This window comes from Arachis hypogaea, chromosome 3 (genome assembly GCF_003086295.3).
Source record: "Arachis hypogaea cultivar Tifrunner chromosome 3, arahy.Tifrunner.gnm2.J5K5, whole genome shotgun sequence".
In the NCBI taxonomy this organism is placed as follows: Eukaryota; Viridiplantae; Streptophyta; class Magnoliopsida; order Fabales; family Fabaceae; genus Arachis; species Arachis hypogaea.
The window spans coordinates 93,812,549-93,884,637 of record NC_092038.1 but is presented as its reverse complement, the minus strand read 5'-3'; the positions used below and the strand labels follow the sequence as shown (position 1 = coordinate 93,884,637).

At 36.2% G+C, this 72,089-nt stretch overlaps 1 protein-coding gene and 1 long non-coding RNA gene across 11 annotated transcripts; one reads left to right on the top strand and one right to left on the bottom strand.

Annotated features, from left to right (window-relative positions):
* Positions 1 to 12,534: 12,534 nt before the first annotated feature.
* Positions 12,535 to 45,879, top strand: LOC112790586 (187-kDa microtubule-associated protein AIR9). Of its 10 annotated transcripts, none has more exons than XR_011880057.1 (37): positions 12,535 to 13,939; positions 14,416 to 14,487; positions 16,400 to 16,465; positions 16,565 to 16,636; positions 16,757 to 16,822; positions 16,927 to 16,989; positions 17,087 to 17,152; positions 25,081 to 25,180; positions 25,353 to 25,684; positions 25,793 to 25,907; positions 26,501 to 26,621; positions 26,767 to 26,942; positions 30,701 to 30,836; positions 30,937 to 31,037; positions 31,320 to 31,367; positions 32,233 to 32,414; positions 32,525 to 32,642; positions 32,804 to 32,931; positions 33,683 to 33,848; positions 34,754 to 34,872; positions 36,202 to 36,370; positions 36,476 to 36,560; positions 36,666 to 36,739; positions 36,826 to 36,945; positions 37,359 to 37,551; positions 37,643 to 37,764; positions 38,019 to 38,226; positions 39,837 to 39,910; positions 40,025 to 40,163; positions 40,428 to 40,635; positions 42,928 to 43,100; positions 43,486 to 43,641; positions 43,823 to 43,905; positions 44,567 to 44,625; positions 45,167 to 45,199; positions 45,305 to 45,436; positions 45,534 to 45,879. XR_011880057.1 is itself a non-coding variant. In XM_025833061.3 (36 exons), the coding sequence occupies exons 1-36, from the start codon at positions 13,133 to 13,135 to the stop codon at positions 45,708 to 45,710; spliced, it is 5,100 nt and encodes a 1,699-aa protein (XP_025688846.1). In that variant the 5' UTR covers positions 12,535 to 13,132; the 3' UTR covers positions 45,711 to 45,879. The 10 variants fall into 10 exon arrangements, 4 of the variants coding, with proteins under 4 accessions (XP_025688846.1, XP_025688845.1, XP_072089282.1 ...); XR_011880056.1 differs by having other exon boundaries at positions 43,774 to 43,905; XR_011880055.1 differs by having other exon boundaries at positions 12,640 to 13,939; positions 36,823 to 36,945.
* LOC140183816 (uncharacterized) lies at positions 45,815 to 47,935 on the bottom strand. The gene is made up of 2 exons (XR_011880058.1): positions 47,524 to 47,935; positions 45,815 to 47,421 (listed from the first exon to the last, which is right to left on the bottom strand). It is a non-coding gene; the product is annotated as an uncharacterized lncRNA (long non-coding RNA).
* Between the last annotated feature and the right edge of the window lie 24,154 nt (positions 47,936 to 72,089).

The following is a 72,089-nucleotide window of genomic DNA, read 5'->3' as shown; positions in this document are numbered from 1 at the left end:
TGAGATCTACACAATTGCAAACAAGAATTCCACTGAAGCCAAACTGGCTTACCCAAGCTTGATCTCCTTGCTCTGTAAAGAGGCTGGGGTGAAGATGGGAGTAGATGAATTCATACCAATTGAACATCCAATCACTAAGAAGTCAATGGAAGGACAAATGCAAGACAACTCTATCAAAAAGAGGGCGCAGGAGTTCCTCCCTGAATTTCCTGAAATTGACTACTAGGCCAGCCTAGAAGCATCTATCACCAAGTTGCAAGAAACTATGGAACAACTTAAGGAAGAACAGCAGAATCAGAACTGCATGCTCTGCAAATTGCTGAAGGAACAAGAAAAACAGGGGCGTGAACTTCAAGAGTTGAAACGCCAAAAGTTCTCCCCTCAAGTTGAGGGAGTATCCACTTCTCAAAATCAAGGTTGTTGAGTCCTAACTCTGTGATAACCTCTATCGTTAGGAGCCTATTTGAATTTTTGATATATTACTATTAGTCTTATCTTATATCTATTTTTTAGTCTTGTTCTTAATTCATGATTAATAAAATTTAAGGTTCATGTCTTAAAGCTATGAATGTCCTATGAATCCATCACCTCTCCTAAATGAAAAATGCTTTAATCACAAAAGAACAAGAAGTACAGGATTTCAAATTCATCTCTGAAACTAGTTGAATTAGTTTGATTTGGTGACAATACTTTTTGTTTTCTGAATGAATGCTTGAACAGTGCATATGTCTTTTGAATTTGTAGTTTTAAGAATGTTAAAATTGTTGGCTCTTGAAAGAATGATGGAAAAGGAGAAATTTATTGAGGATCTGAAAAATCATCAAATTGATTCTTGAAGCAAGAAAAAGCAGTGAGAAAAAAACGAAAAAAAAGGAAAAGAAAAAGAAAAAAATAATAAAGTTGTGATCCAAGGCAAAAAGAGTGTGCTTAAGAACCCTGGACACCTTTAATTGGGGACTTTAGCAAAGCTGAGTCACAATCTGAAAGGTTCACCCAAGTATGTGTCTGTAGTATATATGTATCCGGTGGTAATACTGGAAGACAGAGTGCTTTGGGCCACAGCCAAGACTCATAAAGTAGCTATGTTCAAGAATCATCATACTTAACTAGGAGAATCAATAATACTATCTGAGTTCTGAGTTCCTATGGATGCCAGTCATTCTAGACTTCAAAGGATAAAAGTGAGATGCCAAAACTGTTCAGAAGCAAAAAGCTACTAGTCCCGCTCATCTAATTGGAGCTAAGTTTCTTTGATATTTTGGAGTCTATAGTATATTCTCTTCTTTTTATTCTATCTTGATTTTCAGTTGCTTGGGGACAACCAACAATTTAAGTTTGGTGTTGTGATGAGCGGATAATTTATACGCTTTTTGGCATTGTTTTTAGTATGTTTTTAGTATATTTTAGTTAGTTTTTATTATATTTCTATTAGTTTTTAGTTAAAATTCACTTTTCTGGATTTTACTATGAGTTTGTGTATTTTTTTGAGATTTCAGGTATTTTCTGGCTGAAATTGAGGGTCCTGAGCAAAAATCTGATTCAGAGGCTGAAAAGGACTACAGATGCTGTTGGATTCTGAACTCCCTGCACTCGAAGTGGATTTTTTGGAGCTACAGAAGCCCAATTGGCACGCAATCAATGGCGTTGGAAAGTAGACATCTTGGACTTTCCAGCAATGTATAATAGTCCATACTTTGCCCAAGATTTGATGGCCGAAACTGGCATTGCAAATCAGCTTCAGAATTCCCGACGTTTAACGCTGGAACTGGCATAAGAATTGGAGTTAAACGCCCAAACTGGCATAAAAGTTGGCGTTTAACTCCAGAAAAAGTCTCTACACATAAAAGCTTCAATGCTCAGCCCAAGCACACACCAAGTGGACCTCGGAAGTGGATTTTTACGTCATTTACTCATTTCTGTATACCCTAGGTTACTAGTTCACTATTAATAGGATCTTTTGACATTGTATCTGTACCTCATGACACTTTACACGTTTCATATTGTACCTTCTACGGCATGAGTCTCTAAACCCCATGGTTGGGGGTGAGGAGCTCTGCTGTGTCTTGATGGATTAATGCAATTACTACTATTTTTCATTCAAACACGCTTGCTTTTATTCTAAGATATCACTTGTTCCTAAACCTGATGAATGTGATGATCCGTGACACTCATCATCATTCTCATCTATGAACGTGTGCCTGACAACCACCTCCGTTCTACCTTAGATTGAGTAGATATCTCTTGGATTCCTTAATCAGAATCTTCGTGGTATAAGCTAGAATTGATGGCGGCATTCAAGAGAATCCGGAAGGTCTAAACCTTGTCTGTGGTATTCTGAGTAGGATTCAAGGATTGAATGACTGTGACGAGCTTCAAACTCCTGAAGGTTGGGCGTTAGTGGCAAACACAAAAGAATCACTGGATTCTATTCCAACCTGATTGAGAACCGACAGATGATTAGCCGTGCTGTGACAGAGCGCGTTGAACATTTTCACTGAGAGGAAGGGAGGTAGCCATTGACAACGGTGAAACCCTACATACAGCTTGCCATGGAAGGGGCCTTGCGTGCATGAAGAAGAAGACAGTAGGAAAGCAGAGATTCAGAAGATAGAGCATCTCCAAAACCTCAACCTATTCTCCATTACTGCAAAACAAGTACTTATTTCATGTTCTATACTTTTCACAATCAAACCTGATAATTATTGATATCATGACTAAGAGTTACAAGATAACCATAGCTTGCTTCAAGCCGACAATCTCCGTGGGATCGACCCTTACGCACGTAAGGTATTACTTGGACGACCCAGTGCACTTGCTGGTTAGTTGTGTGGGATTGCAAAAGTGTGATTGCAATTTCGTACACCACAATCCAAGTCCATAGGTCCTAACTCTCCACTAATTCAATTAGTGAGAACTAGAGTCAATGGATCCCAATCATCAATTACTTGGACATTAGTAACTCAAGAGTTCCTAAGTTACCTTTCCAAGCCAAGAGCATAAAATTCTATTGTAAAATCCAACCAAGCATTTCATCAAACACTTGGAAGGTATAAAAGAAAAGCATAGTAAATTGACAACAACAATGAAATCTAACAATAATTATTGCAAGGAATTAACAACAACAATCAAAAGAAACACAATTATTATGAATTACCTTGAATTGAATTGAAAGAAAATAGAAGGAACAAAAGAATAGAAGAAAAATGAATGTAACAACTAAGAATTGAAAGGTAGAAGTAGAAGAAGATGAATGAAAACCTAGATCTAAGAACTAAACCTAATCCTAATCCTAATCCTAGAGAGAAGTGAGAGCTTCTCTCTCTAAAATAACTCTAAACTAATCCTAATGAGTGTGAATGATCAAAAGTCCCTTTGCTCTTCAATCCTTGGCTTTAAATAGCATCTTTGGTGCCAAAGTTGGTTGGGCTTGGGCCCCACAACTCCTGAGAATTTGCTGGGCACAAATTCACTTAAAAATCAAGTATCAGCATTGACGCATACGCGCACAGCACTCGTACGCGTCCATGGGCCATTTCGCAAGGTGCGCGTAAGCGCCTGGTGCGCGCGCGCGTCCATGGGCGAGCTCAACTCTATGGCTTTTCATGATTTCTCCACTTTGCATTCTTTCCTCTTCACTCCTTTGATCAATTCCTAGCCTTTTCAATCTGAAATCACTAACAAACACATCAAGGCATCTAGTGGAATCAAAGTGAGATTAAAATCATCAAGTTAAAAGCCTAAAAAGCATGTTTTCACATCTAAGCACAAATAAGGAGACAACCACAAAATCATGCTAATTCATTGAATAAATGTGGGTAAAAGGCATTAAAATCTCCTAAAATCAATACAAGATAAACCCTACAAATGGGGTCTACCATACACACAACTTCATCACACCTAATAAAGCAAAGAGGCTTAGGTTGAAGATCACCGAAAAGAATGGCTGGTTCAAACCTGTGAATACCAAGGGTGAACCTCTTAAGGGAGTAGCAAAAGGGGTTGAGATGACTCTTGGTTCTTGGAAGGGTCTTGTGGATTTCTCAGTAACACCCATAGACGATTTCAAAATAGTCATTGGGCTTGATTTGCAAAGGAAGGCAAATATAATACCTATGTCATACTATGACATAGTATGCGTCATGGAGAAAGGGTCTCCATGCATGGTTCCTACAGTCTCTAAAGCTAGAGAACCACTGATACTCTCTGCTATGCAACTCAAGAAAGCGTTCAAGAAGGGAGAGATTACATATTTGACTCTATTACAAGAGGAGTCAACACTTGAAAGAGAAGACGTTCCTCCCAAAATCAAAGAAGTCCTTGAAGAAAATAAGGATGTGATGCCTCCCGAGTTGTCAAAACAACTACCACCTAGGAGGAAGGTGGACCACAAGATTGAATTGGAGTCAGGAGCAAAGCCGCCTGCCTCAATAGCTTATAGGATGGCACTGCCAAAACTTGAGGAGTTGAAGAAGCAACTCAAGGATTTACTAGATGCTGGGTTCATTCGTCCATCGAAGGCACCTTATGGCGCACCAGTCTTGTTCCAAAAGAAGCATGATGGTTCGTTGAGACTATGCATCGACTATCAAGCACTTAATGTAACGGCCTAGCCCCGAAGAAACGGTGCTTTTTCGGGATCAAATGGAATTTTTACAGAATTTTTAGGAATTTCTATGCATATAAGCACCTCCACTGCACAGGTGCTGCGTCATCAAGCTGCTGAGTCAGCAGCTTGATTTCACAGGACACCTCTCCTAATCTAAGAGGGCACGTCGCGAAGAGTTGCGTTTTTGAGCCACTTCGGGCCCGAATTTCAAAATTCTGATTTCCGTGGTTAGTTTCTATGTGACGAGCCGGTCACAAATTTCGAGAGAAAAATTATATTAATATAATATTCATATATTATTATTTTATTTCGAATATTATATTATTATCTTCTCTACTGTGATTAATGTTGATCTATGTTTAGTAATATAATAACTGAGCTAGAAATCTACCGGTAACGGATAATACCGGCATTCTTAGATGAACTTAGCACTGCTAATGCTTCATCATATATCTTTTATTCTTATTATTATCTAGTTACTAGTGTCATTTACACTAAGTAACTTAATGTTTATCCATTAGCAGTGTAATTACTCAAGTTCTAATACATCTAGCTTTAGTAATTATCCTTTTCTGAGATATTTTGACAAGTAACTTTTGGATAATCATCATCCAAAAGCCACGGCCTCCCTTGGACAGCTTGGCTATCATTTTTGTTCTTGAAAAAGCTTAGAACACCATAAAAGAAAACCATGAAACTTCCATGAACACCTGAGCTTCTTTCTCCGTTCTTTCTCAAATCGGAACCCCTATCAAAAATCAAATCTTACCAAAGTGTTCACCTCTTCCTCCTCTTCATTTCTATGTCACTTTTCATGGAGTAAATCAACGTATGAAGGCTGCCCCTCCTCCTTGAAGGTTCGGCCATGGTGGTTCCTTAAGCTAATGATGTTTTCTTCATGTTTTCTCTTAGGATCTCTTATTCAATCACCAAAAGCTCCAAGAAAACGTGATTTCTAGTTACCTTAAGGTGAGAAAAACCTTCTTTTCATCATCATGAAGCTTCAGCCTTCATGGTTCATAAGATTCTAAAGTTGTTGTTGATGTTAAAATAGGCGTAAAAGTGCTTCTGGAAGCTTGTTTTTGGTGCAATCTTGGACAGCAGCAAAGGAGGTAAGGTTTGGTAAATTAATCAATGATTGGATGTGTTCTTAAAGTGTTAAATCAGATCTTGTTTCTTGAGGTTTGATTTTGGGTGTTTGTGTGATGGTTTGATCATGAAATCTTGTTGTTTAATGCTTGAAAATCATGTTTATGATGGTTTTGAAGTGGCTGTTGGTGCTGCTAGAAAACGTGACATTCCAGCCATGAAAATCATGATTTTTGATGCTTATTTGATGTGCATTTAATGGCTGAAAAGTTCCTCTTTGGTTTGATAAAAATCGGGTTCAAATCGGTTTCTGAAAAGATTGAAAAACTAGCTGAAAATCAAGCAGAAATCTGATGAACTTTTGGAAAAATGTTTTTGGTTTTTGGAAGAACATGAAAACGTGTATTCATGGAATTTTGGGGTCAAATGCAATTATTAAAAAGTTTGGGATTGAAAATCAATTAATCAAAAGTTGAGGGGCTAAACTGCAATTATTAAAAGTTATAGGGGTCAAAGTGCAATTTCCAAGATGTCCGGGGGTCAAAATGTAATTTTTGAAAGTTAAATAAAATATTATTATTTTAATAATAAAATAATAATATATTATTTTATCAATAATATTATTTAATTATTAATAATAAAATATTGATAAAAAGACAATTTTTCCTAAAAGCCTCAGGAAGGCAGTTTTGAGTCCAGAATTCTCTAATTTCTTTTACTAAACACCTAAGAAGAGGTATAAGAGAAGATATAGAGGTATATGAGGTAAAGAAACAAGATTTTGAAACCTGTGTTTATGTTAAAAAGAAAAGGAGTTAAAAGTGATATAGCTGTGTACCTGACCTTACAGAGTAAACAGAGAATTGTAAAATGAGCTTTCTGTGATGTTGTAATGCTTGATTTATGATTATTGCTAAGTGATAGAAAGTATGGTTATATGTGAATTATGAGCCTTCGGGCAATGCTTGTGAATGTTGTGCGGGGACGCCCGTATTGTGATGTTGCTTCCCAGACAGGCTGCGGTAGAGTAGTACCAGCCCTGCAAGCTGAATGCTTGGTAGAGGCCTGACTCGTATACCTGCGGTATATTGAGACCTGAGCAAATACCAGCCCTGCAAGTCGAGAGCACTTGGTAGAGGGTATGCGGTACTTAATCTGGGATTAAGTTCTGGGAAGGCCCTATCTGACTTGGAGGGTCGGATTGCGTCGGGTGCGGGTCGAAACCGACAAATGAGCTCATTACCTGCAGTAGGGACAGACATGCATCATACTTGTTTGTGCATTATTTATTGCTTATCTTCTTGTGTTCTTGTTCTATTCCTTGTTTGTTTGAGCATAACTGTGTGATTGCATATTAATGTGTGAATGTGCATTTACTTCCTATTTTCTCTCTTGTTCATGTGTTAGTTTATGTTGCTGTTATGTACATATTACTCTACATTTATTTATACTTCTATGACCACGGACATTATAAATGAACTTAACTGTAAACCCTGACCTTACTAAGAACTCCCCAGTTCTTATCCCTTACACCTCTACAGATGGACACAGGAGTCTTATTCTACGAGATTGATCCACCGTACATCCACGAGGACCCGGTGCGCGGCGAATATTACATCTACTGTGCGGTACCTCGTATCCGTAATTATGTAGTTCGTGGTAGACCTTTCCAGTACCCTATTAGGACAACATACTTTAATCCTGATGCACCCTATGATTTTCCTTTATCTTGGTTACACCCCGGCGGACCTGGGATACCTCATCCTGAGGAGCAGATGCCACCTCCACCTGACTATCCTCCTCCACCTAAACCTCCTCTACCTGATGAGCCTATACCTGCCCAGCCTATCCATGAGTCACCTCCTGCACCTTTTGTCCTTGATGAGTGGGGTGTTCCTGTGTTGCCACCCGAGCTTGATCCTTTACCTGAGCCGATCGAGCCTCTTGTCTTTGATGAGCAGCAGGGACATGAGTATGATAAGATCATGGAGGCGCCACCTCCTTCTCCCGACTGTTTTTTGTTTGGTAGCTATCCTTTTATGGTTCCTGTGGCCAACAGTGGTTCCTCTGCTATCACTCCGGCAGAAGAAGAGGACGAGGAAGAAGAAGATCCAGAGGAAGATCCTAACTTCATAGTTATCTCCTCTGACAGCGATAACGATGAGCCAGGCGAGGCGCCAGCAGGCGAGCATCACCATTCGCCCGGTGGTTTTTCGTGAGGTACTCTGGACCAGGATTGAGGAGATTTTTTTGAGACGCCTAGTCTAACTTCAGTACATTAGAGTGTCTCCCTCACTTTTGTTAGCATGATTAGAGGGAATAGGCATATCATAGAGTTAGGCTAGCCTGGGTGCCAGCTTAGGGGCTTTTGGTCAGGCCAGGCCCTAGGGCGTTTTATGTACATATATGTACATACTATATGAGTCACTGACTTAGGGGTGCTGTACTATAGCTATATGCTTATATAATTGAGCCACTTCTGTAACATGATGTATATTATAGTGTGTTACTCCATATTCTGTTATCTTTTGTTTTATGTATGTGAATGTTTAATTATCCCTTGATATATGGAAGGTATGCGACTTTAATTTATTCTTGTTTTAAAAAAAATTTACTTGTAAAATTTGCGGTGTTTTAACAATGTACAGGCTTATATTTATTAATTAATAATACAGAAAAGAAAAAAAACAAGTTGGTAACATTCAATTTCTAGTTTGATCTAGACATGCTAGAAGTTGGGTCGTTACACTTAACAAGGTAACCATCAAGAACAAATACCCTATTCCTTTGATAGCCGATTTATTTTATCAACTTGGTAGAGCCAAGTGGTTCTCAAAGCTGGATTTGAGGTCAGGATATCACCAAGTGAGGATTGCCGACGGTGATGAACCTAAGACCACGTGTGTCATGAGGTATGGATCGTATGAGTGGTTGATGATGCCTTTTGGCTTGACCAATGCTCCTGTGACTTTCTTACCTTGATGAACGAGATCTTTTGACTTTACCTTCATCGGTTTGTAGTGGTCTACTTGGATGATATTGTTGTCTATAACAATACTTTGGAGGAACATGTGGAACACTTATGAACCGTGTTTAAGATCTTGCAAGAAAATAACCTATATGTGAAGAAGGAAAAGTGTTCCTTTGCAAGGGACGAAGTACACTTCTTGGGACATATCATTAAAGATGGAACTTTCTGCATGGATAAAGAAAAGGTGAAGGCTATCAAAGAATGGGAGCTGCCAAACAAGGTATCTGAATTGAGGTCATTTCTTGGGTTGGCTAATTACTATCGGAGGTTTATCAAGGGATACTCCACTAAGGCTACACCATTAACTGATCTTCTCAAGAAGAATCACTCTTGGGAATGGTAAAAGAAGTGTCAAAAGGCCTTTGATGAGTTGAAGGCTGTTATCACAGAAGGACCAGTACTAGCACTACTCGACTTCTCAAAGGTGTTTGAAGTCCACACTGATGCTTCTGACTACGTTATTGGAGGGGTTCTGATGCAAGAAGGACATCTTATTGCCTTTGAGAGTCGCAAGTTGAATGATGCAGAGAGGTGATATACTGTCCAAGAGAAGGAGATGACCGCGGTGGTGCATTGTCTGAGAGTTTGGTGTCACTACTTGCTTGGTTCACACTTCATCGTCAAGACAGACAATGTGGCTACAAGCTACTTCCAAACTCAGAAGAAGTTAAGCCCCAAACAAGTTAGGTGGCAAGATTTCTTAGCTGAGTTTGATTTCAAATTTGAATACAAGCCTGGCAAGACTAATGTGGTAGCAAATGCACTGAGCTGCAAGGCTGAGTTGGTAGCCATTTCCATGGTCGAAGGAGATATTGTGCATACCATCAAGGAAGGGTTGTATCATGATCCATTAGCCAAGAAGTTGGTGGAGTTGGCTAGAGAAGGTAAGACTAAAAGATTTTGGCTAGAAGACGACCTTCTCTACACTAAAGGGAGAAGATTATACGTCCTTAAATGGGAAAATCTAAGAAAAAAATTAGGAGAGAATGCCATGACACCAAGTGGGCTGGTCACCAAGGTCAGCGAAGGACCTTGGCACTCCTTAAATCTTCTTATTGTTGGCCTTAAATGAGAGATGAAGTGGAGAGTTATGTGAAGACTTGTCTTGTGTGCCAACAAGATAAGATTGAAAATAAGACACCAAGTAGGTTGTTGGAACCTCTGCCTCCATCAGGGCGACCGTGAGAAAGTGTCTCTCTAGATTTCATCTCTGTCTTACCGAAGTCTGAGGGGTTTGGATATATTCTTGTGGTAGTGGATCAATTTTTGAAGTATGCTACCTTTATACCCATCCCTACTGACTACACCGCAGAGGAGGCAGTACAACTATTCTTCAAGAATGTGGTGAAATATTGGGGATTTCCTAAGAGTATCAGTAGTGATCGAGATCCATGCTTCACAGGACGACTATGGACAGAGCTGTTCAAACTCCTTGGGTCGGAGCTTCATTTTTCAACAAGCTTCCATCTTCAAACCGATGGGCAGACTGAGAGAGTGAATGCCTTACTTGAGGCATTTCGTAAACGCTAATTAGAAGGATTGGACAAAACTCCTAGACATTGCTCAATTCTCATACAATCTGCAAAGGAGTGAGTCTACAAGGAAGAGTCCATTCGAGATTGTGACTGAACAACAGCCGCTTACACCTCACTCTCTTTCTTTCTCTTACTCAGGAAAGGACCCTGGAGCTTATCATATGATTAAGTCCTGAGAAGAATAAGCAGATGTCACTCGTTCTTACCTTGACAAAGCTGCAAAGAGGATGAAGAAATGGGCACATAAGAAGAGGAGGCATGCAAGCTATCAAGTGGGAGATAAGGTAATGATTAAACTTCTTCCACAACAATTCAGAACCTTTCGCAAGATTCATAAGGGCTTAATCCCCAAATACAAAGGGCCATTTGAGATCATTGGACGTGTTGCGGAGGTTGCTTACAAAGTACAACTCCCTCCCTCTATGAAGATCTACCCGGTCTTCCATGTGAGGGCTGCGATGGTGAGGGAGATGGAAGGGGAGTCTGCATTGGGGAGGGAGTGTTTAGGGTTTGGGAGGTAGTTTGCCATGTCACCAAAATACGGTGGCCATGTCAGCATTATATTTGCTGGATATTTGCTCCGGCGAGTTCGGGGACACACTTGTCAAATTTTAAAATCTTTTTGAGACTATTTTGTCAATAATAAAAATCAGATACCATTTTGTTAGCGTCAGAATCTTTCGGGTACTGATTTGGTATTTACCTCTTTTTGAAATTATTCATGTTATTTGGCTAAGTATTTTTTAAACTAAGTTAAATCAGATTAGACTAATAAGTCACTAATCCAAAATGTTCACAAACAAAAACTATTGTTAAAATAAAATTGTGACTCGATTATTTTCTTTTCTAATTTTTGAGTCTTCATTTTCTATAATAAAATTAGTTACTTTGTCTCCTATATTTTTAGTCTTTTTTCTTTTTTTCTTTCACATTTTTTGTTCTCATTTTGTGGTTCATTTTTTTTCTTTCTTTAAGAAAGAAAAAGAGAAAATGAAAAAGAAAAGGAGAGATAAAGAGAAAGAAAAAAATAAAAAATAAAAAATGCATAAATTTTGTGTTTTTGTTTATAAAATTTTTGTATTTTTTATTTAGAACTTTTTTTAGCTTCTTCTTTTAAGTTTTTTTTTATGCTTCTTCTTTTATTATCATATTTTTTTCTGTGATTTTCTTATAAATTTTTTGTGTTTATCATAAAAAATTATGTGTTTCTCTTACAAGATTTTTATTATGTTAGATAGATTGGTTTATTTGTTTTCAACCTTGATATATGTTATTGTGATAAGTACATCAGCTATTTGATGATGTTACTTTAAATCTCTTTGCTCGTTGCAAATAGGTTAAAGTGGTAGAAAAATCTATTTATCTATCTTACAACACAAAATTTAAGAAAAACGAATTCTAATATTCTTTTTTTTTGAAATAAATGCTTCCAAATAAAAATTCATTTGGAATCTATTTAGAGTATTAATCTAAATTTAAAGATAAATTGATTGAAGGGAATGAAAATTTTCATTAAAATGGTATCTTAAATTGATGTTGATCTTTTTATAAACTATTTTGGAATAAAAACTTAATAAATTAATATTTTAAATTTTAGATAATTTAATCTTTTTATTATATAATATAAATTTAATTTTGATGTACTGTCAGTATAAAATATTTTATACAGTTGTATAATTATATTTATTATTTTAAATGACTATTTATGTGACTAATATAAAAATAAATTATTTTTGTCAATATAATTTTATATGATTAGATACATGTGTAAAATCACTTTATACTAATAATGTGCTAAAATTAAATTCATATAATATTTATAAAAATAATAGATTAATTTGTCTATTATTCTAAAAGAATAAAAACTATTTTCTTTATTTCTTTTTAGAAATTCATTTATTCAAAACAAAATAGTTAGAAACTAATTCAAAATTTTTATTCTATTTGTTTAATCCTATCTATACTTGTTCAAACTTCAAAGTATAGTAATTAATTTCTTATTAGATTTAGTAAAATTTATTAGTACTAGCATTTCTTTATTTATGTGATATTGAGATCTCTTAAATTTCCTTTTTAATGATGTCTGTTTTATATTTATAATATAAAATATTTATACTTAGCATTGTGTAATATTTAATATTTTAAAGAATAATATAATAAAATAAAATAAAATAAAATAGGGTTGATTTCACGTTCCACCAAATTTCTTATTATAATGTGTGAAAATTAGAAAAGAACCTATATCTTACGCTAATTATTGAACTTAAGCTTCCACTGCCCCATGTCGTCTCCCAGACCCGCTCTTCAATTCGCGGGTGTGATGGACAGATAGCTTTTAAAATTTTTTAAAACTCCACTTTACCCACATTGGGTCCCATAAGGGTCCCCTTTCTTCGGTTTTTGCTCCCTTTTCTTTACTCTGTCTCACACCTCTCACTGGTTCCAGCTCCTCTGTCTCTTTCTCTCTCCCCCCATCCCAACCTTTTTCTGCTTTTTCCATGGCTATGCTACGCACTACGCACTCTCTTCCAGTCTTCCTTCTCTTATTCTTCCTAATTTTTCTTTCTATGACTCAGCCTCGGTTTCAGCTCCTGCGTCTTCTTCTAATCCTAGATCTCTAATGTTCTAGTTTGGTCACAACAAAAAATAAAACGATTCACTCACCTAGTCACCTGTAGTTATAGTACCCTTAACAAGCATTGTGCTTCTTAGATGTTAGATCCTACCCAAAATGCTGTCGTTTTGTTGCGGAGCCTGCATTTCTTTATAAACGCTTCATTTTAAGTCTTACAAGCCTGCATTTCTCCATGTTTTTCTTTTCTTGATTTTATTTTTCAGTTGTGGAAAATTTCTCAGAAGCGCTGTTTATAAATGGAGGAGCCTTCAGAGCATCAAGGCGAAGTCGTAAAGCCAGAAAATCCCCAAACTGCTGAAAGAAAGGCCTCTTTGGAAGCAGGGAAACGAGCTTCTTCGAAAACTGCCGCGAACACTGGCGGTTCAGTTCCCGCAAGAAAGAGAGTAACGGAACCTCGAAATGGTTCGGGTTCAGGTTTAGGTTCGGGTTCTTCGGCTTTGGCGGCTAAGAGATCAAGTTCATCCACCGGTTCTGTTTCTTCGGTTTCCGTGCCAAGGCGAAACAGCACCGGTGGATTGCCGAAGAAGCCGTCTATCTCTGATGAAAAACGGAAAGCCGGTGCGGATTCTGCTGCAGGCGTCAAGGGCAGCACCGAAATGACGCGGAGGTCATTGCCGGAGCTCCGGCGAAGTTCTGTTACTTCTTCACCTCGCGCTGGAGTTGCGGCGAAGCCTGCACTGGGATCACCGGTTGGACTAGGTTTGAGGACTTCAGTGAGTAAGGTGGATGTTGTCAAGAAGCCGTTGAGTAGGCCGGCATTGTCGGTTTCTTCGTCGACGAGTGTTCGTTCTTCGGTGGATAGTACTGCCAGCAGCGGCCATGGTGGTTCTTCTAGGAGGATGGTTTTGCAGGCTTCATCACCATCAGTGGTGCGGTCGCCTTCGGTTTCCAGCGGGTCAAGAGCAGGGTCTCTATCTTCATCGGCCAGCTCAATTGATAGGAGTTCTAGCCTGTCTGGGAGGAGGAAAGTAGGCACGCCTGATACCCGGGATTCACGGTTTATTGTTCTTCCACAGGTTGATAATAAGGCCAATGATGATGTGGTATGACTCGTGTCTTTTTGAATACTTTTAGGTGATATCACAAGTATTTAGATTCTCCTCAGTGAATGAATTTCTGTTAACTCTAATGCGTAAGTGCAGCAATTGGCAACGAAAGAGAGAATTATATGTATGTGAATGAAAGTATGGTTGCTGTTGTGTCTGGAAAAATCTAATGCTTGTACAGTAATCTTTTAGACTGTCACACTAGGAATCATTATACTTTACCTCTATGAAACTGCAAATGTTAGTTGATATTTGGCATACTTGAGCCAATACAGGTCGTGAAATGGTCTCATCAATTGATTCCATATCTCTTGGGGGGGCCTAATTGTAGTTTGTCATTTGTATATTTGATGCTGAACTATTGTTTTCAATCTCTTCCCTGCCTATAATTTTGTGATATACTGTGATGGAACTTTCTAGTCTTCGTACTGTGTTATCTAATTCTGGATCCATCTGTGATATTTTATTATCAGAGGTTGGATCTTAGGGGACACAGAGTTCGCAGTCTGAATGCCAGTGGATTAAACTTGTCCTCAAACTTAGAGGTAAATATGTCATTTGGTTGTTTCATTAAGATTATGATATATGTTCTGATTTTTTTCATGGTCTATGTTGAAATCTTAACTCATGCCAGATATTAGCTACGTTTGTCAGATTTTTTTATTTTTTGTTTATTTTTTTTTATCAGAGGTGGTGTTCTAAGGAGGGTGTGCCTGAATATGCTTTGATAAATTATATTATAAGATAATACAGAAAATTATTTACTTTTAGACGTTTTTGTGAAAGATAGAATTTGTTTTACAATTTGATAGAACTATATAGAAAGCACATTTTAGGTTTTATTATTGTTGATCACTCTTATATTCCATTCTTAATTGATTATTTTACAAAGAACACTTTTGTGCTTCTTAAAAGGTGCAGAAAACTGTAACTTTTATTGGTAGAGCTGCTTTTCTTTTCAAGATTTCATCTTGACAAATGTCAATATATTCCGAGAATGGTTGTTTGCTTACTATTTTAACCAGAAAAAGACAATCAAATTTACAATCATATTCTAGTGTTATATGTACGAGTAAGGTTTGGCATTTTTGGTCAGTGTTGGGTATGTCTGGTAACCTAAAGTTAGATTCTTTTGACAATGTTTGAGGTTGGGGAAGAGAGGGGGCAGCTGAATCCTTGTGGCAGTGCTTTATATATGCTATCATTTGGAATACTTGGTTATAGTGCAATTCTTGCACTTTCCATGACATTTTCAGACGGAGATGTTTTGTGGGATAGATTAGATGCTTAGCCTCTGTATGGTGTAAAGCACATAGTCTGTGTAGAGGAGTTTCCATCTTATATGTTGTGAGATTGGAATGTTGTCCTCCATTGCTAGCCTTCTTTACTTTATTTGTTCTTGTATAGAGGATCTCTTCTCCTTCTCCTACATTGTAATTTTCTATCTTATTAGTATACTTATTCTTTTTTCAAAAAGAGAAAAAGGACAAATATGCTTTCTTATGGCAATGCTTTGGTTCAGCAGTTGATGAGATATGAATTAATTAGTGTTTTCCATTTTTCTTGATATTTAATGGACACAAATTTATTTGGAATGAAAGTTGTTTGTTATGATTGAGCTCACTCTAGTTTGTATTGAGAAACAGTAGTGCAAATTGTTCAGTTGCTAATTGCTAGGAAGAGAAGTTGTGAAAAAAGCATAACTTTTCTTGGTGGTCCTTTTTTGTTTTTCTCTTAATTACTGAACAACTGGAATACATGAAGCAAAGCACTTTCTAACAGGTCTTAGACACATTGAACAGTTGGCCCTAGTGAGATGATTTTGGTTAGTTGATATTGTATTCGGCAACAGGTTTAGGTTTTTGTTCTTTAGGATTGTGAAATAAAGATTGAGGTGTTAGGGAAATTGGAAGACTTTGGGTTTTTCCAAAAGTAGGTCTGTTTTCACTTTGAACTTATACTGAATACATTGTTACATTTGGTGATTGTTCTGTATGCCTTGTGACCTTAAATCAGTTTTGTGGATTAGTTTTGTTGGTTTTTGGTTTTTCTGAAAATAAAGGAGGCCAAATCTTTGTACGATTGTGCTATATGTATACAACTATTCGAAGTCTCTAGTCAGGGCACAATTCCCACACCTTCAAAATAAATTTCAAAAATCAAGTTTTGTAGGTTAGTGCTAGGTCCTTGGTGTCTATTTGGTGCAAATGACATGACATTTTAGCAGACTTTACTTCTCAAACATGTTTGGAGATTGGGATGCTATGTTATTGGTACATTTTCTTGTATCATTCTTATCTTCATCTCAAAATTATTTTTCTCTTATCAGAAAAGAAAATAAGTTTTCCATTTTTCCTTGCTCTCATGGACTACATAGTGTTAATTGTAGAATTTTGGTTTATTTCTTTTATGTACCCCAATGTGTTCTATTGATTAACTTTTAATTTTTTTGGACAGTTTGTTTATCTTCGTGACAATCTCCTTTCTACATTGGACGGAGTTGAAATATTGACGAGAGTGAAGGTTTTGTATACTTTTAATTTGTAATTTATTTAGATTTTGAGGTTTAGTTTGAGAATTTTTGTTATCTTCTAAATGCTTAAAAGAATTATTTATTGCCAGGTTCTTGATTTGAGTTTTAATGACTTTAGAGGGCCTGGATTTGAGCCTCTTGAGAATTGCAAAGTACTGCAGGTGTGTTGCCTTCTTTCTTGGGTTTGTATTTTTTGTATGCATGTGTAATGTGTTTGTCATATTGCTGCTTTTGGAAAAAGTTTTACAATGTTAATTGTTACTTGATAAATTTTTCTGCAGCAACTTTATCTTGCTGGAAATCAAATTACATCATTGGCAAGTCTCCCGCAACTTCCTAACTTGGAGGCAAGCTTTAATAATTCTGCATACTTCATGATTTTAATTATGTCTTAACTCGTTTGTCAACTTAAGTGTTTTATAAACTTTCTGATTTTGTTCTGTTTTTGCAGTTCCTCTCAGTAGCTCAAAATAAATTGAAATCTCTCACTATGGCAAGTCAACCTCGACTGCAGGTTGTTTTGTTTCATTCAGTTGTGACAATATATTGGCTTATATATATACACACACATTGGATTATATATTAATCTATGTATTTGGACTTTGGTGCAGGTCTTAGCTGCCAGCAAAAACAGAATTTCCACTCTTAAGGGTTTCCCATATTTACCTGTTCTTGAGGTTAGTATAACATGGCTTAAGCATATCATGCATTGTGTGTATCAATTAGTCATATTGTTTGACAAAGTTCTTATTTATTGTGTGAAATGTCATCCTCTCAATGTATATTGAATGGAGTCATAGACAATAGAATATTAGAATATGGATTATACTTTTAGTTTTTGTATTGTTGTGATGAAATGAACTATTGGTTTTCTAAGAAAATCAACCAGGGAAAATGTATAGTTTGTGGGTGTGATGCTTGGGTTCTTTCTATTTTACCGTTTGGTGTGATTGGTTGTCCCTCCTTCCCCTCTTCTTAAGGATAAAATTTGGAACAAAGCATGCTGATGTCTATCAATTATAATGGAACTGTTAAGTGTTGACCATTTGCAATGAACAAAGGGATGTCAAAAGAGTAATCCAATCCTTGTTGAAAACCAACAATAAACATCGATAAACTTGTTTGCAAATTTAAATCTCTCTCCACGGTCAAATCTCTTACTTGGATTGCAGTTCTTAATTGGATCAATACTAATTGTCGATTGGATGTCAAGGACATCAAATCTAATCAGATTCCTTGATTTGTTTAATGAATTGTTTCCTAAATATGATTTGTTGTGATATTCTTTCCTTTTTAGCTTAGCTTATTTTAGGAAGTTTTATGATTAGAATTAGAAATCTTTCTGATAGAGAGGCGCCTACTACTAACAGGTTTGGATTGTGTTACAAAAGGAGAGGTAAGTAGAGGTCAAGTAGAAGTGTTTTAGGAGTTGTTAGGATATCCAGCTGGCTGATAGGTTATTATAAATAGCTAGCTTATAGTGAAATTGAGGAGGATAGTTTTTCTGTTATGAATTCTGTTAGAAGTGGGAGAGAATCCCTCTCTCTGAGCTGGTAGTTCCAGCTGTGTAGAAGCTTCTAGGGAGAGCTAATTAGCCATCCCAGTGTATCAATAAAGCTGATCATTCTGCTATTATTGGTCCTATCAACTGGTATCAAGAGCTTGAGGATCCCCACGCTGAATGGTGCAATCGAGATCGAGGAAAATGGAGTCACGATTTGACACAATTGAATCGCGCATGGATGAGATGTTCCGATCGATGCAAGAGACGCTACAGCGCTTCGATTCCCGAATTGATGCGTTTGAAAATCGCGCGCCTAATCGGAATGAGCGTGGTTCACCGGGATCGCACCTGGCTGCAGGCTCATCGGCTGGAAGCCGCGGCGCGCCGGAGCAATGGCGAAAGCTGGAACTTCCGATCTTCCGCGGAGACGATGCGGTGGTTTGGGTTGAACGCATGGAGCAATTCTTCTTGCTGCGCACAGTGCCAGAGGAGGAATGGCTCACGGTCGCCACCTTTGCAATGGAAGGAAGGGCATTCACGTGGTTCAGGTGGTGGGAGGCGACGGCGCCGGTGCTGCAGTGGCGGTTTTTCAGTGCGGCGCTGCTACGGCATTTTCAACCAGAACGGCTACAGAGCCCTTATCAAGCGCTGCTGAAGCTGAAACAGACGAACTCAGTGCGGGACTACGTTGACCAGTTCGTGCTTCACGCGCGGCCCCTTCGTGGAATTGCGCCAGAATTGCTGATGGATCTCTTCTTGAATCGGCTGAAACCAGAAGTAGGGGAAGAATGTAAACTGTTCCCATACCAGTCAGTGGACGAGTTAATGGAACTGGCACAGAAAGTCGAAAATCGCAACGCTGCCTTGCGAGGGGCATCGGGACGCGGTAAATCTATGGCCCCCAACTTCGCCGTTGCCAATTCAACCGCCACAAAAGCAGTGCACCACGCTACAACGTCCAACTCTGCAGCAAGCAACAGCGTGGAGTCTACGACGGATCCCTTGCGACGGCGCGGATTGAGACATCTCAGCAACGAGAAATATAGAGCTAAGCGGGCAAAAGGGGAATGCTTCCTCTGTGAGGAACCGTACACTGCAGATCACAATTGCAAGAATAGAGAGTTCAAGCTTTTAATCATGGAGCCAGACTTTGAAGCGGATTGGTTACAACATGAGGCAGTTCCGGAAACAGGGGAACAGGAACAATTGGAGCTCAAATTCATGAGCTTGAGTGGACATCACAAGTCAATCAAAGCCTGGGCAGAGGTAAATGGCCGTCGTGTACGCGTTCTCATAGATTGTGGAGCTTCGGACAACTTCGTGACACCAGAGATTATCACCGAGTTGGGCCTGAGAATTGACAACACCCCTAAGTTCCAGGTCAGGGTAGTGGATAGTACCAATGCAGGGGGACAGGGAAGGTGTTTGGGTGTCACGCTCCAATTCAAGGAAGTGGCAATCAAGGAAGATTTCTTCATCTTCCCAACTGACGAAGCGGAATTTGTCCTGGGACTGGCGTGGCTAGATAAGTTGGGAGACGTTCTCGCAAACTTCAAAAAATCACGCCTTTCGATTTCGGAATGGGGACAACATGGTTACGTTGCAGGGGGACCCGGAGCTGTGCTATGGAGGTATGCACCTTCAATCTGCAGTTTTGTCCATTCAAGAAGGGGGAGAAGGATTTATGGTCCAGCTATGGCCCATGACTTTGCAAGCGGCTACGGTATCACAGGTGCCGCAGGTAATCGAATCAGTGTTAGCTTCTCATGCTAAGGTGTTTCAGACATTACCGGGGCTGCCACCACACCGCTGCCATGATCATGCCATTCCACTGATAGAAGGAGCTTCAGTTCCGAATATAAGACCTTATCGTTACCCGCACCATCAGAAAGCAGTAATTGAACTAATGGTACGAGAAATGCTGGCCTCAGGGATAATTCGGCCAAGCTCCAGCCCTTACGCGAGTCCGATATTGTTGGTGAAGAAAAAGGACGGCAGCTGGAGACTTTGTGTCGATTATAGGGCGTTAAATGGTATTACGGTGCCGGATAAATTTCCTATTCCCGTCATTGATGAGCTACTTGATGAATTAGCGGGAGCTACAGTTTTCTCTAAGCTGGATTTAAAATCGGGGTACCACCAAATTCGGATGAGGGATCAAGACATCCACAAGACCGCCTTCCGCACTCATGAGGGCCATTATGAGTTTCTAGTCATGCCCTTCGGCTTGACCAACGCCCCTAGCTCCTTCCAAGACTTGATGAATGACATTCTTAAGCCTCTATTGCGGAAATTTGTCTTAGTCTTTTTCGATGATATCCTCATCTACAGTCAGGATATGGCTAGCCATGCCCTTCATCTCCAACAAGTTTTCCAGATTTTAGTGGAGAACCAGCTGGTGTTGAATGAGAAGAAATGCACATTCGCAGTGAGCTCGGTGGAGTACTTGGGCCACATTATCTCGGCACAAGGGGTCTCGGCGGATCCTAACAAAACCACAGCGATGCTAGAGTGGCCGGTGCCTACGGACCAGCGAGCTTTACGGGGATTCTTGGGCCTTACCGGTTATTATAGGCGATTTGTGCAAGGATATGGAGTAATTGCCAAGCCGTTAACGGAGTTGACAAAGCGAAATGCGTTTGAATGGAATGACAAGGCACAGGAGGCTTTCGAGAGATTGAAGAGGCTGATGGCAGACCTACTGACTCTAGCAGTTCCGGATTTCAATCAAGACTTTGTTTTGGAAAAATCGAGTGAGGGGTTGGGTGCGGTGCTGTCCCAGCAAGGCAGACCAATAGCATTCCTAAGCCAAGCACTATCTCCAAGGGCCCGACAAAAATCTGCATGAGAGGGAGTTGATGGCCATTGTCTTCGCTGTCCAAAAGTGGCGGCATTACTTGTTGGGTCACCATTTTATTGTTCTCACAGATCAGCAAAGTCTGAAGTTCCTCACGGACCAGCGACTCATGGACCCAACTTACTTGAAGTGGACCATTAAATTGTTAGGCTTGGATTTTGAGATCCGATACAGGCCAGGCCTTGAGAATAAGGCAGCAGATGCGTTGTCACGGCAAATGATGGCAAAGGCGATTTCGGTAGTACATATGAACCTCTGGGAAACGGTGGAAGAGGAGGTGGCTCACGACCAAGAGCTACAAAAGATTGTGGTCACCTTGCAGCAGGGGCTGGATGACTATCCGGGGTATTCCCTACACAAGGGTCGGCTGTTTTATCAAGGGAGAGCAGTGTTGCCTGCAAACTCCTCTCAGATCCCACTTTTGCTGGCTGAGTCTCATGACAGTGGGGCGGGTGGACATTCAGGCTTCTTTCGAACCTATAAGCGGCTGGCAGCGGCGGTTCATTGGCGCCGCATGAGGCAACGGGTCAGGGATTATGTTGCGGGCTGCCACACTTGCCAGCAAAACAAGCATGCAGCAATGAAACCGGCGGGGCTGTTGCAGCCACTACCAATTCCGGAGCGAGTTTGGGAGCACGTTACGATGGATTTTGTGGCGGCATTGCCAAAATCCAAAGGTATGGACACCATCCTAGTAGTGGTCGATCGGTTAACTAAATATGCGCACTTCATCCCCTTAGCTCATCCATTTTCAGCCAAGGAGGTGGCACTAGCCTTTATTAAAGAGGTCGTTAAACTACACGGGTTCCCCAAGTCAATCATATCGGATAGGGATAGGGTGTTCATGAGTAAGTTTTGGTCCGAATTGTTCCAAGCAGCAGGAACAAAATTGAAGTACAGCACGGCATTTCATCCGCAAACCGATAGCCAAACCGAGGTGGTGAATCGCTGTTTGGAGACTTATTTGCGGTGCTTTGTGGGGGGCTACCCAAAGAAATGGTTGGAGTGGCTACCATGGGCGGAGTTTTGGTTTAATACCTCCTACAATGCCTCAGCCCAAAGAACTCCATTTCAAGCACTTTATGGGGTGCCGGCACCTATTCTTTTCCTGGGAGAGACGTTTCCCTCACATGTTGAGGAGGTGGCAGCATTGACTGCAGCCAGGGATGCGGTGTTGGCAGAGTTGAAGATGCACTTGGTGCATGCTCAGCAGCGGATGAAACAAGCAGCGGATAGGCATCGAAGAGATGTCGAGTTCAAGCCGGGTGAGTGGGTTTATTTGAAAATGCAACCTTATCGGATGCAGACACTGGCGCGGAAGGTCAATGAAAAGCTAAGTCCTCGGTACTATGGACCGTTTGAAGTGGTTGAGAGGATAGGGGCAGTGGCATACAGGTTAGCCATGCCTCAAGGGTGTAGACTTCACCCGGTCTTCCATGTTAGCAAGTTGAAAAAGGCTATCCCGCCGCAGCAGCAGGTACAGACGCTTCCACCAGGGCTGGCTGAGGATGGTGAGCTGGTGATGCAGCCATCCCAGATTGTTGCGTCGCGAACCGCAGAGGATGGAGCCTTGGAGTATTTGGTGCGCTGGGTGGGCCTATCTCCTTGTGAGGACAGCTGGGAGCGAGCGGCGACATTGCGGGCCGCCTTTCCGGAGCTCCACCTTGGGGACAAGGTGGTTGTCCAAGGGGGGAGTATTGATAGAGAGGCGCCTACTACTAACAGGTTTGGATTGTGTTACAAAAGGAGAGGTAAGTAGAGGCCAAGTAGAAGTGTTTTAGGAGTTGTTAGGATATCCAGCTGGCTGATAGGTTATTATAAATAGCTAGCTTATAGTGAAATTGAGGAGGATAGTTTTTCTGTTATGAGTTCTGTTAGAAGTGGGAGAGAATCCCTCTCTCTGAGCTGGTAGTTCCAGCTGTGTAGAACCTTCTAGGGAGAGCTAATTAGCCATCCCAGTGTATCAATAAAGCTGATCATTCTGCTATTATTAGTCCTATCAACTACTTTCTTTTTATTTTAGACTAGTATTTTCTTGTTTTCTAGTTGTTTCTATTTCTGTAATCCCTCTCTAAAGAGGATGATTTTCTGCACATTTGACATAACACAATATTCAAACACTTCAAGGTGGTATTAGAGCAAGACTTTGCACTATGCCTTTGATTTATAGCCATGGGTAACAGTTCCTTAACCATTAATTATGGATAGAAGGAGACTGCCACTCCCACTCTATTTGATTCAAAATATGAGCAACGGGTATTGGTTGGTGGTGACTCCCATTTAATTCAGATCACCACATTGCGATTCAATTGGTCGAACTACCATATGTGATTCCAATCAGTTTAGATGTACATTCATCGAAGAGGGAAGATTGGATAACTCACTGAGGAGTGAAGCTAGCCTGGTGTCTTTGACAGGCAATATAATGTGTATGATACCGAAAATTCCATGGTGGCGACATGACTGGTGAACTCAGTGGAGGAAGATATCAGCCGTAACTATATGTATTATACGACCTCCAAGGAATTGTGGAATATTGTAAAGGAGATTACATATGATTTTGGGAATAAATCCTAGATTTATCATCTCACTCTCCAAGTTAGAGACATTCGACAAGGGGTGATAGTGTCACCAAATATTTCCATAGAATGAAGTGGGTGTGGCAAGGATCCTTACCACTTCGATACCTACAAGTAGAATTCAACTGTTGATGCTAAACATCACTAACAAGCAGTGGAATAAGTGAGGATGTTTCAATTTCTTGCAGGACTCAATGTGGAGCTAGATGATGTTCATGGTAAAGTTATTGGACGAGCAATCCTACCCTCAATTGGGGAAGTATTTGTTGAAGTTAAAAGAGAGGAAACCTATAGAGCTGTGATGATGAAAAGGCAAAATTGAACAGACTTCATTGGAGTTCAATGCACTCTTAGTGGAACCTACTGCACTTATGGAATTGAGTCAGCCTGAGGTGGTGTTAGGTGCTCTGGTTGGATGGCTAAAAATCTGAAATTTAGATGATTTTGGCCGAGATTTTGCAAATTGATATCATTCTGCCTAGCACGAGCCCTTTCTTTAGTCCTGTTATTTTGGTTAAGAAGGACAGTGGGTGGCGGTTTTGTGTGGATTATCGGGTGCTAAATAACATTATAGTACCTAATAAATTTCCAATTCTGATTATAGATGAGTTATTGGATGAAGTTGTTGGGGCTGCGGTATTTTCGAAGCTTGATTAGAAGTCCAGTTACCACCAAATCTGCATGCAGCAGGAGTAAATTCTGAAAACAGCATTTAAGACCCATGAGGGGCAATATGATTCTTAGTAATGCCTTTTGATCTCACGAATGGTTCATCTACTTTTCAGGCATTGAAGAACAACATTTTGAAGGGAGTTTTTGGGGGAAGTGAGTTTTAGGGAGTTGTTGGAGGCGAGAGGAGTATATAAATAGAAAAGGGAGGAGGAGGGTAGGTAAAAAGTAGAGTGAGAATTGAGGGGGAAATTGGCCTCTCGAATGCCAAATATCATTGTGGTTATTTCTTATATGCCCATACACACTTACATAATAGAATTCTTCACTAATTGGGGAACTATCATACTAATACTCTCTTTTCAGTGATTCTGTTTTTTCTTCTATTTCTATTATCTTCTACTAATTCCTACTAAATTTCTATACTGATTCTACCTCAATTCTCTTTTACCTTCTGTCATATCTCAGAGCCTTATAGACCTCAATTTGGTGCAAAGTTCATTGATTTGTTAGAGGACTTTCCTTCTCAAACGTGTGCCAATTAGAAAGCTAAGCTACACTTCATTAATTTGTTCTGTTTTGGATCTATTAGGAGGATCGCTTTTCCTTTCCTTTGCTTTTGGTATTCTTCGCTTGGTGTTGATGGTATTTCGTCCCCCCCCCCTCTCTTCCTTTAACTTTCTCCTCCTCCCTCGTAATATTAGAAATACTCTCTATGGATGTTTGACTTAATTTATAAATGCAGTTGAAATATTTTCCCGTAAAGGAAAAAGTTGAGTAATATGACAGTCAGTCATTATGTGGTCCTGTTAGAAACATTTGGTGCACGTGTGCCTGGTTTGAAACTTTTAAATCATTGGCTGCACTTGTAAATTGTGTAATACAAGTATTTTCAACATCCAATGTTAGAGATTGCGATCAGTGAAAATTACTACATGAATGCATAGTAAAAATGTGAACTGATTGGTTACTTCCAATGATTTTGTTGTATCGTAGCATTTGCGTGTGGAGGAGAATCCTATACTTAAGATGCCTCATTTAGAAGCTGCTTCGATATTGCTAGTTGGGCCCACTTTGAAAAAATATAATGATAGAGGTATGGGTGGTAACTTTTTCATTACCCTTTATCATCTACTGTTGTTAGGACTGGAATTGATTGTTTAAACTTCTTGATTCTTATTCCCTGAAATAATATTACCCAATGTATGTGTTATCTACTGTTGTCTGAGTTATTCTACGAATTAATATAAGTTGAAGAAGTTTTGCAGATCTTTCTCGTGAGGAAATGGCATTAGCCAAACGATATCCTGCACAAACAGCATTTTGTATCAGAGATGGTTGGGAGTTTGGTCGCCCTGAGCAAGCTGCAGAGTCAACTTTCCGTTTTCTAGCAGATAAATGGAAAGATCATATCCCTCCTGGGTTCCTCCTCAAAGAAGCCTCCATTGATAAACCGTCGGAAGATGTGTGTCACTGTCATTTCACGGTTATTCCTGATGGTGCAGTGAGTGTGGACTCTCCATTAGTCTTAAAATATCAATGGTTTTCTGGTGACAAAACACTTTCAAATTTTGTTTCTATTCCAGATGCTACTGGTGAGGTAATGAGTTGACTACATTTACCTTAAATTGTTTATGTTTTACCCTCTTTTTGTTATTGTAAATATATTTGCCCATACCCTGTTCTCAATAAAGTGTTTGATTACCAGATTTACTGGCCAAAGCATGATGACATTGGTAAAATTCTGAAAGTGGAATGCACTCCCTGTTTAGGCGAGACAGAGTATCCTTCTATATTTGCCGTCTCTCCTCCAGTTTCTCGAGGTAGACCTGTCTTATATCCTTACAGATAGTTATTAACATGTCCTATATGGAATAGCCTTTGTCAGGAGAGAATTGTGGGATATCCTAGCTGTTTTTGTGAAGTTGGTTTGTGTAAGCATGAACATAAGTAACTTTGCTTTTGGGGAACGGATGAGCTCCTCCAAACCTGAATTATTGTGTTGTTGCTTGAAGGTGAGCTATTGTGAGGGGAAAACTAGAAACACCCCCTTTTGTTAGTATGGCAAACTAGAAGTGAGGACAAATAGAGAATTTTGCAAGCAAAATGAAAAAAGAGAAGGGTTTAAAGCAATGGAGGGGCACCATAGATGCAATGCTGTGACATTGCCTTTATTTGTGCCAAATGACAAAAGAAGATAAAGTTTTGGATGCTCAACTCTAAAACACAACCTTTTGCCTCAATAGTGCTGCTATTTGGTGCTATCGATAACTATATGTCTGCTTACCTGTTTAGTTTCTTTCTGGCAAAAGAAAAAGGAGCTGTATGATTTCTTTCTATATTGATGTTCTGTAACAATTTTTTAGCATGTATATTTCTCATGCATTTCTTATTCTATGCTTTTACTTTTCACAAGGAAGTGGAATTCCAAAGGTTGTAACACTTGAAGTTCATGGAGAACTAGTAGAGGGAAGTATCATCAAGGGCTGTGCGAAGGTTGCATGGTGTGGTGGGACTCCAGGAAAAGGTGTTGCTAGGTGAGATGGCATTCTCTACATATGTACTTGCATTTCAGGTTCCATGTGTTGGTCTGCATCTGTGTAAATGATGAAATATATGTTCTGTTGAGAAAGTTGTGTAATACAACTCCGCCATGTCTTTTGTTACCTTTCCTTAATATAGTTGGCTGCGGAGGAAATGGAACAGCAGTCCTGTAGTCATTGCTGGGGCAGAAGATGAAGAGTATCAGCTTACCTTAGATGACGTTGATTCAAGTTTGGTTTTCATGTACACACCAGTAACAGAGGAAGGTGCTAAAGGAGAGCCTCAATATAAATATACAGATTTTATAAAAGCCGGTAAGTATTAAATTTTATCATCTTTATCTTTATGTTTGAGCTTCTTTTGAATCATGCTTGGTAGCATTTGTGAGGAAACTTGTCTAGAGGAGGCTGGTGATTGTGGTTTGGAGAAGCTATGGTTGGGGTAAAGAAGATTCTAGTGCCACAAAAGGTTGTGGAGACTGTTGAGACGATGGGTTTTTTTAGTTAGGAGAGGAAGAATAGAAAGTCTTGAGTAATATGAAATATGTTGCTATTATATTATGTGGTGTTGTAGAAATACAAGGTATTTGCCATAATCCTCGTTAAAGGAGGAAATAATCATAAAATAACATAATCAATCATTAGAGATATTTGATATTTTGAGATATGATAGAGATATAATGGGATATTCTCTTTATTTGTTGCACCTCTCTACAAGGTAAAGCTTACTAAGTTTTAAGCTTGCTACACTTAAGCTTTAAGGATATAAAATAACTTCTGTTGAATTTCATGCCACCATGAAAAAGGAAATAAATATTTGAAGGAAAATATTTAAATAAGTGGAAATAAATTTCTCAAATGAAAATGATGATTACAATTAGTCTATTACATGACTTATATTGTGTTAGACATGTAACTTACTATCATAACCTTCTTGCTAATCCTAATTACAATAATATCCTCCGACTTCTCTTCATAAGTTGGAGAATGTGTACTTTAGCATGTCCAGCACGAGATGGACGAGTGTACACCACAACGAGATGTGAAAAATACAGTGAACTAGAATCTAAAAAGGGAAGGAAAAACCGAGTCACAAAGGCCTTCATTCCAACCAATGGAGAATACGAATGTGAAATGAGTTAACTCACCAGCATACAAATCGGTCAAACATTGCACTTCAATGTAGGAATGGGAATAGAGATTGGCAATGGAAGCCAAAATTAGATCCACAAAGGTGGAAGCCAACTCATTGTGAAAGCAGAGATATATGGCAATGGAAGCCAAAATTAGATCCAGAAAGGTGGAAGCTAAGTCGTTGTAAAGCAGAGATATATCACAAACCAAATTGGAAAAGGTTAAGATGGGCACTGCCTTGAGATAAAGAAAAGACAACCGAGATGGAGATTACCAAGTGTGGGAAATCACTTACCACACCGCAGGGAATCCACTTGGAAACAGAGAATGCAGTGGCTAAATAGAGAGTGCACTTCAGGCAGTGAAGAACTACCAACTCATGGGAGAATCTTGAACTAAATATTTATGATTGAAGCAGTGAAGAAACAAGTCTGGGAACAAGATTAACAAATTGGTACAAGGCAGAAAAAATGCTGGATTTGCCAGCATGATGAATAGATTGGCAGTGAACCATAATGGAGCCATAATATGCTTTCAAAAAAGTGGTTTTGGAAGAATTATTTTAGAAAGTTTAAAACGAAATATCAAAGAAAGAAAAGAATTATGAGAAAATGTGTGATAAATGGGAAGTGTTTTTGGTAGATGGCAAAAGAAAGGATAATCCAAAAAGAAGAAACCGCAGCAAGAAAATCATTGAGGGTGATAATAATTCAATGCCATGTTGATTTACTTGGTACCCGGTAAAAGGAAATAAATAATTAAGAGAAAAGTGGAAATGAATTTAATTCAACGTTGAATACGATCGTAAAAGGGTATACGAAGGTAGCTGGAGTGAGAGTTACCATTAGCTTGAACAATGTTTTGGAGAAATTGAAGAGGCAAAACTCATCGGTACTCCCAAATAGAAATTAAACTATTCGAATGAATTAGGATTGATGGTTGTAAGAAACTCAATGAAGGCATCAGAAATTTTCTATACATACAATAATAAATCACACATGGTTAGCCAAGTTTGACGAGATGACAACACTATGGACAAACCAAAGTGGCTACCATGGTGCAAAGATTAGTTGGCTCAATCATCAGGGAATCTTCAGCGATTGTTGGAAAAGGATCAACAAACATGGGTCATTGAAAGGGTAAAAAATGGAAACATGAAAACTGGTGCATTCAAGTAGTGTTTGGATGTGAGCAGCATGGCATATTTACAATGTGGAGAATAGGGTGATTTCAGCGATGCGTCGCCATGTGTTGCCAAAAGGATCATGTAACCTGATGCTTGAGAAGTGAAGTGCTGCGTGTAGGTACATGGATGAGCGGATGGAGACGTGCACAGTGGGGAGCCTATCGTGCAAGTGGTGCTAAGGTGAATGATGGGCTCTGTGGCACACTCATAAGTTGGTAGTGGTTGGCATCAGAGAACACTTTGAAGGTGGTAAAAATGGCTATTTGAATAGATATAAATAGGAAAAATGCATCGAAGGCTGTTAGAGTGACATGCTGAAATAAATGTTCCATGCGATGGTTAACATGATATACTCTGCTGGATAACCATGGGGCCATTTCTTTATGACATTTCACACATTATAAGAGAAGGGTTTGATTGCCCTATGCTTCAATTTTAGTTTGCATACCGTGAAAGATCTATAATCCCCGAGATTTGCTTGCCGTTGGATAGGAGTATGTACATGTCTTTTTCCGTTAAATGGAATGGGCTACGTAGATAAAATGATGGTGTTTTAGTGCAAATCATGTTTATCGAACAGGTTATTTAACTTTGAGTCTTTAATGATTTTTGTTTACCACTATTCTTGATCATTCTTTGACTTGAATTGTTTGAGGACACTGAATTTGATGAGATCTTCTTACTATTCACAAGTGTTTTTTTTGCATGTCCTTCACACAATAGTTGCTATTTTAGCTTGTCTACATTCATTATTATTCCTCTCATATCTAACGTGTGTACTAATTAAACATAATGTTTTCATGTTTTCTGGCTTTGTTGCCAAATATTCAATCGCGTACAGTTGACACTCATAACACTGCTCTGTTTTATTAACGTTGCTTGAATCCTGTTGTTTACATTTTTTTAATTGTTCCTTCATGTCTATAAGATGCATACATCTAGATGCTTAAACACTGTTAAAGTCCGTGATTAACCAGGAAAATAAGAGTAAATAGTAGCTTACAGGATGGGAGAAAGAATATATTATTCTTATGTGATGTGTACGTGATGTGACTTACATGAGAGGAATACTACCATCTTTTTATAATAATGGTAAAATTGTAATACTAATAAGGAAATAATGATATATATCAGTGCTAATCCCAAGAGATCATATTTGATAATCTTTGCTATTATACGATTCTGTCTTGATTTCTGAGGAACCCAATGTTGTGGTATGTTCTCCATTTTTGACCACCATGTTAAAGATACACCCTATTTTGCTAACCGTCACTTTTTCTCTGTTTTTAACCTTTTCTAACATTCACCTAATTGAAAATATGGTCTCAAGATTGTTTTCTGTTCTGAAACTTTACATTTATATATTTGCTCAACTCTTGAACTAGGACTATTCCATCAGCAAAAAGCATGCTTGGTGGCACATTTGAATAGGGAACTTTCTTTAATTGAATTTTTAATTTCCTTGTGATAATTCTTTTTTAGGTACTAATGTGTCCTCTGTTATTAGGAATATGTAGATGAACATGAAGTGAAAGTATATATTGGATATAAATGGCTTATAATTAACGAAATGATTCTATTTGGAAATTATTATTGTAAAGAAAGGGTTAATCTATTGTCATGAGATTAAAATTGGAAATATCTCTTGGTTTCGAAGCTGTCAAACTGTTATCTTGGAGGGACCAATTTTGCTGAACTACTTTCCATGGTACTATCTGAGGTTTGTTTGTCATTTTTTCCTTTCACGTTGCAGCTCCTCCTTCAGTTAGTAATGTTAGAATAGTTGGAGATGTTGTTGAAGGAAATACCATTAAAGGAGTTGGTGATTATTTTGGAGGGAGGGAGGGTCCCAGCAAGTTTGAATGGTTACGGGAGAACAAGAGTGCAGGGTGAGTATTCATTTTATTATGCCTCATAGGATTCACGCTCCTTTCTCTCGTGTTTTGTTTTACTAATTTTTCTGTTATTCGTTGTGGTAAACTTGGGCAGTGACTTTTTGTTAGTGTCAGCTGGTACTTCTGAATATACCTTGGCCAAAGAGGATGTTGGTCAATGTTTGGCTTTTGTATACATACCGATTAATTTTGAAGGTTGGTTTCTAGATTTTCTGTGATTTTATTAATTATATACATATAATGTGAAGGGGAGCCTTGGAACAACCGTGAGTTGTCTCCATGTGACCTCAAGGTCACGGGTTTAAGTTGTGAAATCAGCCACTGATGTAATTATCAGGTTAGGCTGTCTATAATACACCCTTTGGGTGCGGCCCTTTCCCGGATTCTGTGCTATTGTGGGATGCTTGTGTACCAGCTGCTCTTTAAGTATATACATGTAATGTAAATATTTAACTCTTCATTGTTATATTTTCTCAGGTCAGGAAGGAAAATCTTTGTCAGCAAGGTCGCCCGTTGTCAAACAAGGTACCTCAGTAACACTCTACATTGTCCCCTCCGCCCTGTTTCTTCTGTTTTCTGCTTCACCATTATTGGATATACTCTTAACAGTAGCCAGTGCCATTTAACTTTGAAATGATTTGGTCATTTCTTATTGTTCACACACACATACAAACACACACACACGCACACACGCTCACACAACCATTTGTGGGCCCATCTATTTAGATTGGAGATATCAAACATTCCTCAACCCTGTCCAACCCTGCACGCATGTGGTCACCCACCTGCCGATAAATTGAGCTTTTGGGTGGATTGGATCGGATTTTGACTGTTTTCTTCAAGGACAATATTATAGGAGGTTATTCCATGAGGGGATGGAGTTAGTTATCTTTTGATCTGTGTATTGCATGGTTAGGTTTCACAAAGGATTCTATAGTAACTTTTTCTGCCCCTTTTCATTCTTTTAATTGATCACCCCCAAGTGTGTAATGTTCCGGGAAATGGTTCTAACTTTTACCCTATGCGTTTTGAAAATAAAATTTGTTTTTTATTTGCCGAAGTTTGCAGTTTAATATCAAAAGGAATTTATATTGAAGAGAAAAAAAAGAGTTGAGTAGAGGATTAGGCATCCTAACAGCAATGCATGTAAATATGTATAAATTTATGAATACTTACAAATTTAAAAGTAACCATTGATTAAGCATTTTTTATTCTTTTAAATGCTTTATTGTTGCATATATGTGAACCAATGTATGTAATTCTTCTCAGTTCTTCTAGTAATATGTGAGATATCTGAAGATGATGATTCTTTTACCAAATGCTGCTAATCACATTAACAATCAACATATTATCTTTGATTTTTCTTGTGATGCTTCTATCTGAATTTCAGCACCACCAAAAGTAACCAATGTCAAAATAATTGGTGACCTACGAGAGAATAGCAAGGTAACTGCAACTGGTATTGTTACTGGAGGAACTGAAGGATCTAGCAGAGTTCAGTGGTTTAAGACATATTCTTCAACTTTGGATGAAAACAGTCTTGAGGCCTTAAGTTCTTCCAAAATAGCAAAGGTGAGTTGTTTTGTGCTTTATATCATTACATAATGATTCGTGAAAAGCAAGGTGTGATTTTTTTACGCATAATATCATTGTAATTCCTTGTTGGATTTTGACTGGTTCAGGCATTCCGCATACCACTTGGAGCTGTTGGCTGTTACATTGTTGCAAAATATACACCAATGACTCCTGATGGTGATTATGGTGAACCAGCATTTGTAATATCTGATAGAGCAGTTGAGAGTGAGTTTCTACATCCCTTATCCCTCCTCCTTTGTTTTTGTTCTGTCATAAACTATCAAGAATATAAATACCATATGTTTCATATAATGTATTTCCTAGAATATCATCTCTCTTGAAAATTAAACCAGCTTATATCTTACAACTGCCTACAATTTTCACAGCTCTACCTCCAAGCTTGAATTTCTTGTCTATTATTGGAGATTATAGTGAAGGTGGAATATTGACAGCTTCATATGGATATGTTGGAGGTCATGAAGGGAAAAGTATATATAATTGGTATCTTCATGAGGTATGCAATCCTGTCATAGTTACAACATGCTGAGCTTCATTTAACAAAATAGATTGCTAACGTAAAAACTCACAGCATTCTTCCTTGAATCAAGTGATAATATTAGACAACTTGTATTTTTGTTTTGATAGAAAAAAATGCTATCGTGAATAAGATTATAAGTAAAATTCTATTATTATGTTAACAACTGCCCAGGACTGTTTAGTATATCTTGCTTTGCAAGCCCCCATTTCTATAAGGTAGTGTTTGTTTCCAAAGATTGGAACTGAGACTGGAGGACTGGGACTCAATATTATGTTTGATGGCCAGAGATGAACTAAAATTTCAGTCTTGGGACACAAAATTTCAGTTGTTTCAGTACCTCCAGAAAGTGGAGACATAAGAGACTGAAATATCTGGTGACGGAGATTGAAATTTTAACAACATTTTCATTAATAACTAAGGATATTTTAGTAAATATTCTTATTTTATATCCATATTTATTTTGCACCAAATAGAATACTAAGACATAACTTAGTCCTGTATATTTTACACTAAACATAATACAGAAACTTAATTTAGTTTCAGTTTTTGTCTCCTAGTCTCTGTGTCTCAATCTCAGTCTCTCTTCCAAACATAGGTTAAATGATTTCTCTATAACTCACACTCAACAGAATAACAGAACACCTTTTCATCTCTCTCTCTGAGCGAGAACAGTCTATCTATATCTATACCTTCGTTCTCAATATAAAATATCTTTTGGAATGAGCAGGTTGAAGGTGATGTGGGTTCGTCGATACCAGGTGTTACAGGTTTGCAGTATTGTATTACTAAAGAAGCAATTGGAAAATTCATTTCATTCCAGTGTACTCCAGTTCGTGATGATGGTGTTGTGGGTGACCTACGAATTTGCATGGGACAGGAGCGTATTCGCCCTGGTAACATCTTTATGGATCTATATGGGAGAATAAATGAAGAAGTTGGTTTATTTTTGTGAAATTTAGACATCTTTTAGTAATGACATGGAACTATTGAGTTTTTAAGCAAGCATTTGATTTCTATTTCATATAATTTTCATTAAAGCAATTATACAAAAAAGTGCTTGTAATAAAGTAAATTAATTGGTTATAGTTTAGATATCTGTATATTTGATATTTATGAAATAGATTGTTAGACATATTTTAATTTTGATATTTTACTTGAAAATGAGGTTTTTAGATAATCTATTTTTGTTTTTATTGCATGAACTGTAGTTTTTGTATGGGGAATTTCTATAAATGGTATGGAATGATTGTTTATACTACTTAATATTTGATTCTTTCGGTCAATTTTGTAAAACAACAAATCGCTGGAAATTGCAAAACAACAAAACCACAAACTAAGTCATGAAATTTGAAACCTATGGTTAGCTTTGGTTTCTGGAAACAAGATTATTGCCAAACTGTTAACAGAGGCTTTGGAAATAACCTCAAAACCCTTAATCAAACACCAGGTTTCCAATATTATTATCATTCTTTCCAAGAAGGAAACTGTTAGCTGGAACCTTACACAAGTAGCTTTTAACCCAACCAAAAGATCTCTTCTACAAGGTCTGTATTGTGTTTAACATTTCATTCAAAATGAGATTAAAGTTTTATTGTGGGGAAATTATACATGACTAAATATTATGCTGAATCGACCAACAATAGCGAAGTGTTGGTGCTTTTTTCACCAACATCATTGTAAGTGTTCAACAATGTTATGCTTGACTTACATTGTTTATTTTGCTTTCTGCTGTGTCTGGAGATTGATTTGCTTGCTCTATATTTTGATTCTTATAGTGAGGTTGTTTGTTGTTGATCAGGAAGCCCAAGACTACTTTCTTTATGCATAATTGGAAATGCTGTTGAAGGAACAATGCTAAACGTTGAAAAGAAGTATTGGGGTGGTGAAGAGGGTGATTCAACATACCGCTGGTTTAGGGTACTTTTTTCAAATTTTTTAGTTTGAAGTGTTCAATCATATTTGAAACTTTTGTAAAACCAAAATCTTACATCCTATATTGCAAATTTATCAGGTTTCTTCAAAATATATTTCCTCCTAGATATTACATTCAAATACTTTTATTAATACGGAAATTAGTGAACTTGCTGCTGCTGCTGGTTTCTGGTAAAATTGTGGATCTATTCCTGGTCATTTTTCTTTCATTTTGTGTTGTTACTTTTGATTTTGGTTGTTGGATCATGTCACGAACCATCACTAGCTTTCAGTACAAGATAATGTGGGCATGTCCACATGTGCGTTGACCAAGCTTGCCACGAGGGCTCACATGACGTGGCCCTGGGAAATATAAATTGATTAATATAATATTTTCAACGGGTTATGCTATTAGGTGAAGGCATATGAATGATTTTGCTTCTTACACTTCCCTTTTGCATGCAAGTGGACAATGGGTGGCCAATCTTGGGCAGAAATCCAGCAGATTTGTGAGTTTTGAGAGAATCTGTGACTCCTGGTTCCAATACAGATATCTGAGCAGTACCCACTAGCAGTGATGGCACTTTGCACAAACAGTGGTGGAGCCAACATTGGTTCCATATCACGGGCTTTGTTAAGAGAGATTAAATATAGAGCCTTGGAGTGGGACTTTTGGATGAAGAAGCAAGAGGAATTGGTTTTTAAAATTTGGGATTCAAGAATAACTGTTTTGTAAATATCTAGTTATAAGTTCACATATTTGAGGATAAGATTGATGTCTTTTTTGTTTAGGGAGGGGGAGCAGTGATAGGGTATCTTTTTTAGGATTTAGTTAATTACTTAGTTACAAAATGTTAGTTACTGATTAGATATAATAAGAAAGAATAAAGTGGAAAGAAATAAATACTTTCATTTGCAGTCTTTTGGAGAGTCACAAGCTCTAAAATCCCTCAGAGAGATAGTATACACATTGTAACCTTAGGTTTCTTGACGTAACAGATGGTGAAGGTTTCCTCATTCAAGAAACATTTTCCTTTCAATTCTTCCTCTTGCTGCTAATGGTCTAAACGGAGAGTTCTCCCTGAAGCACCAACATTGTAACATAAAAGTGAATGCAAAGTATTTGCCAATATTATGGACGTTGTAGTTTCCCTTACATATATAGTGTAGAAACCTTGAACATACGATTTAACATGAAAAATAGGCGAAGTAAACATATCTATTCTATTGTGAAAAAACAGGACCAAGATCTTAATGATCATATACTATAATGTTGCTGTATTTTGTTCAGTTAGACACTGGACTGACCAACATATTGATTTTGGTTCTATACAGACCAGCTCTGATGGCACACAAAGTGAAATAATGGGTGCCACCATGGAATCATATACACCCTCACTTTACGACATTGGCTTCTTTATTTCTGTTTCATGTGAGCCTGTCCGCTGCGATTGGGCACGCGGTCCCATGGTTGTTTCTGAACAAATTGGACCAATAATACCTGGTATCTAACACTAATTCTTTAGTGTGCTATCAATACATAGATGATTTTTTAAATTTTTTTTAAGGATGCAATTGCATTTTTGTTTTATATTCTCTTGCAATTCAGGTATTCCAAAATGTCATTCTCTGGAATTCCTTGGATCATTTATGGAAGGGAAGTGCTTGAAATTTAATGCGGTTTATAGTGGAGGGTAAGGCTTTTGTGGTCCACTGTTTTGTTTATAGCTTCGTATGTCTATTTTCGAAGTTTTTTATCCTTGTTTATCCTGACATGAAATTTATTGCATGCTTTTTAGGGAGAGAGGAGAATGCACTAATGAGTGGTTTAGGGTGAAAGAGAATGGTCTACGTGAGAAAATTAGTTGCTGTGGTGAGTTTGTGTAGTTATTGTTCCTTGGGTAGGTATTTGTTTTATATACTCACTATATCAAAATAAATGATATTAATAATTAGCAGATTTTTTGGATTTGACACTTGAGGACATTGGTGTGTGCATTGAATTATTATACAACCCTGTGCGAAAAGATGGAATCAAAGGGAGCCCAAGGCGCATAGTGTCTGATGTAATTTCTCCTGGTAAGGTGGTCTTGAATTCGACAATGGATGGACTTTTGCTGGCCCTAGTTTTTTATGTGGAGCTAATATAAAACGGGAGATGCCAGTAACATTAATTGCTTTAACCTTGCTTTAAATAGTTGATAATATAGATTTAGTTCAGTTGATACATGGTTACAAGAATGATTTGTTCTTTGCAAAAATTGAGCATTTCTGAACCCCTATTCCTATTAATGAATTAGTTGACGGTTTAAATATATGTATGCATGGAGATATGTATACACTGTTGATGCTTGCATAAAAATTCTGAACTGAATTTTCATCTTCACCCTCTTGGATGTTGCTTCTTGTCATTGTGCTCTGTTTCTATGTTATTCTTTCAAGTTCCATTATATGTGCCTTAGTGTCATTCGTTTTTTATCTTCTGTGCACAGCTGATCCTATGGGTATCGAACTCATAGTTCCCAACTGTTGTGAAGGCACAGAGCTTGTCCCGATTAAAAAGTATTTTGGTGGACATGAAGGAGCTGGGGAATACATTTGGTATCGGACAAAAAATAAGCTTGAAGGATCTGCCCTACTGGATATATCAAATGCTTCTGATGTCGTAATATGCGGGAGAGACCTGTGAGTACCAGGATATTCTGCTGTGTTTTTCTCTATGAAGGTTTATATGTATTGAAAATTAGGATTGTGATTATTTTCCTTGTCATGGCAGAACATATACGCCATCACTTATAGATGTTGAATCTTACCTGGCCTTGTATTGGGTGCCTACTCGTGCTGACGGCAAATGTGGAGAGCCCTTGATTTCATTGTGCAGTTCTCCAGTTTCTCCAGGTATCTCTGCAGTACATCGTTGAATGTTCTTTCTTAATTATGTTTGATTACATCATCTCTTCACATGGTTTGAAAATGCTTTTGATGTGGATTCTGTGCTGTTATCTAGAAAGCTCACTCTATATAGTATCATTTGTGCCTGTGATGAGTGTGATTATGCTTTTATTTGTTTCTTTAGCCTTTTTTGCTTTATTAACCTCTGACATGTTTGGTGTTTGCAACTTTTCTTGTCTTATTCTCATGATAATTTGCAGCTCCTCCCATAGTTTCTAATGTCCGGCTGATAGAGTTATCTTCGGGAATTTATTCTGGGGATGGTGTATATTTTGGTGGATATGAAGGAGAAAGCCTCTTTAGCTGGTATAGAGAAAATAATGAAGGAACCATCGAACTAATTGAAGGGGCAAATTCTAAAACTTACAAAGTTACTGATTCAGATTACAGTTGTCGTATATTGTTTGGGTAATTACTCTATATTACTATCATGCTTTTCATGTTTTACCATAATGATAGTGTGTGATGTCATGATAGATGTAAGTTTCTTTGATGTTCAGCTTGGAATTGTGAAAGAGATAAGTGAATCATAGTTGCTTAAAATGTGGAGAATTAGAGTTAAGACCAGTTTAATGTACTCAGTCGTGAGTGTTGTTACATGATCTGGATAAACGTTTTTGAATTTTTTTTTTTAAATTTTAATTGACAACATTTATTAGTTAATACGGTTTAATTTATGTTTCTTTAGCATTTGCAAGAACTGATTTAGATGGTGTTCCGGACAATGCATTGATGCTTGTTGAGGCTGCGCATTGGTGAATAGGAGTCCATTTTAACTTTAGTGTCTAGAGGAAGTTGGGCCTTGTTGAATGTAATTTCTTTTTTAATCTTTTTATTCTTTTTGGTGACATTGTAAATTCAATAGGCAATATATTTTGACAAAGGATGTAACATGGTGCTTTTCTGATCCAAAACACGTTCTATAATGAAAGCTCAGACAAGAAATAGTTATATACTGTCAAACATGACAGCTGGGGCATAGTTGTGTTGTATATGCAATCTAACAGTTTATTGCACTAGTCATTTGTTAGCTATATTGTTTAAAGTTAACTGTATAACTAATTAATCTTTAATTTATGCTCTGTCCATCTTAGGATTATCTTTGCATGTCTTTATTATTAGTTGTCAATATCCTCAAATATCCGTAGATGTATTAATTTAATTGAATTTTGGCAGCAATCTTAATTGTTCTTTCCTGATTTTCATGTTTCCTTATGTAATTAAGTTTAATAGTCTTATTCTATTTGTGATCTTGGGCTTGGACTCATAATACAATAGTACTTATTCTATGCAATTGCCCATCTCTCCCAGAAGTTTAAAATCTTTGGGAAGCTGTAGGTATTGTAATATTGTTTTTGTATCATGCTTTCTCATGCAATGACAATGCAGTGAGCCCTACCTTGTAGTTTAACCTTTTATTTGAACATTAGGGTTGGCAAGGATTGAACTCTAAGACACTTGGTTTTGGGTCTCTAATTTGATAGCATGAACAATATTGATATGCATTGCTGTTTAAGCTAGTTATTTTTCTCAACATGCACATTGGATCTTTGTCTATCAACCTAATTAGTAAGACCAGTGGAACATGCCTATTAATACACTTTTTTTGGTTATTTATTTTATTTAACGAAATAATGTCTGAAAATAGTAACTAACATGGGATTGGTCAAGATAGAAGGTATGTCAGTCCCATTAACAGTGATCCTAGATTCAATTCCTAAACATGGAAAAATTATTTATGTTATTTCCTTTAAGGGAGGAATAATTAATTTATGAAAAAGGATATTTTACAGGAAAACCAATAAAGGAGAATCCCCATTATATATGCAATACATAATGGATAATAGATATATGTGCTGATTAAGTTAGTATTGTGTCACATCATTATACACCAAATCTAGATAATGTCATATTATTCAGACCATTATTTGCCTTTTACTAATTAAACCTAGAATTTCTATGAGATAACATATTATGTTGATAATTGATTTTTATTCCCATTATTATTGGTTATTCAGATACACGCCAGTTCGCTCTGATTTGGTTGTGGGAGAACTCAGGTTATCGAACCCAACTGACATTGTACTCCCAGGTAGTTATTTGGTGCTGAAGCATGTGCTTTACTAATGGTAAAAGAACTCTGTTCGTCCAGATCTCAACGTTACCAATCTTGGAAATTAAATGTGGTTTCTTTATTGTCTTTTAGAGTTGCCATATGTGGAGATGCTTGCTCTCACTGGAAAGGCAGTTGAAGGTGATGTACTTACAGCAGTGGAAGTGATTCCAAACAGTGAGGCTCAGCAACATGTTTGGAACAAGTACAAAAAAGAGATAAGATACCAATGGTATGTTGCTATAATCCAAATTGGCAATATGCTAATATTTTTCACTTAGTATATGTACGATTGTATATTTTGCCAGTTTGAAATTTAAATTCCATAGTTCTTTTTTCTACATTTTTTCATCTAGGATTTATTTGAGTCTATTTGTGGCTTTCATCTAGTACGGAATTGAATATGAATATAAGCTTTTGGAAAAGCTAGAATTAGCTTTGGTTTATATAATTTTTAATAAATTACTAAAATTCCACTCTGTTGAGTTTCTAATAGAGTTTCAGAGAAGCAAAAGTAGAGAGAGAAGAGAGAGAAGCCGAGAATTGTAGAAATGAGAATCTGTTTCAAATCAGAGTGATGAACCAGTATTTATACATAGATGAGGAGAGTGTTCAGCATACTTGATCATAGGGGCAGGAAGGTCTTCACAATCTTAAGCTTGTTAGGGAGGAACCTATCCTAGCCGGCAACTCCTATAACTGCGGTAACAGCTTCTAGATTCTTCTAACTCCTTTACTCAGATCATTCTATTAGTTTCAAATTGCCTATCTGAAAGCTTTCAGCTTGTTTGACTGGAGTAGTGACATAAGCTTTTATTTAACCACCTCTACTTTGTTGACTAGTTCTTATAATTGTTTATGCAAACAAAACCTAATTGTGCAGTTGCAAGTCACCACTATCAAATACAGGATAGTCTTTCATACCGTCATAAGTCGATCTCGATCATATTCTTATACTGTTAGAATTTATTGGTTCTAATTGAAACTCAGAAGCTAGCTCATGAGATGAGGAATATCTAAATGTGTATTAAGGAAAGGCTAAGTTCTCTTCACAATGCCTATTCCCAGTATATCCTTTTCTCTTCTATATCGTCTATCGTTCTTTTATAATTCTCCCATTCGGTCATTTTAGATTACATAGGGTTCCTCTTCCTTTGGTGACTTCCATTTTTTTTTTTGTGACCTTAATGATAGGGAATCCTCTGAACTTTTGATTCTGTTATTTCTCCTTGATGGCTTTTCTTTGTCTTCTAACCTTGACAAAAGGATATGGTCTCTTGACTCCTCCGGTAGTTTTAGTTGTAAATCGTTCTTCCGATTTCTTACGTATTCCTGCAACACAACTTCCATCTAGATAAACCATTTGGAAATAGAAGCTCGCTCTAAAGTCTAAAGTCAAATCTTTTGATTGGACGGCAGTGCTTAACAGAATTAGTACCAATGACTAATTGCCAGTTCGATATTCTCGTAAGACTCTCCCTGATTTGTGCGTTGTGTGCAAGGCAAATTCAGAGTCAAACTCTCATCTGGTTTTGCATAGCCTGATGGCTGTTTTCTTATGGAACAATTTGTTGAGAATCTTTAATTAATGTTGGATGTGCCCCGCAACACATGACCAATTTCTGTTGACTAGCTTTTTGTTGCATTTGGTAATAAAAAGTTGTGGCTCTGTGCTGTTTTCACCACTATTTGGACTATTCGGTTGGAGCATAATGCAGGCATCCTCAATTACAGGTTTTCTAACAAGCATGTTTTATGAGATTGAATTTGAAGCCTAGCATCTGTTTGGTGTAAAGCTCATGAGCTTTATAGGGGATGTTCCCTGTTTGACATGTTGAGATGAGATTGGAAATCTATGTTTTATAGATAAATCTTTTGTTTTGCTTTTGTATAGTGGAACCTTTATTATCCTTTTCATCTTAAAGAAGTTCCTTTTTTTTTTTTTTATCAGAACAAAATATGCATTAAGATGAGTGAAAATCAAAGTTGTGTTTGTTGGGAGATCTTAGGAATGGAAAACACGAACACCCAAACCCCTTGAATTGAGTGTAATCCAAGTTCTTGTGGAAAAGAGTTTTAAATTGGGATTTTGTTGATTGTGAGTGGCAGTGGTCACTGCCTCATCTCAAAAGGCATGAGCTAGTAATGTCACTGCAGTTTCTGTTATGTGGCGATGTTTTTGCTCAACAAGATCATTCTTGCGATGAGTGTGAGGGCAAATAAGTCTATGAGAGTGCCCTTTTACTGTGAAATTTGGGAAAGTTCTAAAATCCCCAGCCCAATCAAATTGGATTTCTTTTATTTTGGTGCCATGCTGCAGTTCATCAGATACTTTTGAATTGCAAAATGGCTTGAACTGTCTGATTTTTGTATTAGGAAGTACAGTAGTACACTCAAGTGAATCTAGAGAATGCACTACGAATGCTATCTAGTATCTCTATCTATTGTTGGATAGAGAAGTCTGGACCGCAAATATAATAAATATTAACATTTAATTCTAATGGATGTTCACAAGTAATAGTAGAGGGAGAAGAAGGCAATAATCGTTGCTAAGACATGATGCTTAATTTTCTGAAACTGTTTTCCTAATATATGAAAATTTTCAATTCTTTAATACATCGAGAAATACATTTTTGTAAAGCATGTCCCAGCCTATAGTGCCATGTGCTAAAAGTGTTATCTAGCAAAGATAAATGGCTCTAACATGTGAAGCCTTTGCATTATTGTCAATAGTCCTAAAATTCTGGAAACTATGGAGTAGATGTAGCAATTTGAAGTCGAGAAGCCAGTACGGACCATCTCCCAGCTACTCCATGAAGTAATAATGCCCTTGTTCCCAATGATTTAACCTAATAATCATGAGAAATTTAATTTTGCTATCTCAAATGAGATCTAGTCATTTTTGGGACATGTAAAATATTTTTCAATTGTAAAGGGTGTGAGGCAGAGTGAATGTTTGAGGTTCATGACGTGTGTATTTCATGAATATGCTGCAGGTTTTGTTCATCAGAAGTGGGAGACTATGATCCATTACCCAATCAATGTTCTTGCTCATATAAGATGCGACTAGAGGACATTGGTCGTCGGTTGAAATGTGAATGTGTCGTAACTGATGTATTTGGAAGAACAGGTGATGTGGTGTACATTGAGACCACCCCTGTATTACCAGGTAATTATTTTGATTCAATATACATTCTATACAAGTTTTCCGTTTTCAGTTTACACCCCTAAAAGGCAACAAAAACACCTTTTCATCCCATTTAGTTCGGTCTTGCTTGTGCATGAGATGCCTTAAATGATAAAAATATCCGTTATTTAATGGGAAATAAAATTCAGGAGAGGAATAATAAAGTGGATAGGAAAAGTTAATGTTATTTGGACTCCCTATAAGTTCATTAAAGTAAATGGATACATCCTTGTGTAGCAGTGTTTCTTTTGCTAAGAAATGAAGGAGAAAAAATAGTTTTTATTGCTTTTATGTTTCTTTTATGATTGTTTCTCATGGACTTCTACTGTGCTTTCTGACTTCATAAGTATTATATGTGATTTCATAGGGATTCCTAGAATCCAAAAGTTGGAGATTGAGGGAAGGGGATTTCATACCAATCTCTATGCTGTTCGAGGCATTTATAATGGTGGGAAGGAAGGAAAAAGTAGAATTCAGTGGCTTAGATCAATGGTTGGAAGTCCTGATCTAATCTCCATACCTGGTATAAATCTACAAGCTTACCCAAAACTGATCTTTCTTTTGTTTCAATGGTTTGAGAGGTATTGTGATTGATTTACATCTTCCATAGAGACTAAATTTCATACTTTGAAATCTTTTCTTCTGATGATTCCAGGTGAAACAAGCAGAATGTATGAAGCTAATGTTGATGATGTTGGCTATAGGTTGGTGGCTATTTATACTCCTGTAAGAGAGGATGGAGTAGAGGGACAATCAATTTCTGTATCCACCGAGCCAATCGCAGTTGGTAAGTTGACATTGTTTATCTAATTACTGATGGCTTACTGTAAGTAAATTATCTTCTCATATACATATATGGTCACCATGATTTGAACTGATTTGTTAGTTGTCAATCTCAGAGTGTGAATGCAATCAGTTAGATTATTTTCTTTGCTTATGTTATCGAATATTTCAAATGTGCTCATCAAATTTTGCAAAAAGCTTTAAATGCCTAACCCCCATCAAACCCCTATTTTTTCTTTGCACGAGTATTAACCTCTCTTGTGAAAACCAACTTTTTCCCAACATATCTTGCATGAGTATTTGATTCCTCTGGAATCCCATTCTTAGGAAGTATGATTGTGATGCATGAGTCCACTTCTGATTGAATATGTCCCAGATGCAACCTCAGGTTTAATTCATGTATTAATATTCTTATTAATATCTAGTTGCTGGATATAACAGCTGGTATATGGAAACCGGTTTCGTGGATGATGATCTTTGCAAACAATTGCTGTATTATCTTGTATATTATTAGCAAACCCAACTGATGGTTTTTTTGTGCATACCTTTCAATCTGATATTTTATCTACCATCTTTTGCACTTTCTGTTTTGTTTATGGATAACTATGTTCCTAATTCTTTTTGGTTAAATTGTTCTCTGGGACTGATTATCCTTGCACTCGCAGAGCCTGATGTTATTAGAGAAGTGAAGCAGAATCTTGATCTTGGATCAGTCAAGTTTGAGGTGGGATATCTATCTATGTTTGGTTTTATTGGCATAAAAATATTCTGAAAACGTAGTGTTGAAGAAAAAATATGAAACTGACTTGGGAAGGCCATTTCAAAATTCGAAGTTTTAATTCTGATGCTGTTATATAGTGCTTGAAGGAAGCTTTGATAATTTGTAATTTTTGTGGGTAAAAACTTTATTGTCCAAGTATACATAAATTTTAGCAAATTTAATTTTGATGCACTGTCAGTGTAAAGCAGTTTTACACGTACATCCAATTAGAAATTGTCGTATCAGCAAAAATAACTACTTTTTATATTGACTACGTGAAAGGTTATCCAAAAGAATGGATGTGAATGGACGATCGCAAAATGTTTTACACTATCCTTACATCAAAACTAAACTCAAACTTTAGCAACTCTGTCGGATAGAATGATTTAATTTTTTCTCTTTTGCTTCCTTCCGTGTTTAATTGAGTAAGTGTTCTTATATTATTCTTCCCTCCTGTGGTTATTTAGTTTCTGTCCTTATGCTCATTACTTGATATCTTTGACAGGTTTTGTGTGACAAGGATCAGAATTCGAAAAAGGTAGGTTGATTCTGGTGTTTCTGTTTTAAATCATAGGTATTATATTCATTTTTATCTCTGATAAAGCTACATTGGGACAATACTTAATTCTGGTGTCATTTTCAGATATCAACAGTAGGCACTTACGAGAGGCGAATCCTTGAAGTAAACAAAAAAAGAGTCAAGGTGGTAAAGCCTGCCACAAAAACGTCTTTTCCAACTACCGAAATCCGTGGGAGTTACGCCCCTCCTTTTCATGTAAGTTTGGGTAACTATAGAAATTCATTTTCCTTGAAGAACCATCACTACCTGATTATTGTATCTTTCGTTTCTTGTGTTTGATCAAATGTATCAGGTGGAGCTTTTCAGGAATGATCAACATCGCCTAAAGATAGTAGTTGACAGTGAGAACGAAGCAGACTTGATGGTGCACTCCAGACACATTCGGGATGTCATTGTTCTTGTTGTTCGAGGATTTGCTCAGCGATTCAATAGTACTTCCCTCAATTCTCTTCTCAAGATAGAGACATAAAATTCTTTCTTGCACATTGTATAGTCAAATTTATTTCATGTTTTGCAAATCATGGGTCCGAGCATTATGTTGAAATAACCGTTATTGAAGCAATAAACATTGGATTGCATGCAATTGTGTATTGTATTTAAGGATTTCACATTCCAGAAAAGAGCAGAGTTTAAAACAATTGTGGCTTTGCAAATCCAGGATTCTTATACTTGTCTAGCTAAGAAATTAACTGCGAATACTTATTCGCTTATTTTCCAGTTCCCCCTCCCCTTTCCCTCCTTAATTATAGATTTCATCTGCACGCAAATACATACTCTATTATTTGGGTGGTGACCGTATACCATGCTCCCTACTTTTACCATTATCGAGTATCGTCACCACATCCTTCAATAGATCAACCACCACTATTAACAGCCACAACTATGTGGATGTGTTTGGATTACAGTTTATAAATGGGAGTTTGCATAAAATTGATTTTACAAATTTAATTTTAATGAAAAGTAAATTTGTATTAAGTTTGACAATTTTTATATTAAAATGGATTATAGTAAATAAATGTTATTTAGATTATATTATTCAAAATTATTTTTAGATGAAAAATTACCGAAAAATTTAAACAAATTTTTATCTTATCCTATCATTTTATTTTAGATATTTAAATAGATTTTATTTACAAATTTTATAAAGCTGAATAAAAAATAAAAAATTTAATACAAAACAAAAACAAAGTACATAATAAGGTAGAAAAAAAATCATACAAATAAGACATAATAAAAATTTTATAAAACTAATAACATATATCATATGAACAAAAAAATTATAATAAAAGAGAAATAAAATTCATATGAATAAAATTAAATAAAAATAAAAAATTTTATACACAACATAAATATAATAAAGGATAGAAAAAAAGAATTTAAATTAACAAAAAATAATAAAATACCTTAAAAATTAATAAAAATAAAAATTTATATCAATAATATTTGTCATATAAATGAAAAAATACAATAAAAATAAATAAAAAATTATATGAACAAAACCAAATAAAAATAAAAAAAGACTTCATAAAAAATATACATATAAAAAATGGTATAATAAATGATAAAAAAAAAACTCATTAACTAGGAAGTAGTATAAATTCTAAAAATATATCGTTAGAATACTAAAAAAATAATAAAAAAAATATTTATCATATAAATAAAAAAATACAGTAAAAAAATATAAAAATTAAAATATAAAAAAGTACTAAAAATAATATAAAATTTAAAATATTTATCTTGCTAGTGATGGAAACAAATTTAAAAGATCTTAATTAAAAAAAATATTGGAACAAAGAACCCAAAGAACTCATGTGAAAGTATATAGTTACTTATATTTTTTTTTATAGAAGAAAATAAAGGGTAGGATAGGTAGAAAAGAAATAAATTTTTGACCTAATTTCTCAACTACCATCAAGCTGAATGTAAAAGTTACAATTTTTAACTTCACGTAATGAAAGTACTTCTGCGTTCAGAGTTTCCAAAAATTGCCAAAACACTTATACGCACTTCTCTCATCTCCAACGTAAACCCCAAACACACCCTGTATCATCACCCCACCATCACACCATGTCACCATCACTGTTTTCATCATCTCTATGACTTTATCTCCCCCCGCCGCCTCCCCCCAAGTATAACCACGGTAACCTCCTTAGTAGCACAGCACCTTTCTTGAGTTGTGGCTTCATGTTAGAATTTTATATTTATTACCGTTGTTTAAATTATGATAATATAATCCTGATGAATTGTGAAAACATACATATTCATAAGCAAGTAATTATTACCTTGAGTTCTTTATAAATTGGAATGATCATCCATGACCCTACGTAACTCATCTTCGTTCGGTAAGTAGATGAAGATCATCACTGTTACCATATGTGTAGAAACAAGAAAGCAAATACAAGAGAACAAATACGAAGTGAGAACCAGATAGAGTTTTCAGCAGGTTTGGTAAAATTACATGGTAAACCTACTAGTTCTAATTTGTATCATTTGACTTTCTAAACTAACATACTTACGTGTATACCTTCTAGTAATTCTTTAAATATATATGTATAAACTTAATTGGGGTTACGATAACACACAAGGATCTAATCACTCCTTAGGCAATCAACAAACCCAAGTACGAGTAATACATACGGTGTATGCCTTCCTAAAAGTTGGCTATGAGCCATGACCCAACAAAAAAATAAGGTTGCTCTGAGCTGTTGTGTCAGATTTCAATTATATGATATTGGTACGGGCGGAGCTTAGTTAAGACAAGGGGTCATCACTCCCAAACTTTTGTTAAAAAAATTAGTAATACTTCTTTAAAAAATAAAAAATAATTTAGTTGGCTCAAATAGTTTACTATGACTTAAAATACCAAAATTCAATATTCATCTCTTATTTTTATTGCACAATAGTTTTTAGTTTTAAACATTTAAACCTTGTTAGATTTGGACTGAACTAAATGTATTCGCATTTCACAACTCTCTATTCAATAAGCAACACTCCCTCTACTTGAGTTCAAATATAAAAAATTAGATATTTTTTATTTATGTAATTTAATATTATTTTATATTTTACTGTTTATTTAATTTAATTTTTTATATGATAAAAAATATTAGAATATTCAATAAGTATTGATATTATTGTATTTGTATAAATTGATAAAAAAAATTCAATAAATATTATAAATTTTAATATTTGTCCTTCTAATTTCTTTTTTACATATTTTATAGGATATATTCAATTTTTATACAAAATAATCATGAAAAATCAAAGAATTGATGCATTTTTAAAAGGAAGGCTAATATTCAAGAAGGATAACATATAACTTTTACAATATCAATACATGTAAATAGTTTTTCTACTTTAATGAATCACGAAAAAAGTGAAATACAACCTTCAAAAGTTTAAAGAGTTGCATCTGATGAGTTTGACCTTAATTCTTTGAAACGAGACCCTAGAAAACAACTTCAAATTTGGCAATATCATCCAAATTAGAGAGATGATGTTAGACAAGTTATCTTAAATGGGTCCATAACAAAAATATCTTGACAATTATCTTCTATCTGACCTCCCAAAATTTTGTTTCAAACTCCGCCACTACTCGTTCCTGATCTGTTCTTCGGCTTTTGTTGCTGTGCCGATGCTAGTTCTTCAACAATCTCTTTGAACATTTTGGGAGAGCATGAATGCCAATCACAAATAATTTTCTTTTGTGAAAGTCACGCATACGAAGAAACAAGAAGAAGACGAAAGTAAAAAAGGAAGAATAGAAGAATAAGAAGAAAAAGAAGAAAAAGTCAAATATAGTCTATTTTGATCATCATGGTGTAGACCAAATATTTTTTACTCCTCAAACTCCAAAATGACGTCACTTTTAGTGAAAATTAGGTGCGCTTTTGAAACAGTGTCATTTTGATCATTGTAATATGGTAATTTAACATGCCACATCAGCATTCCATTAATGGAGATCACTGCAAGGGCAAATGTGAGTCACGATTCAATATTAGGGGGATCTCAATCGGGTAACTTCAAATTTTGGGATCGAAATTGAGGCCGAGGTGAAATTTTAGGGGCCAAAGTGAGTTTTAACTCACACACACATCATCATCATCATCATCATCATCATCATCATCATCATATATATATATATATATATATATATATATATATATATATAATTAGATATTAGTATAAAATATTTATACTAATAGTTATAAAATTAACTCAAAATTAATTTTTTTAAACAATTGAATATTGATTCAAATTATAAATCACAACATTAGTATTCTCTTCAAATTATATGTAATAAATACTTAAAGAAAGAGAAGTGAAAATATAGATTAAAAAAATAAGCGGTAAAAATTTAAAACTAAAAAAGTATACATATAATAATATTATATTTTTTTATGTGAATAATATTACGAAATTATTTTAATTATATTTAATTATAAATTTAATGTATTCTTTGTAATTTTATGAATTTATTTGAATTATATTATTTTATGAATTTTATTTTTTGTAAAATAAAAAGGTAAAGAGAGGTAGAAAATGAGAGAGAAAGATAAAAGAAGAAGAAACAGAGAAAAATTTGTTAATTTTGGAGAGAAATATTTTATTTTAATTGTAATAAAAAATATATCATAACACATCTTGGTTTGTCAAATTACTAATATAAAATATAAATTATAAGCTATATATAGAGTGAGAAATGTCGAGAGAAATAGAGAAAAGGAGAGAAGTAGTAGATTAGAGGATAGAAAAAGGGAGTTTATTAATTTTAGATGAAAATATTTCATCTCAATTTTAATTAGAGTGACATGTGACACACTTTTTGATTGTCAAATTTGTAATACAATATAGCTATATTTCACTTTTAATTTTAATTTAATTTTATTTGTAATTAGAAAATATTATATTATATATTTTGATTGTCAAATTTATAATTAGTCATTAATAATAATAATAATAATAATAATAATAATAATAATAATAATAATAATAATAATAATATAAGAGAAATAAAGTGGGTGAATGAATGAGAAAAATAGAGAAAGAGAAAAGAGGAGAGGACTCTTTAATTTTGGAGAAAGTGACATGTGGCACGTTTTATTTGTAAAATTAGTAAGATATAATAGAATAATAGATAGACTAATAGAGTAGTCATTGTTGATTATATATAAGAGAGATAGAATGTGTGTGTAAGAGCCAGAATTTTTACGTAAAGCTGTTTTAATAAAATAATAATTTAATTACCAAAATAGGTTCAAAAATATAAAAATGATATTTTGAAAATAAAAAGATGAAATTTGATTTCAATAAATTTTTCTGAGTTGGAAAATGTATCTTTTGCGAAAGATTTTTGTAAAAATGCGTATCGGTGATTAAGCCGGCAATATCGGCTCTAGTCTGTCTGGTACTGCGTATTTTTGGAAAATAAGGTTTTAAAAATTGATTTAATGTTTTGAAAGGATAAAAATAATTTAGAATTTAAAACCAGACGCTAATCTTAAAGGTTTTAGCCCAAAGTGGGCCAACCGGACCAAAAATGCTAACGGGTTAAACCAGGCCTAAATCAAGCCCAAAGCCCAACATATATATATATATATATATATATATATATATATATATATATATATATATATATATATATATATATGCTTTCAGCTCATTTTTTGCCATAAAACAAAGAAAGGGGCACCGACAGAGAAGAGATGAGAGGTGAGGATTTGGTCACTATTCACAACCACCTTCCAGTGACCATAACTTGAGCTACGATGCTCCAATTGTCGAGCTGTTTATGGCCACGCAAAGCTCTCGTTGAGCTCTTCGTTTAAAGAAAAGCTTTGTTGATAAGACATTGAAACTCAAGCTCCAATTTCCAGCCCTGATAATTCTTCATTTTTGGTTTAGTTTTTGAGTAAGTTTTGTGATTTTGGTTGTTTAGGGGTGATTTAGCATTGGAATATTGTTGGATTTTATCCCTAATCTCGTAGGTAAGGTAAGGTTTCACTAAACTCTTGTGTTTAGTTATTTAGTGAACCTTAGGTTTGATGTTGGTATGTTTTATGATCCTAGATTGAGGTTTGATATTTGTTGGAGTAAGCTTGATGATTTTGGAGCTTTGAGATTGAGCTTGGTGTTTTGAGTTGCGTGGAAATCGGCCAAGTGATGATTGGATTTTTGACGGTATAGAATTTCACAAATGAATTCTCGTTGCAAGTATAGTTTCCAAACTAATCAAAAATCCTTTCATACAAAAGATTTTTGTCACAAGTAACAAACCCCTAATTTAATAAACCGAAGTATTCAAACCTCGGGTCGTTCTCCCTAGGAATTGTAATTAAGTGTCTTGTTATTGGTTGTGATGTGTTTTGGGGTTTTGGATAAGAAGCATGAAAAGTAAATGGCAATGAAAATAAACTAACAACTATAAAAGGCTCTTGGCAAGGTATGAAAATTAGAAGTCCTATCCTAGTTATCCTTCTCAATTGTGATGAGAATTATTCATTGCTACCACTTAGTTAACCCTTACTAAATAAAGGAAAGTCAAGTGGATGAATTGACTTGAGCCACAAGTCCTAGCCAACTCCCAAGGAAAGACTAGCTTTAATGCACTCCAAACCAATTAGCAATCTCTCCAATTACCAATCAACAAAGGAATTAGATAACTCAAGTGTCACTAATTACTCTACCTAGGCCAAAAGGAACAAAATATATACTATATCTAGAAGAGGCATTTCAACAAACACATAAAAGGCAATAAAAGTAAACAACATAAATTGCAAAAATTAAAGGAATATACAACTACAAAAACAAGAGATCAACAATAGAAAAGCAAAGAAGACACATTTAGTATGAATTATCTCTTATTGAATTGGAAGAATGTAGAAGGAACAATACTAGATCTACAACAAAATATAAGAACAACATAAAGGGAATTACAACAAAAGAGTAGAAGAAGATGAATGTAGCAACAAAGAATTGAGAGGTAGAAGTGGAAGAAAGCAAAGATTAAAACCTAGATCTAAGAACTAATCCTAATCCTAATCCTAATCCTAGAGAGAAGTGAGAGCTTCTCTCTCTAGAAACTACTTCTAAAACTAATCCTAATGAGTGTGAATGAACTAATGGTAACTAGCTTCTAAAGTATGAGAGTCTCCCCATTCCCCCTTCAATCCTTGGCTTAAATAGCATCAGAAATGAGTTGGATTGGGCCCACAAGGCTTCTAAAATCGCTGGCCACGTGTTGCATTAAGTGATGAACCAGGTGGCAGCAACGGCGCGTGCGCGTACTATGCGCGTGCGCGCCACCATACGTGTAGCAACTATGGCAAATCTTATATCATTTCGAAGCCCCGGATGTTAGCTTTCTAACCCAACTGGAACCGCATCATTTGGACCTCTGTAGCTCAAGTTATGGTCGTTTAAGTGCGAAGAGGACGGCTTGACAGCTTTCCGGTTCTTTCATTTCTTCATGAGTTCTCCAACTTTTCATGCTTCTTTCTTCATTTCCTTGATCCAATCTTTGCCTCCTAAACCTTAAATCACTTAAGAAACATATCAAGGCATCTAATGGAATCAAGGAGAATTAGATTTAGATATTTTAAGTCCTAAAAAGCATGTTTTCACTCTTAAGCACTGTTAAAGGAGAAGTTATAAAACCATGCTATTTCATTGAATAAATGTGGGTAAAAGGTCATAAAATTCCCTAAATCAAGCATAAGATAAGCCCTACAAATGGGGTTTATCAACCTCCCCACAGTTAAACCAAGCATGTCCTCATGCTAAAACCAAGAATGAAGTAAGGGTATGGCATTTATTCAATGGAAACTAACTAAATGCAACCTAAACTATATGCAACTATCTACATGAATGCAATTGCTTGGTCAAAATAAATTAATTCCCAAGAAGCATATATAAGCACAAGGGCAAAAGGTATTAACAACCATGCCAAACCACAATGGAATTGAGCTATTAAATATTTTTACAAACTTGCATGAGAAGAGATGATCATAGGTGGAAACATGTAATTGAGCATCAAACCCTCACCGGATGTATTTGCACTCTATTCGCTCAAGTGTTTAGGGTTGATTCTCTCAATTCTCCCTAATCATGTTTTCCAAGATTTGTTCTTCTTCTAACAATCAACATATATTTCATGCATGCATACATATATCATGAGGTCTTTTCTTTGGTTGTAATGGGGCTAGGGTCAAGGTAGGATGCATATTTGGTCAAGTGAGCTTGAAATTTGAATCTTTGATAAACTTAAACTTCCCACCTAACCTATGACATCCTATACAATTAAATTCCAACCTAACTACCCATTTTTCACTCTTTCACATACTCATGCATTTCCTTTTCATTTCACAACACTTATGCATTGATCTTTATTGAGCTTCACTTTGCTTTGGGGCATTTTGTCCCCTTTTTATTGCTTTTTCTTTTTCTTTTATTTTTTATTTTTTTCTTTTTTTTCTTTTCCATATTATTTTTCTTTTCTTTTTTTTTCTTTTGTTTTTCTCATTTTTTTTTCTTTCTTTATACAAGAACATCAATGCATAAGGTCTATACATTTGATCAATACATGAGCATGTACCCAATTCCCAATAATTTCAATAAAAATACAAAACTACCCTTTTATTCACCCAATGTCCCAAGATTCTCACACTTGAATGATACTCACACACACTAGCCTAAACTAATCAAAGATCCAAATAAGGACATTTATTGTTTTCGGCTTTAGGCATGTAATGTGCTAAATTAAAGAACCAAGTGGGTTAATCGTAGGCTCAAAATTGGCTAACAAAGGAAGATAAAAGGTAAGGCCATTTGGGTAAGTGAGCTAATAAAATGATGGCCTCAATCATATAAATGCATGGATACACAAAATAGACATAAAGAATCAAACAAATCAAAGATTACAATCATAGAAAGAGAATAATGCACACAAGAAGGAAAAATAAGTGGTTATAAGATGTAACCACACCATTAGGCTCAAATCTCACTTGCTTGTGTTCTTAGCTCAAAAACATGATCCACAAGATATATATAATTCAAGCAAGTTTAATGAAAAGTTTTCACTCAAATCAATTGGTGCCCTATAGATAGAAATCCTTGAAAAATTTCATTATTTTGACTAAGCTTATTGTGTATATGTATGCAAAAATAAGAAAATGCAAGTAAAAATCCTAAAATCCTAGAATGAAATGCAAAAGTATTGGGATTAGAAACTTGTCACCTAAAATCGCCGACCGGTCGGACGACCTCCCCACACTTAAAAGTTTGCACCGTCTTCGGTGCACTCAAAGATGAGCAAGAGGGTACGGCGACTCTCCGGATTGCTACGTGTTCTTAGTCTTGCTTCCGTTATTGCTTGTGGTGCATCATTTATGAAAAACAAAAATATAACACCATAAGATGAGAAGATATAAAAGAAAGGAAGCATACATTGTTGGAATGAGGTAAATCACTAGAAATGAGTGAGTGAATTAGTGTGACATGAATGACAAATAAGTGTGTGAATTCTAAATTGCGCGGTTTAGAACACACCTTAGCATAAAAAGCTATGTCACAAAAAAAGCATGCACTTCACTTATCCTAGTGTGCTTGAGATGCTTTAAGTAAGCTTGTAAGGTAAAACAAGCATTAAAGAAGCATGGAAGCATTCAAGCCAAACACATATGGATGCGTATGATCATGAAATACAATGCATTAAGGTAAATGCACAACATCATCTATCAAGAGGTTGCCTAATCATAGAATAAGGCTCAAATCACATGGTGGCTAGCTACAACATGCAATTCAAAAGAGTTACAAGCTCAAAGGCAATTCTCATCACTTGGTAATTTTCAAAAGGTAAGCATGAAAAACTCAAAACCAAGTAGCAAAATATAACCTCAATAATAGAATCCAACAAAGATTATCTAAAAACATTTATGCTAAAATAGCATTTAGGCAATAAGAGGCAACAATGTGTAGTAAAAAAGATCAATAAGCCAACACTTATAATGAAAATGGAGAAAATAAAATGAAAACTAAACTGAAGCTATCTAACAAACTAACTAACTAACTAATTAACTAACTAAAATAAATGGTTATCCATGGTGTTTGGAAGTGTTGGATGAGGGGTAGAAGAAGGGAAGAAGAAAGGAGAAGGAAAGAAATGGAAAGAGGAGAAGAAGAGAAATGGATGGAAGAAAGGACATCCACGCGTACGCACGCATGGTGCGCATGCGTCGATGGCTTATTTCGAGAGTGGCGCGTACGCGTCATGTGCGCGAGCGCGCAAATAGGTTTGTGCCTTAGGCCCAATTTCCGCACAGTGCAGGCCTAACTCTCGGGTCAAGGTATGGAAGGTGGAACTTCTCAATCCACGCATACGCATGCATGGCGCGCTCGCCTGGATGGTCCAAAACGCTTGATGCACGCATACGCACGTAGTGCGCGTACGCGTGGATGGTGCTCTGTTTTTTTCAAAAAATTTTTTTGCTATGTTTTTGCACCAATCCAAGCATTCCAAACCTCCAAACAGCTACCAAAATACCACAAAACCTTATTTAACATACTAAACTACCAATTAGACTCATTAAAACAATCAAAACAAGAAATTAAACTAATTCTATCAATATGTACAAAAAGAGAAAATGAAAAGAAGTTACCATGGTGGGGTGTCTCCCACCTAGCACTTTTGTTTATTGTCCTTAAGTTGGACTTATGGGGAGCTTCTCATCAAGGTGGCTTATGCTTGTATTCATCTTGGAACTCCCACCAATGCTTGGTTCTCCATTGTGCCCCAAGATTCTTCATGGATTGAGCCAAGTCTTGATGGAGTTCTTCACAAGCTTGGGGCTCCCAAAGTTGATTCTCTTTTTCTAATCCGGGATCCCACACTTTGTTTTCACACCCGTCTTGAGGTTGATCATCATTATTAGTCCAACCGGGTGGTGAGTAAGGTGAATTCTCCATATAATGGCCAACAATCCTCCTAGACCCATCTATTTGGGCAATACTCCAACCTTTATATCTCACGTTTGATGCATCAACCGTAATGAGCCTTGATTTGCAACGCCCACCACAAAACCTTTTCCGCTTACGCTTCATCCCACAAACTTCCCTAAGTTGGCCATCCGTTTCAAGCAAACCATATTCAAGTGGGATAATAAAGCTAATAGAAATGAATTTCACCCACTCAAATGAAGGTGTAGATGGCAACCTAGGCAAAGATGCTTCCAAAGATCTTGACAAAGCATAACCAACCCCCGTTCTTCTATTTCTATAGACTTCCACCTCTTCACAAGATCTCTTAATCTCAATCCTTTGTTCAACAATTTTATCTAAACCTTTTCCTTTACTCAAATCATAATAGGGAGGGTGAGAAAAATTTACCTCCTCAATGCTTTCAAATCCAACCGGAGAAGGTTCTTCATGTTCAAAAGATTCTTCACCACTAAGACTTGATGCTTGATCTTCATCACCAAGGGAACTCAATCCTTGCTCTATCCCATACAAGTCTTCATATGGAGTATGCCTTGGAAGGTGTGTACTTTCCTCCCTAGCATCAATTTTAATCATCTTGGGGGGGTTTTCTTCAACTCTATGTTCCCATGGAAGCTCCGCATCTCCTAAGTCTTCTACCACTTCTTCCTTGTCTTCAACAATTAAAGCTTCCTCCAATTGTTCCAATACAAAGCAACTTCCTTCATTTCCCACCGGAGTTTCCAATCTCTCCTCCATGCTATGCTCTTCTTGAGCCATGGGAGTTCCTTGAGTGTTCAAGCATTGGGAGGCTAATTGATTTGTTACCGCATCCAAGGCGGCCATAAAATTTTGCACATCCCTTTTCATCTCTTCTTGCCCTTGAACAAGAACACCAAGGATGTCATTCATTGGAGGTTGGGGTGGATGGAAGGATTCATCATTTTGGGGGAAGGGTTCATAGTAGGAAGATGGTTCTTCTTGGTAGAGTTGTGGTGGTTCAATATTTTCTACTCTTTCCACTTGTTGCACAACACACTCCATGGTTGCTTGAAATTGATCCAATGCTTCCTTGAGACGATCCCTTGACTCTTGTTCCTCTTGGATAATATGTTTAGGATCATGTGGCTCTTGGATCAATGGGTATGAGTATTCTTCCATGAGAGGTTGTGGTGGAAAGTAGAATTTATCTTGTGGTTGAAAATTCTCATTTAATGAGGGTGGTTCATCTTGGTAATAATATGGAGGGGGTGGCTCTTGAAAGGGTTGATATTGTGGTGGTTCCATATATGGCTCATATGGCTCAAAAGTTGGTTGGTGTGATGGATATGGATTAGGATCATATGAAGGTGGTTGGTAAGAAGAGGCTTGTGAGTATGGTTGAGAATTATGTTGAGGGTATGGATCATAGGCATATGGTGGTGGTTCTTGAAAGTCACAAGGAGATTCACCATAACCATTGGATTGATATGCATAATAGAATGGCTCTTCTTCATAGTGCATTGGTGGGGGTTGTTGCCAAGAGGATTGATCATATGCATATGGCTCCTCCCACCTTTGGTTATCCCATCCTTGATACACATGTTCATTATAGTCCTCATCACCTACAACATAATTATAATCACACTCATAGCCAAAATGAGAATTCATGATAGCAAGAGAGGGCAAAAAAACAAAAAATAGGAACAATTAAAGAGAACAAACTAAAAATTAACAAAAAAGCAAAAAGCAAACATATTCACAATATTCACATATATACAATAACCAATAACACAACACCATTGCAATTCCCCGGCAACGGCGCCATTTTGATGATTGGATTTTTGACGGTATAGAATTTCACAAATGAATTCTCGTTGCAAGTATAGTTTCCAAACCAATCAAAAATCCTTTCATACAAAAGATTTTTGTCACAAGTAACAAACCCCTAATTTTATAAACCGAAGTATTCAAACCTCGGGTCGTTCTCCCTAGGAATTGTAATGAAGTGTCTTGTTATTGGTTGTGATGTGTTTTGGGGTTTTGGATAAGAAGCATGAAAAGTAAATGGCAATGAAAATAAACTAACAACTATAAAAGGCTCTTGGCAAGGTATGAAAATTAGAAGTCCTATCCTAGTTATCCTTCTCAATTGTGATGAGAATTGTTCATTGCTACCACTTAGTTAACCCTTACTAAATAAAGGAAAGTCAAGTGGATGAATTGACTTGAGCCACAAGTCCTAGCCAACTCCCAAGGAAAGACTAGCTTTAGTGCACTCCAAACCAATTAGCAATCTCTCCAATTACCAATCAACAAAGGAATTAGATAACTCAAGTGTCACTAATTACTATATCTAGGCCAAGAGGAACAAAATATATACTATATCTAGAAGAGGCATTTCAACAAACACATAAAAGGCAATAAAAGTAAACAACATAAATTGCAAGAATTAAAGGAATCTACAACTACAAAAACAAGTGATCAACAATGGAAGAGCAAAGAAGACACATTTATTATGAATTACCTCTTATTGAATTGGAAGAATGTAGAAGGAACAATACTAGATCTACAACAAAATATAAGAACAACATAAAGGAAATTACAACAAGAGAATAGAAGAAGATGAATGTAACAACAAGGAATTGAAAAGATAGAAGTAGAAGAAGATGAATTAAAATCTAGATCTAAGAACTAAACCTAATCCTAATCCTAATCCTAGAGAGAAGTGAGAGCTTCTCTCTCTAGAAACTACTTCTAAAACTAATCCTAATGAGTGTGAATGAACTAATGGTAACTAGCTTGTGTTTTCCTCTTCATTCCTTGGGTTAAATAGCATCAGAAATGAGTTGGATTGGGCCCACAAGGCTTTAGAATTCGCTGGCCACGTTTTGCTTTAAGTGAACCAGGTGGCAGCAACGGCGCGTGCGCGTACTATGCGCGTGTGCGCCACCATACGTGTAGCAACTATGGCAAATCTTATATCCTTTTGAAGACCCGGATGTTAGCTTTCTAACCCAACTGGAACCGCATCATTTGGACCTCTGTAGCTCAAGTTATGGTCGTTTAAGTGCGAAGAGGTCGGCTTGACAGCTTTCCGGTTCTTTCATTTCTTCATGAGTTCTCCAACTTTTCATGCGTTCTTTCTTCATTCCCTTGATCCAATCTTTGCCTCATAAACCTTAAATCACTTAACAAACATATCAAGGCATCTAATGGAATCAAGGTGAATTAGATTTAGCTATTTTAAGACCTAAAAAGCATGTTTTCACTCTTAAGCACAATTAAAGGAGAAGTTACAAAACCATGCTATTTCAATGGATAAATATAGGTAAAAGGTCATAAAATTCCCTAAATCAAGCACAAGATAAACCCTACAAATGGGGTTTATCAACCTCTCCACACTTAAACCAAGCATGTCCTCATGCTTAAACCAAGAATGAAGTAAAGGGTATGGCATTTATTCAATGGAACTAACTAAATGCAATCTACCTATATGCAACTATCTAAATGAATGCAATTGCTTGGTCAAAATAAATCAATTCCCAAGAAGCATATATGCACAAGGGCTAAGGACTAGCAAGTCTACTCCACAATTGAATTGAGTTATTAAATATTTTTACAAACTTGCATGAAAATTGACACTTATGGGTGGAAACATGTAATTGAGCAATCGAACCCTCACCGGTAGTGTTTGCACTCTATTTGCTCAAGTGTTTAGGGTTAACTCTCTCAATTCTCCTCTATTTCATGCTTTCTAAGATTTGTTCTTCTTTTAACAATCAAGATATATTTCATGCATGCATACAAGTATCATGAGGTCTTTTCTTTGGTTGTAATGGGGCTAGGGTCAAGGTATGATGCATATATGGTTAAGTGAGCTTGAAATTTGAATCTTTGATAAGCTTAAACTTCCCACCTAACCTATGACATCCTATACAATTAAGTTCTAACCTAACTACCCATTTTTTACTTTTTCACATACTCATGTATCCCTTTTCATTTCACAACACTCATGCATTGATTTTATTGAGCTAAACTTTGCTTTGGGGCATTTTGTCCCCTTTTTCATTTCTTTTTCTTTTCTTTTTTTTCTTTTCTTTCTTTTATTTTTATTTTTTTTCTTTACCATATTATTTTTCTTTTCTTTTTCTTTTGTTTTTCTCATTTTTTTTTCTTTCTATATACAAGAACCTCAATGCATAAGGTCTATACATTTGATCAATACATGAGCATGTACCCAATTCCTAATATTTTCAATAAAAATACAAAATTACCCTTTTATTCACCCAATGTCCCAAGATTCCCACACTTGAATGATACTCACACACACTAGCCTAAGCTAATCAAAGATCCAAATAAGGACATTTATTGTTTTTCGCTTTAAGGCTTGTAATGTGCTAAATTAAAGAACCAAGTGGGTTAATCGTAGGCTCAAAATTGGCTAACAAAGGAAGATAAAAGGTAAGGCTTTTTTGGATAAGTGAGCTAATGAAATGATGGCCTCAATCATATAAATGCATGGATACACAAAATAGACATAAAGAATCAAACAAATCAAAGATTACAATCATAGGAAGAGAATAATGCACACAAGAAGGAAAAATAAGTGGTTATAAGATGTAACCACACCATTAGGCTCAAATCTCACTTGCTTGTGTTCTTAGCTCAAAAACATGATCCAAAAGATATATAATTCAAGCAAGTTTAATGAAAAGTTTTCACTCAAATCAATTAATGCCCTATAGATAGAAATCTTGAAAAATTTTCATTATTTTGACTAAGCTTATTTTGTATATATATGCAAAAATTAAGAAAATGCAAGTAAAAACCCTAAAATCCTAGCATGAAATGCAAAAGTGTTGGAATTAGAAACTTGTCACCCAAAATCGCCGACCGGTCGGACGACCTCCCCACACTTAAAAGTTTGCACCGTCCTCGGTGCACCCAAAGATGAGCAAGGGGGTACGGAGACTCTCCGGATTGCTGCGTGTTCTTAGTCTTGCTTCCGTATTGCTTGTGGTGCATCAATCATGAAAAACAAAAATATAACACCATAAGATGAGAAGATATAAAAGCAAGGAGGCATACATTGTTGGAATGAGGTAAATCACTAGAATTGAGTGAGTGGATTAGTGTGACATGAATGACAAATAAGTGTGTGAATTCTAAATTGCGCGGTTTAGAACATACCTTAGCATAAAAAGCTATGTCACAAAAGAAGCATGCACTTCACTTATCCTAGTGTGCTTGAGATGCTTTAAGTGAACTTGTAAGGTAAAACAAGCATTAGAGAAGCATAGAAGCATTCAAGCCAAACTCATATGGATGCGTATGATCATGAAATACAATGCATTAAGGTAAATGCACAACATCATCCCTCAAGATATTGCCCACTCAAAGAGAGAGTTCAAATCACATGGTGGCTAGCTACAACATGCAATTCAAAAGAGTTACAAGCTCAAAGGCAATTCTCATTACTTGGTATTTTTCAAAAGGTAAGCATGAAAAACTCAAAACCAAGTAGCAAAATATAACCTCAATAATAGAATCCAACAAAGATTATCTAAAAACATTCATGCTAAAATAGCATTTAGGCAATAAGGGGCAGCAATGTATAGTAAACAAAGTCAATAAGCCAACACTTATAATGAAAATGGAGAAAATAAAATGAAAACTAAACTAAAGTTATCTAACAAATTAACTAACTAACTAAGTGACTAACTAAAATAAATGGTTATCCATGGTGTTTGGAAGTGTTGGATGAAGGGTAGGAGAGGGAAAGAAGAAAGGAGGAGGAAATAAATGGAAGGAGGAGAAGAAAAGAAGTGGATTGAAGGAAGGGCATCCACGCGTACGCATGCATGGCACGCGCGCGGATGGCTTATTTCGAGAGTGACGCGTGCGCGTCATGTGTGCGAGCGCGCAAATAGGTTTGTGCCTCAGGCCTAATTTCCGCACAGTGCAGGCCTAACTCTCGGGTCAAGGTATGGAAGGTGGAACTTCTCAATCCACGCGTACGCGTGCATGGCGCGCTCGCGTGGATGGTCCAAAATGCTTGATGCACGCATACGCACGCAGTGCGCATACGCGTGGATGGTGCTCTGTTTGTCAAAATTTTTCTATGTTCTTGCACCAATCCAAGCATTCCAAACCTCCAAACAGCTACCATAACACCCTAAAACCTTATTTACCCTACTAAACTACCAAATATACTCAACTAACTAAACAAAATATGAAATCAACTAGATTCTACACTATTTACAAAAGAGAAAATGAAAAGATGTTACCATGGTGGGGTGTCTCCCACCTAGCACTTTTATTTATTGTCCTTAAGTTGGACTTATAGGGAGCTCCTCATCAAGGTGGCTTGTGCTTGTATTCATCTTGGAACTCCCACCAATGCTTCGTTCTCCATTGTGCCCCAAGATTTCCTATGGGTTGAGCCAAGTGTTGATGGAGTTTTTCACAAGCTTGGGGCTCCCAATGTTGATCCTCTTTTTCTAATCCGGGATCCCACACTTTATTTTCACACCCGTCTTGAAGTTGATCATCATTATTAGTCCATCCGGGTGGTAAGTAAGGTGAATTCCCTATATAGTGGCCAACAATCCTCCTAGACCCATCTATTTGAGCACTACTCCAACCTTTATATCTCATGTTTGATGCATCAACCATAATGAGCCTTGATTTGCAATGCCAACCACGAAACATCTTTCGCTTACGCTTCATCCTACAAAGCATCCTAAGTTGACCATCCGTTTCAAGCAAGCCATACTCAAGTGGGACAATAAAGCTAATAGAAATGAATTTTACCCACTCAAGTGAAGGAGTAGATGACAACCTAGGCAAAGATGCTTTCAACGATCTTGACAAAGCGTATTCCACTCCCATCCTTCTATTTCTAAGGACTTCCACCTCTTCACAAGATTTCTCTAATTCAATCCTTTGTTCATTAATACTATCTAAGCCTTTTCCCTTAATCAAACTATAATTGGGAGGGTGAAAGAAGTTTACCTCCACAACATTTTCAAATGCACCGGGAGAAGGTTCTTCAAGTTCAAAGGATTCTCCACCATTAGGACTTGATGCTTGCTCTTCATTTCCATGGGAACTCAATTCTTGCTCTATTCTATCCAAGTCTTCATATGGAATATGCCTTGGAAGGTGTACACTTTCCTTCCTAGCATCAATTTCAATCATCTTGGAGGGGTTTTCTTCAACTCTATGTTCCCATGGAGGCTCCGCATCTCCTAAGTCTTCTACCACTTCTTCCTTGTCTTCAACAATTAAAGCTTCCTCCAATTGTTCCAATACAAAGCAACTTCCCTCATTTCCCATCGGGGTTTTCAATCTCTCCTTCATGCTATGTTCTTCATTCGATTCTCCACATGTAGCCATGGGAGTTCCTTGGGTGTTCAAGCATTGGGAGGCTAATTGATTTGTTACCGCATCCAAGGCGGCCATGAAATTTTGCACATCCCTTTTCATCTCTTCTTGCCCTTGAACAAGAACACCAAGGATGTCATCCATTGGAGGTTGGTGTGGATGGAAGGATTCATCATTTTGGGGGAAGGGTTCATAGTAGGAACATGGTTCATCATAGTAATGATGTGGTGGTTCAATATTTTCCACTCTTTCCACTTGTTGCACAACACACTCCATGGTTGCTTGAAATTGATCCAATGCTTCCTTAAGACGATCTCTTGACTCTTGTTCCTCTTGGATAATATGATTAGGATCATGTAGCTCTTGGATTGAGGGACATAAGTATTCTTCCATGGGAGGTTGTGGTGGAAAGTAGTATTCATCTTGTGGTTGAAAATTTTCATATTTTGGAGGTGGTTCATCTTGGTAATAATATGGAGGGGGTGGCTCTTGAAAATGTTGATGTTGGAGTGGTGGTGGCTCTATGTGTGGTTCATATGGCTCATATGGTTGTTGGTAGGATGGATATAGGTTGGGGTCATCTGAAGGTGTTTAGTGAGAAGGGGCTTGTGAGTGTGGTTGAGGTTCATGTTGAGGATATGATTCATAGGCATATGGTGGTGGTTCTTGAAAGTCACAAGGAGATTCACCATATCCATTGGATTGATATGCATCATAGAATGACTCTTCTTCATAGTGCATTGGTGGGGGTTGTTGCCAAGAGGATTGATCATATGCATATGGCTCCTCCCACCTTTGGTTATCCCATCCTTGATACACATGCTCATTATAGTTCTCATCACCTACAACATAATTGTAACTACACTCATAGCCAAAGTGAGAATTCATGATAGCAAGAGAAAATAAGAAACAAAAAAAACAATAAGAAATAATGAAACAAAATACTAAGACTAGCAAAAACTAACAAGCAATCCAAAAATCAAGCTATTCACAATATTCACATATATACAATAGCCAATAACACAACACCATTGCAATTCCCCGGCAACGGCGCCATTTTGATGATTGGATTTTTGACGGTATAGAATTTCACAAATGAATTCTCGTTGCAAGTATAGTTTCCAAACCAATCAAAAATCCTTTCATACAAAAGATTTTTGTCACAAGTAACAAACCCCTAATTTTATAAACCGAAGTATTCAAATCTCGGGTCGTTCTCCCTAGGAATTGTAATGAAGTGTCTTGTTATTGGTTGTGATGTGTTTTGGGGTTTTGGATAAGAAGCATGAAAAGTAAATGGCAATGAAAATAAACTAACAACTATAAAAGGCTCTTGGCAAGGTATGAAAATTAGAAGTCCTATCCTAGTTATCCTTCTCAATTGTGATGAGAATTGTTTATTGCTACCACTTAGCTAACCCTTACTAAATAAAGGAAAGTCAAGTGGATGAATTGACTTGAGCCACAAGTTCTAGCCAACTCCTAAGGAAAGACTAGCTTTAGTGCACTCCAAACCAATTAGCAATCTCTCCAATTACCAATCAACAAAGGAATTAGATAACTCAAGTGTCACTAATTACTCTACCTAGGCCAAGAGGAACAAAATATATACTATATCTAGAAGAGGCATTTCAATAAACACATAAAAGGCAATAAAAGTAAACAACATAAATTGCAAGAATTAAAGGAATCTACAACTACAAAAACAAGAGATCAACAATAGAAAAGCAAAGAAGACACATTTAGTATGAATTATCTCTTATTGAATTGGAAGAATGTAGAAGGAACAATACTAGATCTACAACAAAATATAAGAACAACATAAAGGGAATTACAACAAAAGAGTAGAAGAAGATGAATGTAGCAACAAAGAATTGAGAGGTAGAAGTGGAAGAAAGCAAAGATTAAAACCTAGATCTAAGAACTAATCCTAATCCTAATCCTAATCCTAAAGAGAAGTGAGAGCTTCTCTCTCTAGAAACTACTTCTAAAACTAATCCTAATGAGTGTGAATGAACTAATGGTAACTAGCTTCTAAAGTATGAGAGTCTCCCCATTCCCCCTTCAATCTTTGGCTTAAATAGCATCAGAAATGAGTTGGATTGGGCCCACAAGGCTTCTAAAATCGCTGGCCACGTGTTGCATTAAGTGATGAACCAGGTGGCAGCAACGGCACGTGCGCGTACTATGCGCGTGCGCGCCACCATACGTGTAGCAACTATGGCAAATCTTATATCGTTTCGAAGTCCCGGATGTTAGCTTTCTAACCCAACTAGAACCACATCATTTGGACCTCTGTAGCTCAAGTTATGGTCGTTTAAGTGCGAAGAGGTCGGCTTGACAGCTTTCCGGTTCTTTCATTTCTTCATGAGTTCTCCAACTTTTCATGCTTCTTTCTTCATTCCCTTGATCCAATCTTTGCCTCCTAAACCTTAAATCACTTAACAAACATATCAAGGCATCTAATGGAATCAAGGAGAATTAGATTTAGATATTTTAAGTCCTAAAAAGCATGTTTTCACTCTTAAGCACAATTAAAGGAGAAGTTATAAAACCATGCTATTTCATTGAATAAATGTGGGTAAAAGGTCATAAAATTCCCTAAATCAAGCATAAGATAAGCCCTACAAATGGGGTTTATCACCAAGGTATGATTTTGATTTCCTTTATATAATATGTAATATGTAATATTTCGAGACACTTAGACAAGTTGACTTTAAAATATGATTGAATTAAATAAATTGTGGATTGGATCATGTATGTGGCATGTGAATTGTGATGAAGATTTTATGAGTTGTGTATGTTAGAGTTTGATTATGATATTGATGAACAAATTGATGATTGGTATTATTGATGGGAATTGATAAATGTTGTAGTGGTGTTGTGTGGAAGGAATTGGAATAATAATGATGATGATTATATGATTTGATGATGAATGATGATAATTGGGATATTAAGGTTTGGATGTTGTATAGTGGAATAATGATGGAATTTAGGAGCTTTGATGTGATTTAGGTAATTAGGACCATTTTGAATGTGGAATAAGTGATTTTGGTTTGAGAGTTTGGTAAAAATGGAGGTTTAGATATTTTTGGTAAAAATGGATTTTTGGTGAACTTTGACAGATCATATCTTGAGCTACAATTTTTAAAATTGAATGATTTTTGTATCAAATTAAAGATAATTCAAAGAGCTTTAAAATGGTATGATCGTTGGAAGTTGGTGTCAAAAATCTGATTTCTGTGATGTTGCAGAAATTGTGTACGCACGCACACTGCTGTGCGCGTGCTCTGAACAGGGGCCACATTCTTACTTGTGTGTACACATACCCTTGTGCACACGCACACCCTGTAAATTTTTGAAAACGTGCATACGCACACACATGGATATGCCTACTGTCGAGAGCATTCGCACACTCTAGTGTGCACACACACTCTGTGAAATTTGTAAGTTGTGCATACGCACAACATCATGCGTATGCACAAGCTGGGAAAACTCTTCTGGGTGTGCATATGCACAACCCTATGCATACGCACATGATCCTATTTTTCAATGAAGACCTTGTTTTTAACCGTTTTACATTCCTGGCAAGCTTGCAAACTTCTGTAACACTTGTCTAAAACCTTTTTTCCAATTTTAGGGTCTTGAATAAAGGGAGAAAATGATAAAAAAATAAAAATGCTATTTTAGTTATGAGTTTAGAGCCGGTGATATAGGTTTGGAAGGTCCGTGTAAATCCTACCTTGAATTGGTGAAGGCTAAGTTGTGAAGTATATGTTAAAGAGCTTTTTGAGAAATGGGAATGCTTATGATGAATTTGAGAAATTGGAAACCGGTGATGGTTATGATGAGTTAAGAACTTGGAAAGAAATGATGAAATTATTGGATTATATGGGAGTGTGCGGAGCCTATATCTCCGGCGTGGCAGTTTTTCTACTGCATGAGTGTGCGGAGCCTATATCTCCGACGTGACAGTTTTTCTGCTGTAAGAGTGTGCCCAACACTATATCTTTGGAATGATTTATGATGAGATAGTTGTTGTTGTTTCCTTCCTTGCCGCATGAGTGTGCAGAGCCTATATCTCTAGCGTAGCAGACTCCCTGCTGCATGAGTGTGCGGAGCCTATATCTCCGACGTGGCAGATTTCTCTACTGCATGAGTGTGCAAAGCCTATATCTCTGGGAGTGGTGGGAAGGCTACATCTGGAAGCATGTGTTGGGTTGGTATTTATGGACCGACAAATGATATCATGAGCCAATAGGAAAGGTATTCATCATATGCATCTTCTACCTGTTTGTTTGCTTTGCTTAATTTCTATTATGCCTAAATGAAACACATGTTTACTTGCTAATTGTTCTAATTGCTATATATATACTATACTTGTGCTTTTACTTGTCTGCATTACTTGTGTTTTCTACTGGGATTGATGAGGCTCGGTAGGCGGTGGCGATGGGATCGCATAAAGGTTAGGTTTGTGAAGGCTGTGGGATACAGCGGTGTGATTAGTACTAGTTAGAAATCCTCTAAGTTTAGATAACCCTGTTTATTATTTATGGTTTGACTTATTTATTTATTCTAAGCTTGAATATCTTTACAAGTTGAGAAGTTCTAAGATTGCCTTTGGCGTCCCGAAACCTTATATCTTATATACTGAGTGCTGTTACCATATTGAGAACATCCGGTTCTCATACCGTATATTGTTGTTGTTTTTGAGATGCAGGTTGCAACCCACCATAGTGAGTTTGCAGATGTAGTGACAGAGCGGAGTATGATTTTCCTTAAGTTTTATTTCACTTTACTTTTGTTGTAGTACTCTCACTTTTGATATATTTAACGTTGTTGCCTTAGAGGTTTTACTTCTGAAAAACTTTGAGAGATAGGTTGTTGCTGTTTTAAACTTTAAAACTCTGTTGTATTCAATTTGATTAGCCGGCCTAAACTCTGCAGGCTGTGACTAGTCCTCATTTTGGTATTTCACACTTATATATATATATATATATATATATATATATATATATATATATATATTTTACTTAAATTATTACCTTGTGTATCCTGGAGCTATCTACAAGGTTTTATATATATTATGTCTCGTTCCATTCGTACCTATGCGTTTAGTTATCGTGTGTGGACACTTCGCGTTTCGTAATTTTGCTTTATGCAATTTGAGCTTTTATTCCTTTATCGGGCTTCTAGTATTACTATATATATATATATATATATATATATATATATATATATATATATATATATATATATATATATAATATTATACGAGCCTTATAACTGTCGTGACACTTTGTTATCCTTCACTTTACGGCGCGAGGTAAGGCTTAGGGTAACGGGGTGTTACAGTGTGAAGGAATGAGAAAGAGAAAAAGAGAGCTCTTTAATTTTGGAAGAAAATATTTGATTTTAATTGCAATAAAAGAGTGACATGTGGCATATTTTAGTTGTAAAATTAGTAAGATATAATAGAGATTAACTCATTTTAAAATATTAGTGAAAAAAGTAAAAATGTCTAATGGTAATTTTTATATAAATTGAAAGTGCTATGGATAAAGTTAAATAAACTGTAAATATTAGAGACAAAATTAAATAAAATTAAATGTTAGAAGTATTTTAAAAAAAAAATTGTAAATATGAAGGACATAAAAAAACTATAAACATAATTTTTTAAACTATTTGATTTTTTATTTTCTATCTATATAAAAACCAGTGGCGGAGCTTAGTTAAGATATGGGGGCCATGGCCCCCCAAACTTTTGTTAAAAAAATTAGTAGTACTTTTTTAGAAAATAAAAATACTTTAGTTGGTTCAAATATTTTATTATGACTTAAAATAGCAAAGTTCAATCTTCATCTCTTGCTTTTATTGCACAATAGTTTTTAGTTTAAAACATTTAAACCTTGTTGGATTCGGATTGAATTGAGTGTATTCGCATTTCGCAGTTCTCTATTCAATAAGTAACACTCCTTCTACTTTTGAGTTCAAATATAAAAAATTAGGTATTTTTATTTATGTAATTTAATATTATTTTGTAATTTACTGTTTATTTAATTTAATTTTTTATATGATAAAAAAATTAGAATATTCAATAAGTATTGATATTATTGTATTTGTATAAATTGATAAAAAAATTAATAAATATTATAAATTTTAATATTTGTCCTTCTAACTTCTTTTTTACATATTTTACAGGATATATATTCAAATTTTTATATAAAATAGTTATAAAAAAATCAAAGAATTGATGCATTTTTAAGAGGAAGGCTAATATTCAAGAAGGAGAACATATAACTTTTACAGTATCAACACCTGTAGATAGTTCTTCTACTTTAATGAATCATGAAGAAAGTAAGATACAACCTTCAAAAGTTCAAAGTGTTGCATCTGATGAGTTTGACCTTAATTTTCTGGAACGATACCCTAGAAAACGGCTTTAAATTTGGCAATATCACCCAAATCAGAGAGATGATGTTTGACGAGTTTTTCTTAAATGGGATCTATATCAAAAGTATATTGACAATTATCTTCTATTTGTCCCCTCCAAAAATTTTTTTCATGCTCCGCCACTGGATATTGGTAGCCATCTCGAATAAAGGTTATATGTCCAGTAATAAGCTTATAAAAATAGAAAAGCTTTGAGGAGGTAAGAACAGGCTTTTCTTCATAAGATGTTCACAAAGTTATAATTGTTCTCTATTAATTTTTGGGCCTTTTACATGTATTGATACTATGTATTCTTTGTTACCGAAGTATATTATCTATCAAAGAGGATGCAATTCAACTTCATTCTGGATGAGTTATACTTCAAAGAGCTTACTAATACAAGAACATTTTGGCATAAACCATGAGGCAGGAAATTATTCTTTTGGCATTGTTAACTTGCTTTTTTGCCATAGATTTTTTTTAGTGAATCAAAGGGGGTTATAGACCCCAAAAACAGAGCTAGAACAAACAAAACAAAGAAAATCAGGACCATCTCAATCTGAGGGATTCAAACAAATCAAAAGACAAGGTAGGCATGAAATCAGAGAGGGAGGAAATAAAATATGCAACCTAAGGAGGTCTTGTCCCTTCTTTACTAGATGGTCTGTTGTAGAAATGACTTTTCTGAGAGAATGGCTCCATCTCGCTATGTGGTTCTTCCCGACGAAATTCTGATATCCTCCATCAAAGTATTGTAAGGATGAGGGGAACGGCACCTTTCTTTACAAAATTTTGTAACTGATCTGTCACTTTATAGTTCGGTCTTTATTATGAATTATGAGTCATAACTTGACTTTATTTTTCTTCATTCTAAATTTGTAACGGACGATCTTAATAATCATTATTCTGAGTTAATGACCAATGGTCATAACATCAACTCTATGCCTATATAAAGACACATATTTTCTTATCTCAAAGGGGGGGGGGTGGGGAGACATAATAAGTTTTATTTCATGTCTGTGTTCTTCTTGCCGTATACATCATTTGGAGATGAAGAGACAAGTTCGATTTCCTCTATGGCGAGATATACTTCAAAAGTTCTTCCACACAAGAACAATTGACGCTGTCTGTGGGGACGTGTAAAATAATTCCTACCCCTCAAGTTCATAAAACTTGATTTACATTCAAATTTTTGAACCAATTTCAACAATCTTGTTTAAGATTTTAGTTAATATCTTTTGACAAATTTTTATGTATTCTCTACGATATTTTTGCAATTCGCATATTTTAATGCCAGACAACTTTCTGCCATGCTAAGATTTCATAAAGTTATATAACATCTATAGCAATTTCAATCTCAACTAAAAGGATTAACGCTAATATATATATATATATATATATATATATATATATATATATATATATATATATATATATATATATATATATATATATATATATATATATATATATATATGATATTCAATTTTGCTAATTTTTTTAAAGTTTTCTACTTACACAAGTAAATTGTATATTCTATTCAGTATTTACAGATATTTTTGTAATCATTCTTGAATCCATTTTTAGCCAGATACCCACTAAGATGATTATACCACATTTGTCTAGATTGCTTCAGACCATATAAAGATCTTTGCAATTTAACTGAGTATAACCCCTGCGAATATTCTTTGGATGGTTTAGATATCTTCAGTCCTTCAAGGACTTTCATATAGATATCACGATCTAATGATCCGTATAAGTAGGCTGTTACCACATCCATTAAATACATATGTAGTTTATGATATGCGGATAAACTGACCAAATAACGCAATGTTATCGCATCCACTATAGGGGAATATGTTTCTTCATAATCTATACCAAGCCTTTGTGAAAAACCTTGTGCCACAAGTCGGGCTTTGTAGCGCAGAACTTCATTTTTCTCATTTCATTTTCTCACAAATACCGATTGGTATCTAACATGTTTTACATCTTCTGGTGTACGGACTATGTAATACCCTAATTACCCTAAGCCTTACCTCATGCCGCAAAAGTAAAGGTTAATCAAAGGTTACGACAATTT

Coding starts and splice junctions, on each gene's coding strand:
- LOC112790586 (XM_025833060.3), top strand. CDS start 13,133: ATGGAGGAGCCTTCAGAGCATCAAGGCGAAGTCGTAAAGCCAGAAAAT. Junction 36,371..36,475: donor AATTGGACCAATAATACCTG/GTATCTAACACT, acceptor CTTGCAATTCAG/GTATTCCAAAATGTCATTCT. Junction 39,911..40,024: donor AACTGACATTGTACTCCCAG/GTAGTTATTTGG, acceptor ATTGTCTTTTAG/AGTTGCCATATGTGGAGATG.